The 72,089-nt window shown below is 39.1% G+C and overlaps 3 protein-coding genes and 1 long non-coding RNA gene across 6 annotated transcripts; all 4 read right to left on the bottom strand.

Annotated features, from left to right (window-relative positions):
- Window positions 1-14,465: 14,465 nt before the first annotated feature.
- Window positions 14,466-47,941, bottom strand: LOC115666693 (receptor-like protein 7). 2 transcript variants are annotated; one of them, XM_056317712.1, is made up of 2 exons: window positions 47,209-47,941; window positions 14,466-16,692 (listed from the first exon to the last, which is right to left on the bottom strand). In XM_056317712.1, the coding sequence occupies exons 1-2, from the start codon at window positions 47,762-47,764 to the stop codon at window positions 14,915-14,917; spliced, it is 2,334 nt and encodes a 777-aa protein (XP_056173687.1). In that variant the 5' UTR covers window positions 47,765-47,941; the 3' UTR covers window positions 14,466-14,914. The 2 variants fall into 2 exon arrangements, with proteins under 2 accessions (XP_056173687.1, XP_030477541.2); XM_030621681.2 differs by lacking the exon at window positions 14,466-16,692 and adding an exon at window positions 44,995-46,886.
- LOC130139870 (receptor-like protein 6) lies at window positions 17,269-19,035 on the bottom strand. The gene is made up of 2 exons (XM_056317713.1): window positions 18,072-19,035; window positions 17,269-17,741 (listed from the first exon to the last, which is right to left on the bottom strand). The coding sequence occupies exons 1-2, from the start codon at window positions 19,018-19,020 to the stop codon at window positions 17,269-17,271; spliced, it is 1,422 nt and encodes a 473-aa protein (XP_056173688.1). The 5' UTR covers window positions 19,021-19,035.
- On the bottom strand, window positions 37,122-39,195 carry LOC115694591 (uncharacterized). Its single transcript, XR_004007423.2, has 4 exons — window positions 38,801-39,195; window positions 37,678-37,793; window positions 37,357-37,596; window positions 37,122-37,236 (listed from the first exon to the last, which is right to left on the bottom strand). It is a non-coding gene; the product is annotated as an uncharacterized LOC115694591 (long non-coding RNA).
- A 17,497-nt stretch (window positions 47,942-65,438) lies between the features above and the next one.
- On the bottom strand, window positions 65,439-70,861 carry LOC115693808 (uncharacterized). Of its 2 annotated transcripts, XM_056318138.1 has the most exons (6): window positions 70,406-70,861; window positions 70,057-70,187; window positions 68,247-68,372; window positions 67,947-68,074; window positions 66,657-66,840; window positions 65,439-65,675 (listed from the first exon to the last, which is right to left on the bottom strand). In XM_056318138.1, exons 1-6 carry the CDS (start codon window positions 70,614-70,616, stop codon window positions 65,631-65,633), a joined length of 825 nt encoding a protein of 274 aa, XP_056174113.1. In that variant the 5' UTR covers window positions 70,617-70,861; the 3' UTR covers window positions 65,439-65,630. The 2 variants fall into 2 exon arrangements, with proteins under 2 accessions (XP_056174113.1, XP_030476726.1); XM_030620866.2 differs by lacking the exon at window positions 65,439-65,675 and having other exon boundaries at window positions 66,326-66,840; window positions 70,406-70,860.
- Between the last annotated feature and the right edge of the window lie 1,228 nt (window positions 70,862-72,089).

The following is a 72,089-nucleotide window of genomic DNA, read 5'->3' as shown; positions in this document are numbered from 1 at the left end:
TTTATTTTCGCAGAAAGAATTGAATATGAGGCAACGTCGCTGGATGGAACTTCTCAAGGACTACAACTGCGACATTTTATATCACCCTGAGAAGGCCAATAGAGTGGTGGATGCGCTAAGCCGGAAGTCGAGTATGGCGCACATGATGGTCAAGGAGTCGACTTTATTGGAAGGAATCTGAGATTCAGAATTCAAATTTGAGGTGAGCCATATGTTGAGTCTACTCGCCACGTTGAGGATCGGGCCGGGGATTCAAATAAAGATTAAGACATTGCAGTTTACGAACCCCGAGATCCAGAAGATTCTGGAGATAGATGGCACTAAGAGGAAACCGGACTTCCAAGTGTCCGAGGATGGAGTTTTGAAGTTTCGAGGACGTTTATGCGTGCTCGACGATTCGGAACTTAAGGAAGAAATTTTATCGGAAGCTCATAAGAACAATTATAATATTCACCCAGGCAGCACGAAAATGTACTAGAACCTTTGATAACATTATTGGTGGAATGGAATGAAGGCAGATGTGGCCAAGCATATGACAAAATGTTTGACCTGTTAGCAAGTAAAGGTGCAGCACTGTAAGCCTGGAGGATTTCTGCGACCTTTGGATATTACCAAATGGAAATGAAGGCATATCATGATGGCTTTCGTTACGGGATTGCCGAGGAGCCAGAGAGGGCATGATTCAATATGGGTGATAGTAGACAGACTAACTAAGTCGGCGCACTTCCTAGCAGTGCGAAAGGATTTTGAACTAGAAAGGTACACAGATTTATATGTGCGATAGGTTGTCCGACTACATGGAGTACCAGTGATGATCACTTCGGACCGTGATCCCAGATTTACGGTCAATTTTTGGAAAAGTCTGCAAGTGGCCCTAGGGACGAAGTTGCAGTTCAGTACAGCCTATCATCCCCAGACAAATGGCCAGTCGGAGAGGACGATCCAGACTTTAGAGGATATGTTACGTGCATGCGTGTTGGACTTCCAGGGTAAATGGGAACAGCAGTTGCACTTAGTCGAATTCGCCTACAATAACAGCTATCAGCAAAGCATTCAGATGGCACCGTTTGAGGCGTTATATGGCAAAGCGTGCAGGATGCCAGTGTGCTTGGATGAAGTTGGAGAGAGAAGCATAACTGGTCCAGAGTTGGTACAACAGACAGTTGAGGCAGTTGAGATTATTCAGGAAAGGTTAAGAATAACGCAGAGCCGTCAAAAGAGCTACGCCGATCAGAGACGGAGACCCTTGGAGTTTCAAGTTAGTGATCATGTATTTCTCAAGATATCGCCAATGAAAGGACTTTCCCGATTTGGCAAGAAAGGAAAGCTAAGCTCGAGATATTTCGGTCCATTCGAAATTTCGGAAAAGATTGGAGATCTGGCCTATCGACTAGCCTTGCCGCCTAATTTATCCCAGGTTCATAATGTATTCCACGTGTCGATATTGAGAAAGTACGAACCGGACCCGACCTACATGCTGAGATACGAAGAGATAGACGTGGACGACAGGGTATCATACGTGGAGAAGCCAGTGAGGATCGAGGACAGAAAAGATCGAGTGCTTCGAAACAAGACGATTCCGATGGTCAAAGTTGTCTGGGAACATCATGGAACGGAAGGTGCCACCTGGGAAAGCGAAGAGGCGATGCGACGTCAACATCCTCATTTGTTTGAGTAGTCGGGTTTGAGTTGTAAATTTCGAGGACGAAATTTTTGTAAGGGGGAAAAGTTGTAACATCTTGAATTCGACCCACTTTTCGTGATCAATGAAATGGATGGTTATTTCTCATTTCGTTTTTGTGAGTCTCGCCCGGAACTAATCATTCTTGGGATACTGACAAATAGGGAATGACTAACTAGGAAAAACGGTACGTGAACCTAAGAACTCGATCGTGAATTAAGTCTGATTTCGAGAAAAGACGAGGAAAATATTTTGGGCCAATGTGGGCCGATCCAAGGAGGGTGACAGATTTGGTTTAGCCAATGACGTACGATCGGATCGCGGGTGATTCCGCACAACCGGGAGTATACGTGGCAAACAATCCCGAACTTATTCCAAACGATCGTGACCCCCAGAACTAGCGATAAATCCTCGCATTCTCTTGAGAATCGAGACCGTCATGACTCGAATATCCTAAGTTGATACGCGTAACCCCTAAACAGCCGCCCGTTAGTAAGAGACACTAAAATTGAATTTAAGCGAAATTGATCGTGGATTTGAATCCGGATTTGAGTGTCGAATTTCACGGACGTACGCGACTATTTTGCAAGGACAACGTCATATTAGTGTGGCCAATCATATTTGGGATCGGTAAGATCGAAAAATGGAATTTCGGCCCAGGATCGGAAAATTATCGTTTTGCCCCTAAGCCTATGCATGGGTTCCGAACTTTGGGGATTAAAAATGGACTAATCAACCCCCAATAATGCTGAAAAATCATGGACCATGTTGCCCCTAGATATTTTGGCAAGAACTAATCTTAGCCCTTGATGGTTGGACAAGATGGTAATTTTAGGGGGTTTGGTCAATCACCCCACTCAAGCCAATGTGTTAAACCTCTTGCAATCTCTCTCTCCTCTCACTCTCACCATCACCACCGGCCACTCCCTCACTCTCACGCCTCACTCCCTCTCTCCCATTCTCCTTCCCCTTGGTCGTGAGAGCCACGCCGGAGCACCGCCACCGTTTGCCGGTGCCACACGTTGAAGCACCACCACCTCAGTCGACCGTCTCTCTCTCTCTCTCTCTCTCTCTCTCTCTCTCTCTCTCTCTCTCTCTCTCTCTCTCTCCGTCCCACTACCAGCACCATCATCTCCCTTCGCCGCCCCCTAGCTCAGCCGAGACGCCACCGCCCGTCGTGCACCGCCGTGCGCCGCCAAGGAGCCGCCGCTCGTCGTCGCTGATCCGGCGTGGTGCCACCGCTGTTCAGCCGCCCTCACCACCTTGTTCAGCCTCATTGGAGCTTAGGAGACTTGGTGAGTACAAACCCTAAACCCTAATTAGGATTATGTGCACTTTAGACAAGTTGTAGGGGTAATTAGGGTATTTTAGGGATTGATGAAGTGGCCATTGATTAGGGCTGACTTTGTGGCTATTTTGGTGGTTTAGTATGGTGATTTAATTGTGATTTGGTGGCCTAGAGTGGGCTGGTTGTTGGCCGATCATTGAGGACTCAGTTTGGGCAATTATGTGGATTAAAATAGGTGTAATGTGTGGGCCGTTTAGTGGCTGATTTTGTGGTGATTTAATGGCCTAATGTGATGATTTGGAGGTGGATTAGTAGCCCAGATTAGACTGTTTAAGGGCTGATCATGACAGGATTAATTGGATCTCGTTCGGCTATTATGTGGTTTGTTTGTGAATTGCCAAGTGTGCCTTAATTTGCCTATGTGGTGGCTGAATTGTGCAGGATTTGGAATTGATTATGTGATGCCATGTGTGTGCTTGATGTGACCGAGAATCGAGATGCTTGGGGGGCCATGAGTGTGCGTAATTATATTGATTCAATCGCATGAATTCGGGTGCCAATTATGTGTTGTGGCTGTGTCGAATTAATTGGTTCATTGAGCATGTTATGACAATAAATGAGTATGTGGTCAAGTTGAATTGAATGCTCAATGTGGAAATTTGGATGCCCGAGTGTGATTGTTATGGCCATGAATTGTGCATATTAAGCATTGGCATAACATGTGCATTATGTGAGTGTGCACGAATGGCATGAGCATGTGATCACCTAATCGCCCTGATGCGTTTTACGCAGGGTTCAGATAATAACTGGTGGATGTGTACGTGTGATCACATAAAGCCCTGATGCGTTTTACGCGGGGTATTGAACCCGTCCTGATGCGTTTTACGCGGGACGATGCCCGGATTGTCGGAAGATGACCAACCCGATGCGTTTTACGTGGGTTTTGTGTCATGAGCCTGATATGTTTTACGCGGGCTAGAGATCGATCTCAAAGTGATAGACCTGATGTGTTTTACACGGGTCGGACCTAATGCTTTTACGCGAGTCAGAGGAGAATTGGGAAATGGCACGTGTGCAAGTGTGCAAGTGTGCAAGAGTGCATCGATGAGCATGAGCACGAGTATGAGCATTAGCATAAGTATGAGCATGAGCATGTGCATGACATGCATTGTGGCCAAGTGAGGTTGTGTATATGCCTGTCTTTGGATATTGTAAATCCCTGTTATTAGTGCAAGTTGTATTTATTGTATTTATTGCTATCCCTGGGTCATGTTGTTTTTATATTATACTGGTGTTTGACTGCTTCCGCATGTGCATTGTTCTCTGTATTGGGTTTTGGGTCGACGACGCGTCCTGTGACGTCGCACTTGAATCGACCTCGGTAGGGTTGTTGCGTGCCATAGGGTTCAGAGCGTGACATCTCACATATTAACAGACTCCAGTAACGAAAACAAATATCATGGCATCCTTACTCTATGCACTTCTTACTTGGATCGTCCTTCTCTTGATGATTCATACTTCACTTGCTAAGCCACTGTGCCATCCAAATGAGAGCTCTGCCTTGATGGAATTCAAGCGAAGTTTCAGAATCAACAGAAAAGATTTTTATTGTGTTTATCCTAAGGTTGAATTATGGTCACCAGATGGACATGGAGATTGCTGCTCATGCGATGGCATTGAGTGCAACGAGGCCAATGGTCATGTGACAGGCCTTGACCGTGGTAATTCTTGTCTATTTGGTACCATAACTTCCAACACGAGCCTCTTTCGCTTTGAATGACTTCAACTCTTCCTCGATCCCATATGGCTTTGGCAATCTTTTGAGGTTACATTACCTTAACATCTCTACATCTGTATTTTCAGGAAAAGTCACCTAAGATATCCCACAGCTCTCGAGATTAATTTCACTTGACTTGTATTGTGAGTGGGGGTCTCTTAAGATGCCCGACGTAGAGAACTTTGTTCACAACTTAACTATGCTGAGAGAACTTAATCTCTCTTTTATAAGCATTGCATCACCATTCCTTAATGTACTTGCAAACTTCTCTTCTTTGAAGTTGCTTTAACTTAAAGCAAGTGGATTGCATGAAGAATTTCCTGTAAGCATCTTTCAATTACCAAAACTGGAAGTCCTTGACATCAGTCTCAATAACAACCTTTTTGGTTATATCCCAGAACAACAGTGGGGTAGGCCCCTAAAATCACTCTCTTTGGGTCACGAATTTTTCGAGAAATATACCTATTTCGATCGGAAACCTTGTTTTCTTGAATGAATTATTGATTGGGATGTGTCATTTCTCGGGTTCACTTCCCACTTCAATGGGTAATCTTTCCCAACTTTCTTCTCTGGGTATAGGACGAAGTAAAATTCATCAAATTCCCGCTTCCTTCGCTAATTTTACCTAGTTGTCAAATCTATATCTCTTTTTCAACAATTTCACAAGTGATATTTGGCATTGGCTTGTCAAATTGGCAAAACTCACCGGTTTGGACCTTTCAGGTAATATTCAGCTAGCAAGGTTTTTCTTTTAAAAAAAGAAGAAGAAGAAAGGGAAATGTCGAGTTTTAATCGGTAGTCAAACTAACAAGTCTTGTCTCCTTACATTTGGCAGATGTTCAGCTAACTGGTCCAATTCCATCTTCATTTGAGAACCTGACTCGGTTGCTTCGGCTTGATCTTTCATCCAACAATTTGCAAGGTGAAATTCCAAACTCATTAGGGGAACTCAAGGATCTTGAATTTCTGAATCTAAATGGGAACAACTTGAGTGGCACCATGGATTTACACAAACTCAACAACTTGAAACCTCTACTTTTGGGCTTCACCAACATATATTTTGTCATCAAGATCGAGATCAATGCCACCCTTCCAAACCTTTTAGAATTAAGCTTAGAGTCATGCAACTAACATGAGTTCCCAAATATTTCAGCCGACCTAAGAGGATTGAAGTTGGTAAATCTTTCAAACAATAAAATTAGAGGGAGCATTCCTGCATGGATGTGGAATGGTAGCAGAGAAACCTTGGTGTATATGGATCATTCTCACAATTTTCTAACTGGCTTTGAAAACAACCAGATAAATCTTCCACTACCTAAGTTGTTTGAGAGAAGGATACTAGAAGTGTCAAAAGTTGTGTACGTCGCTCACTTTAGTGTCAAAAGTTTGTTTTGGATCACTTAAGTGCCAAATTTTTTGAAAAACGATTATTTCAGTGCCAACTCCGATAAATTTGACCAAAAATCTAATGGGATCTTTTTTTTATTATTAATATCTTAAGTAGACATGACTTGTTGGAGGTCTAAATCAGCATAAAAAACCCAAAACGACGTCGTTTGACTAGTTTCATCTACCTGTACAACCCAAAAAGATGTTCATGTCTCTCTCTCCTCCATTTCTTCGTTTGAGCTCTGCAACATCACATGAAGGAGGAGGAGGGATTGGGCTTCGAGGCGGCGTCGGAGAAAGAGGATTGGCAGTGGGATTTGGCCTCGAGCTTGCACTTCTCTTGTTCACGAAGCTTTTGGATTTGCTTTTGATCAATCTCGAAGCGCTTCTCAATCGTTGGATTCAAAGTTAAATCGTGAGCAAATAGTGACCGAATGAGATGAATTCGTGACAAATAGAGATGATTTAAGACTCTGGATACTATGTTTAGGCTGAGAAATATATTGAAATCAAGTCCGAAGCTTACCTTTTAAAATGCCCAGCATGTGTTCGACTATTTGCCTAAAAGAGCTGACAAAGTTGTGTTCATGAAATCGATGTTTAGAGTTAGGATTGATTCACGATTTCTTCCTTGATAGGTAAAACTATGTCTAAATCTATGACTCCCTATGGTTTTATGGCATGTCCTTCGATTCCCGGCGCCGTCCGCGGATGACCACTGACGCCGGAGTCCCTACCCATTTTCTGGTGATGCCCCTATTCAAAACCATTGTCCTGAGATCCTTATTAGCTGGCAAAAATGGTGACTGGCGTGATGTTTTGGTGGCGGTGGTATGGTGATTGGCAACAACAAAGGTGAGTTGGGGTTGGTCGCGACAAGAAGAAAACGAAGAAGCAATGAGGGCGTAGAAGGAGAAAAGAAAAAAAAATTTAAAAATTTAAAAAATGACGTGGAGGGAGAGGAGGAGAAATGTACACATGGAAATGCCATGTGAACTGATTTTTTTTAATTAAAAATGCCAACTCATAATAAAATTTTAATTAAAAAAGCCATATATTAATTTTGACCAGAATTTCTCACCGTTAGCACTTAAGTGATCATTTTTTTTCCGGTTTGGCACTTAAGTGATTCGGTGAAAATTTTTTGTACTAAAGTGAGCACTATAAACAACTTTTGGCACTTCTAGTGTCAATCTCTCCAAGTTGTTCTATCTTGACATTATTTCTAACTTGCTCAAAACAGCACTCCCTAGTTCACCTCCATTAGTGGCTTATTACAATATCTCCAATAACATCCTCTATGGAGAAATTCAATCTATTTGTAGAGGACGATCCCTTGTCATTCTTGATTTGTCCATGAATAGTCTGAACGGCACAATTCCTTCATGTCTGGGAAATATCGATTCTTTGTTAATTTTGAATTTTGGGAAAAATAAACTTGAGGGCATGATTCCTCATGCTTGCCCAAAAAGTTGTGCATTGATGATTATTGACCTCACGAAGAATCGATTACAAGGGCCAGTCACAAGATCTTTGGCAAATTGTACATTGTTGGAGTATTTGAACCTTGGTTACAATCAAATTCTTGATGGGTTCCCTTTATGGCTATCAAAATTGACCGAGCTGAAAGCTATTGTCATGAAATCCAATAGATTCTATGGCCCAATAAATACATATTGTAGCTAGTTTAACTTCAGCAAATTGCATATGATGGAACTTTCCAACAATAATTTCAATGGTGAACTTCCTTCCAAGTTGTTGCAGAGTTTTCATGCCATGAAGTAATTGTTAGTCAGAATCAGTTGGGAATATACGAATACTTATGTCCATTCTTCCTTTTATTCATCTAAAGAAGTTTCGTATGGAATGAAATTGATGAATAAAGGCATGGAAGGGGAATACTCGAAGGTTCCATATGCACTTATGGAAATTGACCTCTCCAATAACACATTCGAAGGATACATACTCAATTTGTTGGAGATTTGAAATCACTTGTTTTGCTTAACCTTTCACACAATTTTCTCACTGGTTCCATCCTACCTTCTTTAGCAAACTTGACATTGGTCAAATCTTTAGATCTTTCTTGAAACAAGCTCTCAGGAGATCCCTCAATAGCTAGCCTAGCTTACATTTCTTTCATCTTTTAATGTCTCTCATAATCAATTATTGAGAACAATAGCATGAGGCAGTCAATTCAACACATTCGAGATTGATTCATTTGCCATGAACAAGGGACTATGTGTGACATTCCGAATTTCAGCCCATTTTTGGGATTTATAAAACGGGTATTTCGTCAGTGTGCTTATAATAAAATCTCGCCCGGAACTGATCACTCCTAAGTTATTCTTTTTAAATTAGAGATTTCGCTAGAATCGCACTCGATCGAATTTGGCCGTTATTTAGAGCCCGAACTTTGGTGTTGAATTTCTTGGAGTTTTGTGACAAATTTAATTGAACGGTGTTGATATTATTGTGACCAGAGTCAATATTGCTCGGGATAAGTGAAAAGTAAAATTTGGACCGGGTGCAAATTTGGACTAGTAGACCTCCCTCGTAGTGTGTTTTAGTTATTATCTTTTGGCCCTTTTTCTTAATTTATAATTAGGATTTTTTGTGGGCCGTTGGATCGTTTTCGAATTTGAACGAGTACCGTTAGATCGCACTTGAGTGTGTTGACTTTTGTGTGCTCTCTCTCTCCTTCTTTCCCGCTGCCCCCACGTTGCTGCTAACTTCCTGCTGCTCCCTCACGTGCTGCTTCTTCCTCTGCATTATTTCTGCTACTGCCATGCCTCTATTTTGCTGCTTCTGCTCTGCTGCTGACTCCCTCACGTGCTGCTGCTTCTGCCCTTTGCTGCTGCTGCTGACTTCTTCCACCAATTCCACCAGCCACCATCACATGCTTCAGCTGACTCCCCCACGTTGCTGACTTCTCCCTTTTCCTCTTCTTTTCCGCTTCTGCTCCTTCGTTTTCTGCTGTTTCTGCTTCCGCTTCTGCTTTTGCTTCTTCTTCGTTTTGCTGCTTCTCGCTCTCCATTCCAGCCAACCAACCAGCAGCTTCACCCGCCTCCCTCAGCCACCGTCCGACCACCTGAGCTGCCATCCGCCGTCCGCCCTCGCCGTTGCTTCGCCGGAGTAGCCGTTGCCGTGTCGAGGCTCTCTATTGCACCCGTTGTTCGGTTTTCTTGCTTAGGCTAAGAGTAAGTGCTCCCTAAGCCTTAGTTAGGATAATGGATTACTAATGGACATGTTTAGGGGTGAATTAGGGCTGTAGATAGTTAGTTTAGTGGCTGGTTGTGCTTGGTTTGCTTGGTGGTGCTTGTTGGTTGATTTCCGGTAGGGTTGTTGCTGCGTCGCTGGACTTCGATATTTTCTCCGTGACTATTGTGGGCCGAATTTGTGAAAGTGTTATTCATGAAAGTTGTTCATAACATATTTAAGTATGTCATAATTTAATTTGGGAATTTTTGGAAGTCATTTGAGGCCATTCGGAAGTCCATCTTTGGACCAAAATTAGTCTGCCGGAAATACTGTTCCTCCGACCTTCGGGTCTCTTCGAATTTTTATAAATTTTTATAGACCTATTTTCAAAATACTTCCTTCACAAAACTTGTTGGGGACATTTGTGGCTATGGCATATAAAAATTTCAAATCTTTCTAAGGAGATTTGGTTACTGCTTGAAATGCATTTTGAAAGCCGGATGGCCAGTCCGAATGAAATATTTTATGTCCAACTTTGGATGACAAAAAGAGGTGGTTCTAGACAGAAATGGATTTTGTGTTCTTCATAAAAAATGTTCATCAAGATGTTTTGTACAACATATCCAAATTTCATAATTTTTGGAATTGATTTACTATTTATTTCAAACGGATTTATGTCACTGTGCAACTGCCCAGTTTGGACCCGATTTTATATATTCTCAATTTTTCTCTCTCTCGGACTGATTAGTGGCTGTCCATTGAGGATTTAATTGGGCCTTGTATGGCTAATATGTGGTTTGTTCGTGAATTGCCATGTGTGATTGGTTGGGCCATGTAGTGGCTGATTTGGGTGTGAATTATGCTTGATTATGCAATGCCATGTTGAGTGCTAGTATGACCGAGAATTGAGGGGCATGGTGGGCCTTGAGTGTGCTCAATTATATTGATTAATCGCATGAATTCGGGTGCCAAGTATGTGTTATGGCTGTTTTGGATTCATTGATCCATTGGGCATGTTAAGATGTGAATTAAGCATGTCGTGGTATAAATTGAACATGCGGTCAATTTAAATTGAGTGCTCGAGTGTGATTGTTATGGCCATAATTTGTGCATATCAAGCACTGGCATAACATGTGCATTATGTGAGTGTGCACGATTGGCATGAGCATGTGATCACCTAAATCGCCCTGAGGCGTCGTTTACGCGGGGTTCAGATAATAATTGGTGGGTTACCCTCGTGTGATCACATAAACCCTGAGGCGTCGTTTACGCCGGGTAATGAACTCGTCCTGAGGCGTTTAACGCAGGACGATGCCCGGATTACCGGAAGATGGTCAACCTGAGGCGTCCTACACGCGGGTTGTGTCATGAGCCTAATGCATTTAACGCGGGACAATGCCCGGATTACCGGAAGATGGCCAACCTGAGGCGTCCCATACGCCGGTTGTGTCATGAGCCTGATGCGTTTAACGCGGGACGATGCCCGGATTACCGGAAGATGGCCAACCTGAGGCGTCCCACACGTGAGTTGTGTCATGAGCCTGAGGCGTTTAACGCGGGACGATGCCCGAATTACCGGAAGATGGCCAACCTGAGGCGTCCCACACGCGGGTTGTGTCATGAGCCTGATGTGTTTTACGCGGGCCGGAGATCGATCGAAAAGTGATAGACCTGATGCGTGTTACGCGGGTCGCACCTTATGCGTTTAACGCGGGTCGGTGAATAAATGAAAAATTGGCACGTGTGCATGTGTGCAGAAAGGAACATGAGCATATGCATAGTGATGGCACATGTGCAAGAGTGCATTAACGAGTGCAAGCATGTGCATGACATGTGTTCGTGGCCAATTGATATGTGTCTATGTACCATTGTTGGGCTCAGTGCCAGTATTATTATGTGCCTAACCTGCAGGGTCAACATATATTTGATTTGGGCCCGAGGGCCTAAGTCGTGTGGTTGCTCTATTATGTGTTTGGGTAAGACTTGTCTGGGTACGCATTGACTTAGGTAGGGATTAGGGTGTTGCTTATTGAGACTCGTTCTCATGGTTATTATATAACCATTTCAGACCCCCGACTCCGACCATGAATGGTCTGTCACAGCGTTTTGGGATTCCGAGGAAGAGCCGATGGAGCAAGATCCCGAAGAGAAGCCCATGGAGTTGATGGATCCTTTTTGTATAGCTAGGCTAACTTACCTGACCACTTGCCCATTTTGATGATGGTGGTTTTAACCCTAGTAGCCTTTGTATGTAAGGTTGGATTTTGTAAGTACGTGCCGTTGAATGAAGTATGTGGTTCATTTGTTCAAGTGTTCTACTACCCTTGGTCTTTAATCTTGTCTGGGTGCTTTTAATCGTTTCCGCTTGTGCTTTATGTTTTGATGTTCTCGTGGGTTGGCAACGAGTCCTGGGACGTCGCATTCGAAATACGACCACGGAGGGATATCGCGAGCCCATTGGGGTTCAGGCGTGACACTATGTGGAGTCCTTTACCAAAAATATGTACCGTGGTTGTGGATAACTTATCATTACGACCATCTCTTGAGGAAGAAATTGGCGAGGAGTCTCCATTCGACTTGGATTGGAAAATTGTGCTGATTGGTGCTAAAGTCGGGCTTTTGATCGGCGTTGGGCTAGGGTTGATTATTGACGAGAAGAGTAGGTGGATCTTGCACTACTCCAAGAGAATGGCGAAAAGATGGAAAAGGTCATGAAGGCACTGAACAATAAGGAGTTGAGCAAGCAGTTAGGTACTCATTTGACACTGATTAGTGATCTAACTATCGTATGTCTAGTTTGCATTAAAAATAGTCATAAATTTCTAAGATTCTGATATAAAAAAAGCGTGTAAATTTGGGGAAGAGAAGTAGAATTACCTTTAACAGATATAATAAAAACATACAGTGCTCCTTTTGAAATTGCTAGCAAGTTCTCCATCTTCTGTTCTTTTTTTTTTCCCTTTACAAGGAGGTGACAAAGCCTCCTAGAAACTTTCTTTTCATATTTCAATTGGTTCCACGTACCTTTGTGTCTTCTGAAGAAGGTGGAAAATAAGGACACGTATTTTCGCGCTGTATACATATCTCGCCTCAACTGAATAATTACAGATACCTGAACATTTTTTAAGGAAACGTTTTGTGGCACTAGTCCACAGAAGCAAGATTTTCTTTCCCACTTCGTACTCTAAAATGGTCCGACACAATTTATTAAAATTGGTGCTACGGGCTAGACTTGATTAGATAAATTAAAAGTTCAAGACATTAATAAAAAAAGTCACATAAATTATGAGACGAAAAGTCGAATTTTCTCTTTAAGAGACAGTGGACAAAAGTTCACACTGCTCACCTTGGAATTCCTGGCAGGTTTTCGAATCTATTCTTTTTTCATTTCCTTTCTTTTTTCCCTAGTACAACGTGGAGCCAACGCTTCCCAGACAACGTTTCGCGTGAATGGAGTAGCCCATAACTTTACAATTTTCATTAATTTCTGTTCTATGACATGCCCTTCATTAAGCATGAAGAAGCCCGTGACATGCTCTTTATGAATCGAAAGGTCATGGACGATCACCTTTACTTCATATGCAATGCATTATCAAACTCAAAAACGAATTGGCCGCAGAAAAGAGCAAATTTTTATTCTACTCTATACTGAAAAACAACATGAAATGACATAATATTTTTTCTTGAAATCATCGAACCTTTTATAACATTGACTTAGCCTGTCACATTTGAATTTTCAATTTCATTTGTGTAATAGATTATTCTATATCTTTGTGATGTGTTGAGGCACATGGATTTTTTTTTTTCTCGCAATTCTGTAAAAGATGATTCGGTAAAAAATAAAAATGTGTTTCAACATCACAAAATTCTATGAAAAACACTTTCCAATGATTTGAAATAAAGTTAAATGTTCATATGTGCAGGTTTTTAAAATATTCAGACTGTTCGGTATGAAATTGTAGTTATATTTTTAAAAGATTAAACGCAAAGGTCATTTCTAAATTCTTAAAAATCATTAACTTTTTCTTAGTAATTCCTACTTCTAAATACAAGTTTGTGAGTCTGTTTCAGTCTATCACTAATGTCATTAATTGGTACGAACTTTAGTAAATTACAAACTTATCTCCCCTCTTTTGACATATTTCTCGTCATTCTTATTAAAGGAACCGGCAGAAATATAATCCTTTTTTCTTATCGCTCTAATAACCAACCTTGCTCAAAACTCTACTCATTCAGATCCTATAAGTTGGATTTTTATGTTCAATTCAAGAAAGTTATGTTAAAATCGTTATATCTTTAGATTTCATGTTTACATTTATACTCATAATACTAAATCATGTTGGCGTGAGCTGTATTTTCTACAAATTAGGAAGTTTTTTTGTTTTTCCTTTATTACAGTTTTTTCCTGATTTATTGAGATGCTAGGATTATTCCCTGTATTGTATATAAGAAAATTGTAATGCTGTACAGAATGATTCAATATAGAGAAAAATATTCCTCTACAAATCACTCATTAAATTATATGCTCCTTAAGCTAACAATTTTACATTTAGGGTGTGTTCGTTTTGTGGAAAATGAGTTATTGAAAAAAACGATTGTTTATATTGTACAGAAAAAATTATTCAATGGAAAATATTTTTATTATCCATAATAATGTATGCCTAACTATTTTTGTGAGTGATGAAAAAATTTTCTTTAATTTATTTTTTAAAATAATATAAGCTATCATTTTTTTTCGAAAAACGTTTTCCAAATCACTCATTTTTCATGAACGATGGCATCCTTAACTTAAGATGATCTCTATGAAAATATCTTTCATGTAGGATACCGCATCAGATTAAAAAAATTAGTTTCCAAAACTCTTGGTAACTCACTAAAATTGCAAGCTAATGTATGGAAGAGTATGGGAAGTGGCAATGCCTAAGCGACTCGAACACAATCAGAGACTTTTCCGAGAAAAACGCGAACTTGGTACGATTACTCTCAAAATTGACACATGATGACACGTTTTTACTCATTTTTAATGGGAAAGACTTTATAATTAATCACATTGGAACATTTGTCCATCGACACTAAATGACATAAATAACCAACACGAATATCCTGACACGGCACGGATTGCTAATCCGCTGTTATGAAATTTCATCTAAATATACATTCAATGAACCAAAGCAAGGCCCTTTCTACTTGTGAACCATGAAAATCTTTACACCAATCTTCTTGTTCTTAATGGACAACGAAATTTTTTACATCGTCCTCCATCATGTATATTAATTGGCTTTTCATTAGTATCTAATCACCTCAATTAAGTCTCTATATTCTTGAGTCATTTGGCTAGTAATATTACAACACAACATTCTTACATTGCTGATGCATCTATGGACAGACATTCTTCTAAGAACCTAAAAAAATGTAAGTTTCATGAGCAAGAAAACAGCATCTCCATAATAGTATACTGAACTATGCAAACAAACATAGATCAGAATCTTCAGACATGCATGCGTAAATGTTCTCAACAAGCTACTTAAACATAGAGCATTAAGTATCTAGCTGCATATTTTCTTGTCCGCTAGAGCTTTCCTCACCTTTTCCATCCTTTTGCCATTTTCTTAGAGTAGTGCAAGAACCACCTACTCTTCTCATCAATGATTAGGTTCTCTAGCACAACACCGACTAAAAACCCAACTCCAGCGCCAATCAGCACAATTCTCCAATCCAAGTCGAATATACACTCTTCTTCATTATCTACTATGAAAGATGATGGTGGTGGTGGAGCGTTATCATCATTTGTGCATTTATTTGGCAGAGGACTTCCACACAAACCATCATTCATCGCAAATGAACTGCTCCCGAACGTGTCAAATTGCGTTCCACGTGGTATCGGTCCCGATAGACGATTGTGAGAGACATTGAAAACCGAAAGAAATGTGAGGCGGGCTAATTGTTGAGGAATCTCTCCCACAAGATTGTTCCCCGAAAGATCCAGTGATTCGAGCACTGTTAGGTTGGCCAAGGAAGGAGGGATGCTACCAATGAGGAAGTTGTTTGAAAGATTGAGCATACGGAGTGACTTCAGATCTCCAATCAGTTTAGGAATGCACCCTCCGAACTTGTTATTGGAGAAGTCAATCGCCATGAGGACATCCGGAATCTTCGCATATTCCCTTTTCGTGCCCTTACTCATTAATGTCACCGCATAAGTCATACTTTCGCTGATTGAAATAGAAGGTTTATAAAACCATTTAAAAAGACTCAAATATGCCAACTTATCTTGACCAACGATGACCTTCATGGCGGGGCAACTCCTTAACAGCTTGGAAGGAAGTTCACCATTGAAGCTGTTGTTGGATAGGTCTAGGATGTGTAAACTGGTGAAGTTAAGCTGGCTTAGATCATCTTCTATGGGTCCATGGAACATATTGGACTGCAAGCCAATAACTTTTAGGTAGGCCAATTCCGATAGCCAAAATGGGAATGTATCATTAATTTGGTTGTCACCGAGATTCAAATACTCCAGCATTCCGCAATTGCCTAAAGATCTTGGAACAATCCCTCTTAGGCGGTTTTCTCTTAGGTCGATCATCTTCAATGAACAACCATCCGAGTAAATCCAAGGAATCATGCCCTCGAATTTATTTCTTGCAAGATTCAATATAATCAAAGGACCAATACTACCCAAACAAGGGGGAAGTGTGCCATTAAGAGAATTGTTGGACAAATCAAGCACGGCAAGAGAGCTCACTTCACAAATGGATGTTGGAACTTTCCCAGATAGGAAATTGTTTGAGATGTTGTATAGCACGACCAAGGGAGGTGGGACAGGGAGGGTTGTTTCTAGCAAGTTAGAACTCACGTCAAGATACCTCAAGTTCGGCAAAGGAAGACTGGTCTGGTTGTTTTCGAAGCCGATTAAAAGATTGTGAGAAAGATCTATATACGAGAGAGATTCTTTGCTATTGTTCCACATCCATCTGGGAATGGTCCCTCGGATTCTGTTGTGTGGTACGACTAACCACACCAATTCGCTTAAGTAGCCTATAAACTGTGGGAACTCGGTCAAGTTGCATGAATTGAAGGATAAGAAGGCAAGCTTCGATGTAGTGGCGTTGATGAATGACTTGGTAAATGATATATTGTTGAAGGACAAATCTAAACTCCCCAAGTTCTTGAGTTTGAATATATCATGTACATCGAGAACACCGTTGAGATTAAACGACCTTAGGTAAAGCCATTCAAGATTCTTCAGATTCCACAATGTGCCTGGAATATCACCGCGCAAGTCGTTGTGGGAAAGGTCGAGCAAAGTCAACTGCTTCAGGTTCTCAAATGAAGATAGAAGTCCACCGCTTAGCCGATTACCTACCAAACAGAAAAAAAAAAAGAAAAAAGAAGACACAAGACAAGAGGAGTTTTAGTTATACCATGGACTAACCGCATTTGAGAATATTAGGAGCAAATGTGACACCACGTCATCTATGCACCAGTCCACTCAGTGGACGAAAAGTGGCACTGTGGGTCCCACCGTCATAAAATTGGAAAAGTCAATCTCCCTCCCCTCCTCTCTGCCGGTTCGGGTCGCATCTCTTTCCTTCTCTATCTCTCTCTGCAACTCCATGGAACCACCGATCTCTCGCGCTCCACCGCCGCTCCCTCTCTCCCCGACCACCACCAAAGCCCTCCCCACAACGGCCACGAGCAAAACCACCATCGCCACCTCAAGAGCTTCGAGTCCAGCGACAGGCCTGAGCCGGAAGGCCTTGCGGCTCGGCAAGTTTGGCCAGGTCCTGAACCACGGATAGCTTCTTCATCATCAACTTCTTCTCCCACAACTTCCTCAACTTCAACTCTTCCTCCTCGCAATTGATCCCCCTCGACATCGTGATCTCGATGCTCGAGTCGATGCACGTCTCGTCCTACCGCAACCTCCTCAAATCCCTAATTTTCAGATTCACGCTCCCGATGTACCCGATGAACTCTGCCCACGCGCTGATCTTCGACAGAACACGCGAGTGGCGGCCATTGATGGAGGGGGTAGGGTTTCGGGCAGGAGGGAGGAGGAGAGGATGATCTTCGTGGCATCTCGCTTGGCGAGGTAGGCCTTGAGGTGGAGGAGGAAGTCCCTGTTTCTGGTTTAGCTTGTGGCCGTCGCGACGAGGGTCTTGGTGGTGGTCGGGGAGGGAGCGAGCGGCGTGGAGCTCGAGAGGTCGGTGGTTCCATGAAGTTGCAGAGAGAGAAGGAAAGAGATCTGACCGAACCGGCAGAGAGGAAGAAACTATTACCTGAAATGTCCAAGAAGGTAAGTGTTGTCAAGTTGACCACCCACTCCAATGTATCACCACTCAAGTTATTGGAAGAGAGCGCTAGCACCGATAGCTGGGTAAGATCAGCAAAGGAAACTGGGATTTGACCTTGCAAGTTATTTCCGTCAAGGTATAGTGTAATGAGATGAGAAAGATTACCCAATGAAGCGGGAAGCGATCCTGAGAAATAGCAATTCGAGGCGATTAGCTCATTCAAGAGACTAAGATTTCCTATCGAAGCGGGTATTTCTCCTGAGAAGTTGGTATTGTAAACGTATAACGTTTTCAATGAAGAACCCCAATGCGATTTGGGAAAAAAACCAGAAAGGTTGGAATTGCCATTAATGTCAAGGATTTCCAAGTTTGGCAGCTGAAAAATGCTGACCGGAAAGTCTCCATTCAATCCACAATATCCAAGCTCGGAAACAGGGATTTGACCTTGCAAGGTATTTCTGTGAAGGACTAGTGCAGTGAGATGAGAAAGATTACCCAATGAAGAGGGAAGTGATCCCGAAAAATAGCACTCACTAGCATCTAACTTAGTCAAGAGACTAAGATTTCCGATCGAAGCGGGTATTTCTCCCGAGAAATTGGTATTGGAAAGGTATATGGATTTCAATGGAGAACCCCAATGCAGTTTGGGAAGAAAACCAGAAAGGTTGGAATTGCCATGAATGTCAAGGATTTCCAAGTTTGGCAGCTGAAAAATGTTGACCGGAAAGTCTCCATTCAATCCACAAGATGCAAGCCCAAGCGATGTCAAGGAAGAGAAATTCGCTAGCACAGGAGGGAAAGGGGATGACAAGCTTACTGAAGAAAGAAAAAGTTCTTTTAGCCCAGTCAAATTATGGACAAGGTCGCCCATGTTGGGCAAATGAAGTGTCTCACAAGAAGCGGTCAAATCGAGAGAAACTAACCCAGAGAGCTGCGAGATATCGCGAGGGATTTCACTACAAAAGTCTGAGATGGAGAGATTAAGGTATTGTAACCTTGAAAGATTGCTGAAGCCGTACGGGATTGGGGAGAAGTTGAAGCTGTTGAAAGCAAGATTGAGCGACTCCACGTGAACGAGTCGAAAGAGAGTGGTGTTGGGCCTCATGGTGCCCGAGAGACAACTGCTACTGAGGTCGAGGGCGATCACTCGGCCAGTGACCTCATCACATTCGACGCCATCCCACGAACAACAATCTCCGCTTCCATCTAGTGACCAGGAATGGACCTTTGGATAAACGCATCGCCAATCTGTTGTGTCGGTTCTGAAACTTCTATTGAATTCCATTAAGGCAGAGCTCTCATCCGCATGACATAGTACCTCAGCAAACCTAGTTCGAAAGAGAGAAAATAGGAACATCCAAGTAAGCAGCAGATATAATGATAAGGCTGCCATAATTTTCTGCTTTGGTTTTTTGTTCTTTTGGTCACTGAAGTGAGCTTTCGAGGGAGAGTGCCACGGAGAAGCTTTTTATAGGCAGCAACAATTGGTTCTGGCAGTGGAAACATCTTGCTACTTGGCCATTCATAGTGCTTGATCCCAATACTTGGTGCTCTCTTTTTCCACGACAACAAATCCCATCTTAGATAGGTAAATCGCAGATGGATGGACTAAGTAAAAAGAACGAGTCTAAACCTAGGTGGGTGAGGTGACTTGAAGATGATAGTCATTCTTTAACTGACGAGTTAAAACTCTTTGGGTCATGTCTTGGTACTTGGTATATGTTTATACTGTAAGTAAATTAGACGATTAAATTTCTTCAATTGCACCAATTCCTTCCCCAAAAGAAACTATTAAAGGTTAAGAAAGTCAAAGGTGTACCTCAATCATTAAGGATATTATGAGCAATAAATGGAATAATCATTAAAGTATTATGGAAAATTTGAGGCACTTGTTATACCTATGATGAAAATGCACGCCGTTTTAGTGAAGTCGATATTGCATTTCGTCATTGAGTCCACATTCAGCATAGGACGCCAACCACTCCTTGACTCGAAAGAAGTCTTCCACTAGCTGAGAATCTGAGATGGCACGTCAATGGAAAATCCATAATAACCAATTTGACTATGATCGGAAGTGTGACTCATAAAGTCACACCCTGAATCCTATAAGAATATGAAAATAACACGGCCATCGTTTCATTTGAAGGAGCGGCCTCAAACACAACTCTAATATAAAAATAAAATAAAAGTGATATATCTCCAACTATTTCAACTCAACTCATATCTAAAACGCAACTACCAAAAGCTCCCTGCCAATAGCTCTCCCATCTTGTTTGTCGCTAGCTATAGTACCGGAAAAAATTGGAATGAATATGGGGTGAGCAACCTGTCGTGACCTTACCTTAGGGTTAACCACCTAGGGTTTGGCTAATGAATGTTTCCAAAACTATATGTGATGCAATTACAGTGTAATTTTGTTTAGGGGCTAAAATTAGTCCCTATTTTTTCTTGCAATTAATTATAAATGGTTAGCTAAAATTGAGGTGTCAACACAATCACAACTCAGTAAGTAGTGTGTATCTTTTCTAAGCAGATAGAGCACCCACTATACATATTTACAAAACTATATCGAAACTCATTTAATTAATGCAAAAGGGCGATGAAAATTGAGAAAATATATATATTGAAGGAGCTAAACATGAATGGGAATCCTTAATTTAGTTTAAGTTAAATGTGAAAAAGTGTCTTAGATCTCATGAATTAAAGGTCAGGCGGTGAGTGTTTTCTTTTCTTGTAACCATAGCGGAATTTTTTTAGTATAAAAAATTAAAGTTATGTGGACATTTCGTGATTTTTGTAATTGAAAGCAAATATAAATAAAAAATAATTCAAATTTTATTTTGAACATGAAAGATTTCAAATCACTATTTATTCAAAAGTATATCGGAAGACACATTGTTTGGAAGAAGAGTCATTGTTTTATGAAAAACACAATTTTTAGATGAGTGTTTGTATGTATGAAGTATGTATATATATGTATGTAGGTATGAATGTTTGTCCGTATTTATGCATGTATGTGAGCAAAATATATATGAGCGATGACTAAATTTCTTAACAACCTAATGCATTTTTGCTATCTTTAATCTATGTTCATTTTGGATTAACTATTCTGCAAAAGCGTTTACTTAGTTTTTATTTTTATGCTTTACTAGTGTTATCTTTGTTCATCTTTTCATTTCGTAATTCTTTCTGTTTGATTCAAATTTATAAAAAGAATTCAGCTTTGTTCTTACTCTTTTTACAATACTTGTCATTAAAGAGAGTAATAAAAGAAATTGGCTTAACACTTCATTATTCTCAACAGATTAGAGTTAATTTATGTTTACGTCCTCTCCCATAGAAGACATTAATGAGATTATTCAACTTTATAGTTGTACATACTGAAACCAACAACGACAATGACAAAAAGTTAAAAGTACGCGTACTCTTAATTGCTCAAAATCTGTGTGGAACCAAGTCCTATAGTACTCCTCATGATGTAATCGCTTTATAGGAATCTAAAATAATGAGGAAACGATAAAGGGAATAAAAAGATTAATAGAGTTAATTATAGTTAAATCCAGTGATGGCTGACTAGACAATTACATCAATCAATAAAAAAAAGAGTGAATAGATTGATCACTAACCACATTAGTAATAGGGCGCATCAATATGTGACATTAGGGTTCATATCTTTTGACTTTGATGATGGACGAGTTTATTAAGATCGAGGACTTTGTTGTAAAGTCGACATTTTTCTAGATGAACTGCATTTTTCAAAAGAAGTAACAGGACAAGGGCCAGTGAAATTTCATACAAGTTACTTTTTCCCCACTTTATCTTAAGGGTCAAGATTCGGATCATGGATCTCTTCTGCTTTAAAGAGGAAAATTTGAGGCACTTGCTACACCTTATTGATCGAAAATTCAAAATGCATGCCGTGTAAGTGAAGTCCACGTTGCATTTCATCATTGAGTCCACCTTCGGCATAAGATGTTGGAAAAAATATGCTCCTCCAAATTTGTAGAAGAAAAGAAACTTCAACTTCAAACAGGATGAACAACGAAATCAGACTTTGAAGCGTAGTATCACTTTCTTTAAGAAATTATTTGCCCCACAAAGTTACTAATAGTCGCTGGCAAATTTCCTCCAAGATACAACGAAGTCTCGATTGAGAATACCGAATAGTAATTTCGGTATATCTCTAGAGTCTCTCTAGGAAAACAATTAGAAAAGATGCTTGTATATCTCTTGGAAGAAATGGAAAAAATGGTTGTTCTTCTTAATGGACAAAAACGTTCAAATATTTATATGTTGAACAAACATACCCTTTCGAATGTAAAGAAGTTATGTCCGAACAGACACAACCTTTCAAAGGTTGTAAGAGAGTCTAATTACCATTAGGCAGAAAATAAAAATTCGAAATTAAATTATTAAAAAATAACCGCCACTCTATTGCAAACGGTCACACCGTTTCAATATGATAAAATAATTATTTTATAATAATAAATTCGAAATTTAATAAATAAATAAAAATAATCATTGATTAGTGTCAAATCTCGTCCATGTGCACACTCACATCCTTTCGATGTGGGACAAGGCACCTCTTTGTTTGTTTTACAAACAAACTACCAACGGACATCAACCACACCTTGACTCGAAAGTCGTCTTCAAAGTCTTCCACTAGTTGAGAGGAGAATCTGAGATGGCCACTTCAACTTGCACGTCTCGCACGTCTTCTCAACGTAATCCGCACGAGTACCCTATTTGTTCATGGATATCCAAGGGTTAAAAACAAAAGTTAGGGTATAATAATTTTCTTTTGTACCTCGCTTCCTAATCTAAGTTTTGGCTTTGCAACTTGACTTTTGAGTTCAACCAACCAACCCCACAACAATCGACATCTATGTAACATTTTCTTTGTTTTCGTAATTTAGCGGTGAAGTGGTATCTAAATTAGTTTTTGCGCATCTCGATTCATTCATTTTCCTAGGTGATCTTAAGGGTGCACTCCCTCATATCGACTTGCTCCAATCAGGATTTTACTTCTAGAGTGCTCCTAATAAGACTTGAATTCAAGACTACAAGGAGAGAAGAAAATTTCTGGCCATCTAAACCGACACCTTGGGGGTTCTGTGTAGCAATTACAAGTGTACCAACTATTTAGAAAATAAGAAAAAGATCAGATATGTATTGTATTCAATAATTTTATGGATAATGCGTGATTGGTACAATCATTTTTTTTTTTTTGGTTTGAAGTACAATCATATGTTAAAACATTAGCTTTAAAAAATAAAAATAAAAACTGTGGAATGACTCTTGTTCATCAATCTAAAAGTGGCGAAAGTCTTTTTTGTGGGTCTCTCAATTTTGGCCTATCTGTGGAAAAAGAAACGAGATGCCATGTTAAAACATGCAGTCATGATTGCACATGAACCCATCCATCACGGCATGAGAATTCGACCTGAAATTTCCACCCCGTCGACGTGTGACCACTTCTTTCCCTTTTTTGCCAGAAAAGAAAAAAGACCTCAATTTGCTCATAGATATCAACATTATTTTCAAAAAAGGAAGGCAGTGAGAGGCAATACGTTGAACATTTTGTGATTAGTCCAAGAGTAAAATCCCGTGGCAGACTTCGGAATCCTCTTGATAAACCCATCTCCTAATACTATAGCATGGCAAGACATATATCGTATACTTGATCTTAATTGTCACTTTGTCGACCCTCGGTCTCTCTCGTGGAGGCAAAATTCTTAATGGTAGCATGTCTCTTAAGGAAAACATTTACATCATTTTCCATGGTGTCTTGTTTATCAAGACTAGTTCTTTTCCACATCATACTTCAGCATGGTTTGATAGCCACGTTAGATCGAGCTTATCAAAATTGGTGCCGAAGGTCGGACTTAAAATTTATGCAAGTTTAAGGAATTGATTAATTAAATTAAAAGTTTAAGAACTTGATTGAAAGAAAAAGTGTGAATTAAGAGAGGAAAAGTAAAACTTTCCTGTTAGCATAAGGTGGACCAAAACGGCAATGCACTGCTCATTTTGGAAGTCCAAGCAAGCTTTCTAATTTATTTTTTTTTGTCCTTCTCTTTTCACCTCTTGTACGACTGGAGAAGGCGAAGCTTCCTAGACAAAACTTTCTTTCTTTTGATTTTTTAGATTGGTTTTTTTAATGTCTTTTGAACAAGGTGGAAGAAACGTGTTTTGGTATTTTATGTAGTTTCTTGTGGATTGAATAATTACACTCAAGCTAAATATTCTATAAGAACGCACATCTTGGCATGGACTTATGTGCTCAAATTTTGACATGGTCTGACAACCACGGAAGTTCGAATTCATCAGAATTGGCGTTGGACGCCTGACTTGATTAGAAAAAATTATTCAAGTTCAAAGACTTGATTAGATAAAATAGAAGTTCATGGACTTGATTGAAAAAAAATACATAAGTTAAAGGATGAAAAGTCGAATTACCCTTAGCAAATGGTGGACAAAAAGAGCACTGCTATTTAGAATTCCAATCAAGTATTTTGATCAATTTCTTTTTCCTTTTCTTTTTCTTCTCTGTACAGCAGGTTGGGACAAAAGCTTCTTAGATAAAATATTCTTTTCGTTTCTTTTACTTAGTTCCCTTGTGTCTTTTAAACAAGGTGGAAAATAAGGGTCGCATTTTCGTTTTTTTGGTACATGGCCAATTAGGTAGTACTTGAGCTAGCTTTCGCGTGCCTCAACTATTCCATCTCCCCGACCAGTTTCATGAACACACTTTCCCGTATTGGCCTGGTATATTTATAATTTTACCCTTGGAGTACTCCCTAAGGATTTGAACCCAAAACCATAACGAGATAAGAGAACTCTCTTGTCATCTAAGTGGGCACCTTAGTGGCAAGGGTGCATATTTTTGGCGCTGTAAATAAACTTCATGTTGACTCGATAACTACACTCAAACGAAATATATTGTTAGGATGTGCGTTTCGGCAACAAAGGACTTGCTTGAAAAAATGCATACATTAAAGAATTTTACCTTTTAAGAGATAGTGGACCAAAAATAAGGATGCGCATTTTGGCACTTTATATAAGCCTCTTAGGCAAAGCTTTCTTTTAGTTCCTTTAATTGGTTCCATGGACCTTTGTGTCCTTAGAAGGTGGAAAATAAGGACTCGCATTTTGGCACTTTACAAAGTTTCATGTGGACTGAATAATTAAAATCAACCTACATATTCTCTTGAGGAAACGCTTTTTGGCACTAGTCCATAGGAGCAAGTTTTTCTTTCCCACTTCGTACTCTAAAACGGTCCAACAGACACGTCGGTTCAAATTAATTAAAATTGGTGCTAGGGGCTAGACTCGATTAGATAAATTGAAAGTTGAAGACCTTAACCAAAAAAAGCGCATAAATTAAGAGTCGAATTTTCCTTTTAAAAAATAATGGACGGAAGTTCACACCGCTCACCTTGAAATTCCAGGCAAGTTTTTCAAATCAACCCTTTTATCCTTTCCTTCTTTTTTTCCCTAGTTCAACATGGAGCCGACTGTTCCTGGCCAAAGATTTGCGTGGATAGAGTAGCCCATTACTTTACAATTTTCATTAATTTCTGTTCCATGGCATGCCCTTCACTAAGCATCGAGAAGTCCGTGACATTCTCTTTATGAATCGATAGGTCATGGAGGATCACATGTACTTCATAATTAATGCATTTATCAAGCTCAAAAGCGAATTAGCAGCAGAAAAGAGCAAATTTTTATTCTACTCTATATTGAAAAACAACATGAAATGGCAGAATATTATTTTTCATGAAATCATCAAACCTTTTATAACAACGACTCAGCGTGTTGCATTTGAATTTTCCATTTCATGCGTGTAATAGATTATTCAATATCGCCGTGACGTGTTGAGTCATATGGATTTTTTTTCGCATTATTCTTAAGAAGATGATTTGAGAAAAATGAATTTCAAAGTCACAAAGTTCTATTATAATAACTTTTCATTGATTTAGTAAATTGAAAAGTTCATATGTGTAGGTTTTTAAATATTCATACTGTTGAGTATTAAATAACTGTTAAACTCAAAAAAAGTAAACAATAAGGTCTTTTCAGAATTCATTGGTACGCACTTTCGTACCCTTTATGTCTCCACTTTCTCCATATTTTTTGTCATTCTCATTAAAAGAATTGGCACGAATTATAAGAAAGTTTTGTTTAAATCGTTATTTGGTTAGATTTCATGTTTACATTTATACTCATACAACTAAATCACTCATTTAAATTTATGCTCTTTGAGCCAACATTTTTATATTAGATTAAAATTTTAGTTTCAAAAGCTCTTGGTAACTCACTTTGATTGCAAGCTAATGCCTGGAAGAGCATGGGAAGTGGCAATTCCTAGATATCAACGTAACCTGAACACGACACGAATTTACCGAGAAAAATACGAACTCAATATGACTTAGCTTGAACTAACACGGGATGACACATTTTTAGTCATTTTTAATGATAATATTGGAGTTAATTTATGTTCATGGGATGACTTTTTTTTTTGGTCGAAGTTCATGGGATGACTTAGCCGGTGCATTTCTTGCCTACTGCGTTTTTCAAAAGAAGTAACAGGACAAGGGCCAGTGAAATTTCATGCAAGTTACTTTTTCCTCACTTTATCTTAAGGGTCAAGATTCGGACCATGGATCTCTTCTGCTTTAAAGAGGAAAATTTGAGGCACTTGCTACACCTTATTGATCAAAAATTCAAAATGCATGCCGTGTCAGTGAAGTTGACGTTGCATTTCATCATTGAGTCTGCCTTTTGGCATAAGACGTCAACCAGACCCTTGACTCGAAATTCGTCTTCCAAGTCTTCCACTAATTGAGGGGAGAATCTGAGATGGCCACTTCAACTTGCACGTCACGCACGTCTTCTCAACGTAATCTAGCACAAGGACCCCATTTGTTCATGCATATCTAAGGTTTAAAAACAAAATTCAGGGCATAGTAATTTTTTTGTACCTCGCTTCCTAATCTAGGTTTCGGCTTTGCAACTTGACTTTTGAGTTCAACCAATCAACCCCACAATAATCAACTTCTAGGTAACATTTTCTTTGTTTTCGTAATTTAGCGGTTAAGTGATATCTAAATTAGCTTTCGCACACCTTGATTAGTTCATTTTCCAAGGCAATCTTAAGGGCGCACTCCCTCATATCGACCTGATCCAATCAGGATTTTACTTCTAGAGTGCTTCCAATAAGGCTTGAACCCAATACTACAAGGAGAGAAGAAAACTTCTGGCCATCTAAACTGCCACCTTGGTAGTTCTATGTAGCAATTACAAGTGTACCGACTAAATAGAAAATAAGACAAAGATTAGATACATATTGTATTCAATAATTTTATAGATAATGCACGATTAGTACAATCATATATTTTTTATTGGTCTGAAGTACAATCATATGTTAAAACATTAGCTTTTTTTTGCGGGTCTCTCAATTTTGGCCTATCTGTGGAAAAAGAAACGAGATGCCGTGTTAAAACACACAATCATGATTGCACATGAACCCATCCATCACGGCATGAGAATTCGACCTGAAATTTCCACCTCGTGGATGCGTGACCATTTCTTTCCCTTTTTGCCAAAAAAATGACCACAATTTGCTTATAAATATTAAAATTATTCAAAAAAAGAAGGCAGTGAGAGGCAATATGTCGAGTATTTTGTGGTTAGTCCAAGAGTAACATCCCATGGCAGACTTCGGAATCCTCTTGATAAACCCATCTCCTAATACTATAGCATGGCAAGACATACATCGTATAGTTGATCTTAATTGTCGATTTGTCGGCCCTCGGTCTCTCCCGTAGAGGCAAAATTCTTAACTGTAGCATGTCCGTAATGGAAAACATTCATGTCATTTTCCATGGTGCCGTGTTTGTCGAGGCTAGTTCTTTTCCACGTCATACTCCAGCATGGTTTGATAGCCATGTTAGATCGAGCTTATCAGAACCGGTGGCAAAGGTCGGACTTAAAAATAAAGCATTTTTAAGGAATTGATTAATTAAATTAAAAGTTCAAGAACTTGAATGAAAGAAAAAGTGTGAATTATCTCCGTTCGTTTGGCGGAAAATATTCTCCTTTTGGAAAATATTTTCCCGGAAGTCATTTTCCTGAAAAATGTTTTCCTGGAACACAATTTTCTGGTGTTCGGCTAAAATCTAAAAAAGTTTCGGAAAATATTTTCTGGTGTTCGGCGGCCGACGGCCGGCGACCAGCGGTGGCGGCGGTCGCGTCGATCGGCTACCGTCAGCGGTGACCGACACCTGGTGGGGCAGCGGCGGCAACCGGAGGGGGGAAGGAGGAGTTTGGCGGAAAATGATTTTCGCTTCTGAAAAGCGGAAATCATTTTCCGCCAATTTGGTCATGTTTTCCCTCATTGAGGGAAAAATGTTTTCCGGGGGAATATGTTTTCCGCCCCCGAACACCGGAAAACCCGGAAAATGTTTTCCTGGAAAACATTTTCCGCCAAACGAACACAGCCTAAGAGAGGAAAAGTAAAACTTTACCGTTAGCATATGGTGGACCAAAACGGCACCGCACTGCTCATTTTGGAACTCCAAGCAAGTTTTCTAATCAAATTTTTTTTTTGTCCTTCTCTTTTCACATCTTGAACGACGGTAGAAGACGAAGCTTCCAGGACAAAACTTTCTTTTGATTTTTTAAATTGGTTCCTTTTTGTCTTTCGAACAAGGTGGAAGAAACGAATTTTGATAGTTTATGTAGTTTCTCGCAGGTTGAATAATTACACTCAAACTAAATATTCTGTAAGGACGCGCATTTTGGCATAGACTTATCTGCTCGAACTTTGACATGGTCCGACAACCACGTAAGTTCTAATTTATCAGAATTGGTGTTGGACGCCTGACTTGATTAGAAAAATTATACAAGTTCAAAGACTTGATTAGATTAATTAGAAGTTCATGTACTTGATTGAAAAAAAAATACATAAGTTAAAAGGACGAAAAGTCGAATTACCCTTAACAAATGATGGACAAAAAGAGCACTGCTATTTAGAATTCCAGTCAAGTATTTTGATCAATTTCTTTTTCCTTTTCTTTTTCTTCTCTGTACAACACGTTGGGACAAAAGCTTCCTAGATAAAATATTCCTTTCATTTCTTTTACTAAGTTCCCTTGTGTCTTTTAAACAAGGTGGAAAATAAGGGGCGCATTTTTGTTTTTTTGGTACATGGCCAATTAGGTAGTACTTGAGCTAGCTTTCGCGTACCTTAACTATTCCATCTCCCCGAGCGGTTGAACGCACTTTCCCATATCGGCCTGGTATATTTATAATTTTACCCTTGGAGTACTCCCTAAGGATTTGAACCCAAAACCATAACGAGATGAAAAAACTCTCTTGCATGTAAGTCGGCACCATAGTGGCAAGGGTGCATATTTTTGGCGCTGTATATAAACTTCAGGTAGACTCGATAACTATACTCAAACTGGATATATTGTTAGGATGTGCGCTTCGGCAACAAAGGACTTGCTTGAAAAAATGCATACATTAAAGAATTTTACCTTTTAAGAGATAGTGGACCAAAAATAAGGACGCGCATTTTGACACTTTATATAAGCTTCTTAGACAAAGCTTTCTTTTAGTTCCTTTAATTGGTTCCATGGACCTTTGTGTCCTTAGAAGGTGAAAAATAAGGACTCGCATTTTGGCACTTTACATAAGTTTCATGTGGACTGAATAATTAAAATCAACCTACATATTCTCTTGAGGAAACGCTTTTTGGCACTAGTCCATAGGAGCAAGTTTTTCTTTCCCACTTCGTACTCTAAAACGGTCCAGCAGACACGTCGGTTCAAATTAATTAAAATTGGTGCTAGGGGCCAGACTCGATTAGATAAATTGAAAGTTGAAGACCTTAACCAAAAAAAGCGCATAAATTAAGAGTCGAATTTTCCTTTTAAAAAATAATGGACGGAAGTTCACACCGCTCACCTTGAAATTCCAGGCAAGTTTTTCAAATCAACCCTTTTATCCTTTCCTTCTTTTTTTCCCTAGTTCAACATGGAGCCGACTGTTCCCGGCCAAAGATTTGCGTGGATAGAGTAGCCCATTACTTTACAATTTTCATTAATTTCTGTTCTATGACATGGCGTTCACTAAGCATCGAGAAGTCCGTGACATTCTCTTTATGAATCGATAGGTCATGGAGTATCACATGTACTTCATAATTAATGCATTTATCAAGCTCAAAAGCGAATTAGCAGCAGAAAAGAGCAAATTTTTACTCTACACTATATTGAAAAACAACATGAAATGCAGAATATTATTTTTCATGAAATCATCAAACCTTTTATAACACCGACTCAGCGTGTCGCATTTGAATTTTCCATTTCATGCGTGTAATAGATTATTCAATATCGCCGTGACGTGTTGAGTCATAAGGATTTTTTTTCGCATTATTCTTAAGAAGATGATTTGAGAAAAATGAATTTCAAAGTCACAAAGTTCTATTACAATAACTTTTCATTGATTTAGTAAATTGAAAAGTTCATATGTGTAGGTTTTTAAATATTCAGACTGTTGAGTATTAAATAACTGTTAAACTCAAAAAAAGTAAACGATAAGGTCTTTTCTGAATTCATTGGTATGCACTTTCGTACCCTTTATGTCTCCACTTTCTCCATATTTTTCGTCATTCTCATTAAAAGAATTGGCACGAATTATAAGAAAGTTTTGTTTAAATCGTTATTTGGTTAGATTTCATGTTTACATTTATACTCATACAACTAAATCACTCATTTAAATCTATGCTCTTTGAGCCAACGTTTTTATATTAGATTAAAATTTTAGTTTCAAAAGCTCTTGGTAACTCACTTTGATTGCAAGCTAATGCCTGGAAGAGCATGGGAAGTGGCAATTCCTAGATATCAACGTAACCTGAACGCGACACGAATTTACCAAGAAAAACACGAACTCAATATGACTTAGCTTGAACTAACACGGGATGACACATTTTTTAGTCATTTTTAATGATAATATTGGTGTTAATTTATGTTCATGGGATGACTTTTTTTTTTTGGTCGAAGTTCATGGGATGACTTAGCCGGTGCATTTCTTGCCTGCTGCGTTTTTCAAAAGAAGTAACAGGACAAGGGCCAGTGAAATTTCATGCAAGTCACTTTTCCCTCACTTTATCTTAAGGGTCAAGATTTGGACCATGGATCTCTTCTGCTTTAAAGAGGAAAATTTGAGGCACTTGCTACACCTTATTGATCAAAAATTCAAAATGCATGCCGTGTAAGTGAAGTCGACGTTGCATTTCATCATTGAGTCCACCTTTGGCATAAGACGTCAACCAGACCCTTGACTCGAAAGTCGTCTTCCAAGTCTTCCACCAATTGAGGGGAGAATCTGAGATAGCCACTTCAACTTGCACGTCACGCACATCTTCTCAACGTAATCTGGCTTAAGGACCCCATTTGTTCATGCATATCTAAGGTTTGAAAACAACAGTCAGGGCATAGTAACTTTTTTGTACCTTGCTTCCTAATCTAGGTTTCGGCTTTGCAACTTGACTTTTGAGTTCAACCAATCAACCCCACAACAATCAACTTCTATGTAACATTTTCTTTGTTTTCGTAATTTAGCGGTGAAGTGGTATCTAAATTAGCTTTCGCACACCTCGATTAGTTCATTTTCCAAGGCAATCTTAAGGGTGCACTCCCTCATTTCGACCTGATTCAATCAGGATTTTACTTCTAGAGTGTTTGCAATAAGGCTTGAACCCAATACTACCAAGAGAGGAGAAAACTTCTGGCCATCTAAACCGACACCTTGGTGGTTCTATGTAGCTATTACAAGTGTACCGACTAAATAGAAAATAAGACAAATATCAGATACGTATTGAATTCAATAATTTTATGAATAATGCATGATTAGTATAATCACATTTTTTTTTGGTCTGAAGTACAATCATATGTTAAAACATTAGCTTTTTTTTTGTGGGTCTCTCAATTTTGGCCTATCTGTGGAAAAAGAAACGAGATGCCGCGTTAAAACACGCAGTCATGATTGCACATGAACCCATCCATCACGGCATGAGAATTCGACCTGAAATTTCCACCTCGTGGATGCGTGACCATTTCTTTCCCTCTTTGCCAAAAAAATGACCACAATTTGCTTATAAATATTAAAATTATTCAAAAAAGGAAGGCAGTGAGAGGCAATATGTCGAGTATTTTGTGGTTAGTCAAAGAGTAACATCCCAGGGCAGACTTCGGAATCCTCTTGATAAACCCATCTCCTAATACTATAGCATGGCAAGACAAACATCGTATACTTGATCTTAATTGTCATTTTGTCGGCCTTCCGTCTCTCCCATGGAGGCAAAATTTTTAATGGTAGCATGTCCATAGAGGAAAACATTTACGTCATTTTCCATGGTGCCTTGTTTGTCGAGGCTAGTTTTTTTTCACGTCGTACTCTAGCATGGTTTGATAGCCACGTTAGATCGAGCTTATCAGAACCAGTGCCAGAGGTTGGACTTACAATTTATGCAAATTTAAGGAATTGATTAATTAAATTAAAAGTTCAAGAACTTGATTGAAAGAGAAAGTGTAAATTGAGAGAGGAAAAGTAAAACTTTCCCGTTAGCATATGGTGGACCAAAACGGCACTGCACTGCTCATTTTGGAAGTCCAAGCAAGTTTTCTAATCAATTTATTTTTTTGTCCTTCTTTTCCTACCTCTTGTAGACTTGTACGACGGGAGAAGACGAAGCTTCCTAGACAAAACTTTCTTGTGATTTTTTAAATTGCTTCCTTTGTGTCTTTTCAAGAAGGTGGAAGAAGCGCGTTTTGGTATTTTATATTGTTTCTTGCAGATCAAATAATTAAACCCAAACTAAATATTATGTAAGAACACGCATTTTGGCGCGGACTTATCTGCTCGAACTTTTGCATGGTCCGACAATCACGTAAGTTCAAATTTATCAGCATTGGCGTTGGACGCCTGACTTGATTAGAAAAATTATAAGCCAGACTTGATTAGAAAAATTATACAAGTTCAAATGCTTAATAAGATATATTAGAAGTTCATGGACTCGATTGAAAAAAAATATACATAAGTTAAAGGAACGACAATCGAATCACCCTTAACAAATGATGTACAAAAAGAGCCCTGCTATTTGTAATTCCAGTCAAGTGTTTTGATCAATTTATTTTTCCTTTTCTTTTTCGTCCCTGTACGACAGATGGAGACAAAAGCTTCCTAGATAAAATATTTTTTCGTTTCTTTTACTTAGTTCCCTTGTGTCTTGTAAACAGGATGGAAAATAAGGGGCGCATTTTTCGTTTTTTGGTACATAGCCATTAGGTAGTACTCGAGTCAGCTCTCGCGCATTTCTACTATTCTATCTTCCCGAGTGGTTTTATGAACACACTCCTCCATATCGGCCTGGTACATTTACAATTTTTCTCTTGGAGTACTCTCAAAGGATTTGAACCTAAAACCATAACGAGAGGAGAAAACTCTTTTACCATCTAAGTCGACACTTTATTGGCAAGGGCTCATAATTTTGGGGTTGTATATAAACTTCATGTAGACTGAATAGCTACGCTCAAACTAAATATTTTGTTAGGATGCGCGCTTCGACAGCAAAGGACTTGATTGAAAAAATATATATGTTAAACATACAAAAAGTAGAATTTTACATTTTAAGAGATAGTGGACCAAAAATAAGGACGCGCATTTTGGCACTTTATATAAGCTTCCTGGACAAAACTTTCTTTTAGTTCCTTTAATTGGTTCCATGGACCTTTGTGTCCTTAGAAGGTGGAAAATAAGGACGCGCATTTTGGCGCTTTACGTAAGTTTCATGTGGACTGAATAATCAAACTCAACCTAAATATTCGTTTGAGAAACGCTATTTGGCACTAGTCCATAGGAACGAGTTTTTCTTTCCCACGTTGTACTCCGAAGCGGTCAAACAGAACGTCGGTTCAAATTTATTAAATTTGGTACTAGGGGCTAGACTTGATTAGATAAATTGAAAGTCGAAGACCTTAACCAAAAAAAGCACATAAATTAAGAGTTGAATTTTCCCTTTAAGAGATAGTGGACGGAAGTTCACACCGCTCACCTTGAAATTCCAAGCAAGTTTTTCAAATAGACCCTTTTATCCTTTCCTTTCTTTTTTTCCCTAGTTCAACATGGAGCCGACTCTTCCCAGCCAAAGTTTTGCGAGGATAGAGTAGCCCATTACTTTACAATTTTCATTAATTTCTGTTCTATGACATGCCCTTCATTAAGCATCGAGAAGTCCATGACATTCTCTTTATGAAACGATAGGTCATGGAGGATCACATGTACTTCATAATTAATGCATTTATCAAGCTCAAAAGCGAATTAGCAGCAGAAAAGAGCAAATTTTTATTCTACTCTATATTGAAAAACAACATGAAATGGCAGAATATTATTTTTCATGAAATCATCAAACCTTTTATAACAACGACTCAGCGTGTTGCATTTGAATTTTCCATTTCATGCTTGTAATAGATTATTCAATATCGCCATGACGTGTTGAGTCATATGGATTTTTTTTCGCATTATTCTTAAGAAGATGATTTGAGAAAAATGAATTTCAAAGTTACAAAGTTCTATTACAATAACTTTTCATTGATTTAGTAAATTGAAAAGTTCATATGTTTAGGTTTTTAAATATTCAGACTGTTGCGTATTAAATAACAGTTAAACTCAAAAAAAGTAAACAATAAGGTCTTTTCTGAATTCATTGGTACGCACTTTCGTACTCTTTATGTCTCCACTTCTCCATATTTTTCGTCATTCTCATTAAAAGAATTGGCACAAATTATAAGAAAGTTTTGTTTAAATCGATATTTGGTTAGATTTCATGTTTACATTCATACTCATACAACTAAATCACTCATTTAAATGTATGCTATTTAAGCCAACATTTTTATATTAGATTAAAATTTTAGTTTCAAAAGCTCTTGGTAATGCGAGATATCAACGTAACTCGAACACGACACGAATTTATCGAGAAAAACACGAACTCAATATGACTTAGCTTGAACTGACACGGGATGACACATTTTCAGTCATTTTTAATGATAAACACTTTGTAATCAATCACGTCCACAAAATGACATAAATAACCAAATATCCTGTCATGACACAAATTGGTAATCTTCTATTATGAAATTTCATCTGAATGTACATTCAAATTGTGGAGAACAAATCTTGAGTTTGAGCCCGTGAAAAACCGGAAAAACGATAAATTATTGAAGCAAATGAAAGCCCTTTCTACTTAAGTATCATGACAATTTTCACACCAATCTCCTTGGTTTCCATGGACAACGAAACTTTTTACATCGTCATCCACCATGTATATTAATTGGCTTTTCATTAGCATTAACTTATCTCAATTACATCTCTAAATGGCAATATATACAGGCTTCAAAAAAATGCTCTTATTCAAGATAGATAAACCAGGTCCTAGATTAGATTCTCTATATTCTTGAGTCATTTGGCTAGTAATATTACAACAAGACATTATTACATGGTTGATGTATCTATGGACAGACATTCCTCTAAGAACCCAAAGAACTGTAAGTTTCATGACCAAGAAAACAGCATCTCCATAATAGTATACTGAACTATGCAAACAAACATAGATTAGAATCTTCAGACATGCATGTGTAACTGTTCTCAACAAGCTACTTAAACACAGAGCATTAAGTATCTAGCTGCATATTTTCTTGTTTGCCAGAGCTTTCCTCACATTTTCCATCCATTTGCCATTTTCTTGGGGTAGTGCAAGAACCACCTACTCTTCTCATCAATGATCAAGTTCTCTAGCACAATACCGACCAAAAACCCGACTCCAGCGCCAACCAACACGATTCTCCAATCCAAGTCAAATAGACACTCTTCTTCATTATCTACTTCGAAAGATGGTGGTGATGGAGTGTTATCACCATTTGTGCATTTATTTGGCAGATGACTTCCACACAAACCATCATTCATCGCAAATGAACTGCTCCCGAATGTGTCAAATTGCGTTCCACGCGGTGTGGGTCCCAATAGACGATTGTGAGAGACAACGAAAAACGAAAGAAATGTGATGCAGGCTAATTGTTGAGGAATCTCTCCCACAAGTTTGTTCCACGATAGATCTAGTGATTCAAGCACTGTGAGGTTGGCCAAGGAAGGAGGGATGCTACCAATGAGGAAGTTGTTTGAATGGTTGAGCATACGAAGTGACTTTAGATCTCCAATGAGTTCAGGAATGAACCCTTCGAACTTATTATTGGAGAAGTCAATCGCCATGACGATATCCGGAATCTTCGCATATTCCCTTTCCGTGCCCTTACTCATTAATGTCATCGCATAATCCATACCTTCATTGAATGAAACAGAAGACAGATCAAGCCATTTAAAAAGACTCAAATATGCCAACTTATCTTGACCAATGATGACCTTCATGGCGTGGCAACTCTTTAACAACTTGGAAGGAAGTTCACCATTGAAGTTGTGGCTAGATAGGTGCGGGAAGTGTAAACTGGTGAAGTTAAGCTGGCTTAGATTATCTTTTATGGATCCATGCAACATATTGGACTCTAAGTCAATAACTTTTAGGTGGGCCAATTCCAATAGCCAAAATGGGAATGTATTGTTAATTTGGTTGCCACCGAGATTCAAATACTCTAGCATTCCGCAATTTCCTAAAGATCACGGAACAATCCCTCTTAGTCGGTTTTCTCTTAGGTCGATCATCCTCAATGAACAACCATCTGGGTAAATGCGAGGAATCATGCTCTCGAATTTATTTCTCACGAGATTCAATATAATCAAAGGACCAATACTAGCCAAACAAGGAGGAAGTGTGCCATTCAGAGCATTGTTGGACAAATCGAACATAGCAAGAGAGCTCGCTTCAAAAATGGATGTTGGAACTTCCCTAAATAGGAAATTGTTTGAGATGTGGTATAGCATGACTGAGGGTGGTGGGACAAGGAGTGTTGCTTCTAGCAAGTTAGAACTAACGTCAAGATACGTCAAGTTCGGCCAAAGATGATCGGTCTGGTTGTTTTCGAAGCCGGTTAGAAGATTGTGAGAAAGATCTATATACTTGAGAGATTCTTTGCTATTGTTCCACATCCATCTAGGAATGATCCCTCGGATTATGTTGTGTTGTAGGTCTAACCGCAACAATTCACTTAAGTAGCCTATAAACTATGGGAATTCGGTCAAGTTGCACGAATCCAAGTATAAGAAGTAAAGCTTCGATGTAGTGGCATTGATGAATGACTTGGTGAACGATATATTGTTTAAAGGCAAATATAACAGAACCCCCAAGTGGCGGCCGTCGATGCAGGGGTAGGGTTTCGAGCAGGAGGGAGGAGGAGAGGATTGGCGAGGTAGGCCTCGAAGTGGAGGAAGAAGTCCCTGTCTCTGATTTTGCTGGTGGTCGTCGCGGCAGGGGTTTTGGCGGTGGTCGGGTAGGGAGCGAGCGGCCGTGGAGCTCGATAGATCCGTGGTTCCATGGAGCTGCAGAGAGAGAAGGAAGGAGATCCGACCGAACCGGCAGAGAGGAAGAAACCATTACCTGAAATGTCCAAGTCGGTAAGTTTTGTCAAGTTGACCATCCACTCCAAAGTATCACCACTCAAGTTATTGGAAGAGAGCGTTAGCTGGGTAAGATCAGCAAAGGAAATAGGGATTTGACCTTGCAAGTTATTTCCGTTGAGGAGTAGTGCAGTGAGATGAGAAAGATTACCCAATGAAGAGGGAATCGATCCTGAGAAATAGCACTCCCAGGCATATAAACTCATTCAAGAGACTAAGATTTCCCTTATACTTCAGGGTTTGACCTTCATATTATACTTCAGGGTTTGACCACGAACAACTGGTCGGAGTGGACCCGCTGTTGGCCTCGGGAAAATCTTCACAGCCTTCTTTTGCCGAGCTGGGCACAAAATAAAGAACATCAGAATGCTCCAAGAATAAGAATGGCAGCACTACGATATAAAGGGAGCAATTTAATTACCTAAGCGTCTTCTAGCTTTTCTCGCAGGCTGGTTAAACCAGGTCTTGACATAATTTTGCCAGTGCTTTCTGAAGTGCCCATTTGGCACGACATTGTCATATTTAACCATGACTTACCTAAAATGCGAAAAAAGACAAAGCTTTTAAGGTTAAGATGGCTCTGAGATGTAAATATATGTTATCAGCAAAAGTTAAATGATCCAAACACATCAACGAAAAGTACAGCAAGTTTGTTTTTTCAATCCACACAATGTTAAAACTGGCTTTCAGAGCCTATATAGAATTTCAGAAAAATAAATATCATAAGCACGGTATCTTCCACATTGCCGACACAATAATTTCAATTCGGAATAACCACTTTCACAAAAGAAAAAGAATGACACAGTAAGGGAGTAAACCAAACGATAGTGAGTTTTAAGTTTTGTCGACTAACAGCTTAAATAAGCTGAAACATGTTTGAGCTCAAATTGGGACATTCCTAGACAGCAGAAGTCTGAGCAAATCTCATTTAAAACTACAAGAAACATGTCTGGATTTAAAAGTACAATCCCCATTCAAAGGGCATCGACATTCTTCAATCTTCACACTCCCACTGCACACTAGACCAACAAAATGCTGCATCGCGAACAATTCCGACAAGTTTGCAGCTCAATCAGATAAAAATCAAAACTTGATTTCAACCTCCTCAGCCCAGAGAAGGGAAACAGTTACTTCCAACAATAATTTCAACAACAATTCCAACAGACGAGGTCGAGCGAAAACAACACACGGCATTTCCAACACAATAATACGTTCGGCAGGAAAACAAACACCCGTGATTCACGAAGAGAACACCTCCTCGCATCTCACAACACGAAACGGCCCAATTAGATCGAGCGAACAAGGCCGTACGCAACAGACTGAGCTCACGAACGACGACGACGACGACTGCGACTAATGCCGAAGCTTTCAAACGACCAAGCGGATCCGAAACGGAGCAAAAACCAAACGGATTCGAACCCGAAATGGGATCGAAGCGAATCCGACGCGAATCAAAACCGAAGAAGGAGCGACCCAAGAGGCCGAAGAGAAATCACGCGATGATCAGCACCGATAATTTCCAAAGGATCGAGCTCGAACTGTACCTGCTTCGGAGCTTGAGAACCGAGGCGGTGCAATGGTTCCGACGGAGAGAAGCTGGCTCGACTGACAGAAGCTTTTATATCGCTTCGTAACATACTAACCCATGGGCTCAGGTATTGGATCCGAAAAAGAAAACAGGTTTTGGGCCTGACCCGATTCTTTTAGCTGTTTTTGGACTCGCGTCGCGGGCCGAAAGCCCAAGGCCCAATAAGACTCGGTGTAGACTCTTTCTTCCCAGTGACATTAGGGGCACCGTGGCCGGATAAGGTGGTGCAGCTAAGATTTTTCGCTTTGTTTGTACATTCAAGAGAGAGAGAAAGAACAATTAAATATGTTTAAGAAGAGATGATTGGCCAACGGTTTGGTAGTTGGGAATGATTCGGACTTGGAATCGTATAATTTCTTCTTCTCGCGTTAAATTTGAATTGCGTTATTGACACCTAAATTTTGCCTCGTCACTTAGGATTTAATGGTATAGAAAATTAGGGATTAATTGTTAATTCCTAAAAAAAAAGTAAAGGAGTTTCGGGCCGGTCCGTCCGGCCCGTTCTTTTTCCCCTTTTTCAGCTGGGCTCGGCCCATTCATTATTTTTTCCCTTTGCTTTCTTTTTATTTCTTTTTCCTCCTGGCCCGGGCCGGGCACTGTTTCTTTTCCTCCCCCAGCGTCGTTCCAGCTCCCTGGAACGCTGATACGGAGAAGGACGAACGACAGAGGATGCAGAGAGACAGAGGGGGAGTGGCAGGCGATCACCCGGCGCCATACGAGGGTCGGGGGCAGGCCGGCCACGACAGGGGCTGGTCGGGCGTGCCGGCTAGCCCCCTAAAAGGCCGAGTGCTGGCCGCACGCGAGAAGAGAAGGAGGACCGGGAGAGAGAGTTGGAGAGGGAATCCGAGAGGGAAAGAGAGTGAAAAAACATCCCATTCGTCGGGGGCTCGCCTAAAATCGCCATCGTTCTCTCCACGAGCCAGCCTGCCGGTCGCTGTCGCCGCTGGAAGTCACCCAAACCAGGTGAGACCCTCGCACTTCCCCTGTTTCTCCCTTGCCTCTCGGGTGCCGGGCACACCGAGTCTATCCGGTGATCAACCTGCTCCGCCAATGGAGGATAACACTCGTTTGACACTTAAAAGGCTTTTTTTAAACGTTTCATATCGAAAATAGGCCACGATTCGTGTCAAAATCGGACCTGTGATTCTACTTCTCGGTCGCACCTTACATGTTTGACAAAATGCCTCAATGAAACAGTTAAAGCTTAGAGCGTCCAAACCTGGCCGTGTCAATTTTTGGAGTTCTGTTGTAAACCGAAGCAGCTTAATGGTATAAGGTGACTTTTTATACCTTTTCACACCACATTTGAGCCAAAAATCGCCCTCAATCTCAGTTTTGAGTTTCTGCTTGAACTCGCCTACCACCCGTTTGACAAAATGCTCAAAAGAGGCCCGAGATGAATGTTATGAAAATCGATGTTCTAGAGCTTCGATTAACGCATGGTTTGTTCTAATATTGTCACTGACTCCCAGTTATTTTTTCCTTTCATGTGATTTTGTGGCATATTAACTCCGGTTCGAGTCAGCCATGTGTGCACCTCCTGCCTGCCAGAAAGCTTTTCGTCAACGGTGATGCCTGCAGTTCGAGGCCGCCACCGTAAGTTCGTTATTTTCTATTCCACGTCGTGTATATTTGGTTCTTAGGTTTCACGTTTTCTGGTGGTCGTGAGTTTGGAGGCTGGGAAGTCGAGTTCTTGCTCGCCGACTCGTTTTCATGGCCGGAGTTAGTAGACGGTTCGGTAGCCGCGTTGGCCGGCGGCGAGGGTATAGAACCGGGGGTGGTCGTCGGCGTTGGCAACGCGAGCCGACAATCGGGGGCGGTGAGGTGGCCCCGGCGTGGTCTCGGCCGAGTACGTACTGAAGAAGACGAGGAAGAAGGCGTCCAGCGAAAAAGACGTGAGGGAAGAAGACCCAAAAAGTTAAAAATGGGAAAGGAAAAGAATAAAATAGAAAATAGAAAAAGAAATAGAAAAATTAGGATATAATCCGGGCGGGTCAGAGCGCTGAATCGGACCGGGTCCCCTGACCCGGTCCGGAGTCCTTTTATTATTATTAATTAACAAATATTAAAAATTCAGAAAAATTGCAAAAAATCCAAAAAAATTAGGAAAGGTTTAGAGATTAGTTTTTTTGGGTTAATTAGATCTTAGTGTTAATTTCATTCTAGACTTAGTATATAAAATAGAAAAAATATGAAAACTTTTTAAAATTGCTCCAAAAAATTGAACAAGCCATTAGGGCTTTACCTTAGGGCTTTTTATTGACTTTTCTTTTTTAGAGAGGATGCTAGGTTGCTGATTGTTTATTTTCATGCCGATTATTTGGTTGCACACCTTTAATACATTGGTTGTTTTTTTTTCCATTTTTAGCATGGTTAAGATGAACTTTAGGACCTTCGATAGGCCGCCCTGACTAGTTAGTTAGCTAATGGTCAAGTTTAGGTACCAAAATGGTACTAGTTAGATAACTAGAGTAATCAAGCCCCCGATCCTTAAAATTACACACGTATGGAGATGACAATTCTGTGTATCGATTAAGGTTTCTAACCAACTCTTGATTATGGCTAGTGGTGACTCCAATTGAATGCGTCGATTAGAAATTAATATCGCTCAAGGTATGAGGCTTGAGAGCGTCTCCGTCCTTGGATAGATGAGTCTTTTGATTTGTCTTTCGAACGAACCAATCGATGTTCACATCCACAAATACCTCTTGACCTATACATAGATTACCTGCCCCAGCCCAAACCCCCCCACCCCCCCTATCATAGAAATTATTGGAGCACGTATTTAATAGAAGATCCAAAGGAGATTGTAACGCCATAGCTTTCCTGGTTAGCAACTTCTGTGGATAGGAATTCTGGGGCTTCTTACTAGCCACTCAAAATTCTACGTGAAAGGACACATGGGGGTGACTAAAGGCAAAATGTCTTAAGTCTTTCGGGCTTGTTGTTTCTTTGGATGACTTGACATCTTCACATAAGTAGGGTCATTGTCATTCATGGCTGTCAAGAGTTTAATCCTTAATCCTTGATCTTTCATGTTCCTTGATGAGTCGATGAGAAAAATCAATTAAGGGCGACAAGATGCGATCTAAGACCTAGCCCTAAAAAGTAATCCTTTATGAATTCTTCTGTTTGATTGTCAATGACCTACCTCCAACCAGATCAAAGAAGCAATTTAACTAGTATGTGAAATCTGACTTGAGATATCAACTAAAACAGACGAGAAAAATTTAGATATTTTGGGTGTAAATAACATGCATATTTAATTGGCATAGCTGCTTGACTCCTTGATAGATCACTGTTTTTATAGCTTCCTGTAAATGAATCAACAATCCACGTGAAAGACTAAGGAACTGACAAAGTGATGATTAAGATCAACCATATTATGTCTAAATGTCTTGCCATAGATGTTTCGCAATTTCAACATATTGCTTGAATCTCACTATTCTTTTGTTTTTTAAACTAATGTCAAGAGTTATAAGCAAACAGGCTATTCCTTTTCTAAAGGGAAAAACTGGTCACACAGCCACGAGTTACAAATCAGGTTGAATTCTCGTGCATACCGTGACTGATGGTTCATGTGCAATCATAGGTGCATAGTTGGTCCACTAAAATGGAATCTCATACTTTTTCCACAAAAAAACCAAAAATATGAGACCTGCCAAAAGGCTTTTGCCAATCTTTTAGATTGACCAACGGAAGTTATTCTATAATTCTTTAGAGCATTTCTAGTCCTTGAATCACAAAAAAAAAAAAAAACACGTACTCGAAATTATCAATTGAAAATATTTTCAAATTTGAAGCCGCCACTCCTCAAGCAATTAATCAAATGTGGGATCTTTCCCAATATCCTCTACGCCTACTTATATTCTCTTTGCGGCTGAAAGTATCGACTACCTTGTTAGCTGCCTCGGACTTGTGTTGAAGGACAAAATGAATTCTTGCAAGTTGGAAACCCATATATCACCACCTCGTTTTATATAATAATAATGACAAAATATATGTGATTATGATGAATTACAAACAAGCATAAATCTCTCCGGAGCTATATAAGCTTCGAAGGACAGTGAACACATCGCGGCAGAAATGTGGCTCTATGAGATGGCCTTAGACTAGAATTGGTATTTACACATTGAAATTGATACCGTGTCTATTATTCAAAGCAATTAGGGGCACTCATAGCCCTAATTTGCTGATGGAACCTCTTCTGGCTGAATGCAAGAACTTGCCCGCGGAGCTGCGGGAGTACAAAATTGAGCACATATTCGGAGAAGTAGCCGGTTGCACGGATGCTTTGGCCTTGCTTGCAAAGGAACAACATCTGCATTTTGGTACTTATTCCTCTGTTTTAGATGTACTTTTGCATAATGACTCCGTTGGGAGGACATATACTAAAGACAATGTAACTTGACTAGTTTTGTGTAATGATCGACAGTTGAAATTTGTTATGATACCAAATGACATATTATGTAGATAGAGCATCGTTGTCCCTTACCCATATTGACATAGTGCATTTAGGATTTTACTTAGTCATGCCTATTGTCAAGACCTCTAGATTTAGGACTGGGATGAGTGGGGAAGATTGGATTTCTTCGATTCCTGCTATACGGGTAGTTGTGAGGCGATTTTCCTTCACTACTTGCTCTCATCTCTCTCTCTCTCTACTTTTTTCTTTCTTTTATTTACGATGTATTGCATGGACCTAGTTTCCTCGCTTTATCATGGCTAGTTTAGCTTCAACGGCTCGGCAGAAGGTGGAGGCTTGTGCTATTTTGAAGGGTAAGTCTCGCTGTGATCTTGGGATTCAGAACAGTCAACTGGAAGACAAACATAAATGATATCGAATTATTATAGGATAAATGCACGGGAAGTCCTAAAACTTGTCACGAAAGTGCAATTGAGTCTTAAAATTTACAAAAGTGCAATTTAGTCCTAAAACTTGTCAAATTGGTGCAATCGAGTCAATCCGTTAACTCCGTCTAACTTGGCTAATGAAAAATGCTGACGTGATTTTTTTTAAGGTCATAGCGCGTTGTTTGCACAAATATATGACGACCGTATCTTCGAGATAGGCTGGTCGAGTAATTCGCTTGCAGGTACTCCTAAATACGAGGATCTCAACATGTTTGGCAAATATACATGATTCGTGACACGAGTCGTATAAGCACATGAGATTCGTGCGACTTCCTTCACTTTTCATAACGACTTGGAATGATTGGGGCCATGGTAGATTGTGATGCACCTTTTTTCCTCTTCTTTCCAATGTCGAAGGGATCCGATGTGGATTGATAATCCACATAAAGAAAAGGTTTTTTCTGAGTTCTTATATATCATTAACTATTGCCTTAATAATTCCTTACAAGTTTGTGAGTTCAGATTCAATCTATCACTCATGTCATTATATAACACTTAAATTTCAAACAACATTGAAAGAAAAGGTCTTTTCTGAATTCTTATAGATCGTTAACTATTTCCTTAGTAATTCCTACTTCTAAATACAAGTTTGTGAGTGCAGATTCAATCTATCTCATCACTCATGTCATCAATTGGTACGAATGGTACCCTTTTATCTCTCCTCTTTTTACTTATTTTTTTGTCATTCTTATTAAAAGAACTGGCACAAATATAATCCGTTTTTTTATCGCTCTAATCACCAACCTTGCTCCGCACTTTGCAGGCGTGGGACGAGGGTGGAGACGGGGACTTCCGTGGGCCCTGCTCACTACTCTACTTATTCCAATTCCAATATAATCCTTTTTATTATGTTCAGTTTTCGAAAGTTACATAGAAATCGTTATTTTGTTAGATTTCGTGTTTACATTTATACTCATTAAACTAAATCACTCATCAAATTATATGCTCTTTAAGCTAACAATTTTACATTTAATAATTGGCTTCTAATTCGTATCCACTTATCTCAATTACGTCTCTAAATCAAAGTATCTACAGGCTTTCAAAAAAATGGATAGATAAACCAGGTCCTAGGTCAGATTCTCTATATTCATGAGAGTCATTTGGCTAGTAATATTACAACAAAACATTATGACATTGCTGATGTATCTATGGACAGAGATGTTCTCTATGAACCTAAAGAACTAGCTTTCATGACCAAGAAAACAGCATCTCATATTAATTTACTGAAACATTACAAACAAACATAGATTAGAATCTTCAGACATGCACGTATAACTGTACTAAACAAACAACTTAGATACAGAGCATTAAGTACCTAGCTGCATATTTTCTTGTCTGCTAGAGCTTATCTCACCTTTTACATCCTTTTGCCATTCTCTTGGAGTAGTGCAAGAACCACCTACTCTTCTCGTCAATGATCAAGTTCCCTAGCACAACACCAACCAAAAACCCAACTCCAGTGCCAGCCAGCACGATTTTCCAATCCAAGTCAAATAGAGACTCTTCTTCATTATCTACTTTGAAAGACGATAGTGGTGGTGCAGTGCTTTCACCAATTGTGCATTTATTTGGCAGAGGACCTCCACACAACCCCTCATTCATCGCAAATGAATTGCTCCCGAATGTGTCGAACTGTGTTCCACGTGGTATCGGTCCCGATAGTCGATTGTGAGAGACATCGAAAACCTCGAGAAATGTGAGGCTGGCTAGTTGTTGAGGAATCTCTCCTGTGAGATTGTTCAGGGAAAGATCCAGTGATTCGAGCACTGTCAGGTTGGCCAAGGAAGGAGGGATGCTACCATTGAGGAAGTTGTTTGAAAGGTTGAGCATACGAAGTGACTTCAGATCTCCAATGAGTTCAGGAATGAATCCTTTGAACTTGTTATTGGAGAAGTCAATCGCCACGAGGACATCCGAAATCTTCGCATAGTCCATTTTCATGCCCTTACTCATTAATGTCATCGCATAAGTCAAACTTTCACCGTATGAAACATAAGACATATTAAGCCAATTATAAAGACTCAAATATGCCAACTTTTCTTGACCATCGATAAACTTCATGGCGTGGCAACTCCTTAACAGCTTGGAAGGAAGTTCACCATTGAAGCTGTTGTTGGATAGGTCCAGGATGTGTAAACTGGTGAAGTTAAGCTGGCTTAGATTATCTTCTATGGGTCCATGGAACATATTGGACTGGAAGTCAATAACTTTTAGGTAGGCCAATTCCGATAGCCAAAATGGGAATGTATCATTAATTTGGTTGTCACCAAGATTCAAATACTCCAGCATTCCGCAATTGCCTAAAGATCTCGGAACAATCCCTCTCAGGCGGTTTTCTCTTAGGTCGATCATCCTCAATGAACAACCATCTGGGTAAATATAAGGAATCATGCCCTCAAATTTATTTCTCGCTAGATTCAATATAATCAAAGGACCAAAACTACCCAAACAAGGAGGAAGTGTGCCATTCAGAGAATTGTTGGACAAATCAAGCACGGCAAGAGAGCTCACTTCACAAATGGATGTTGGAACTTCCCCATATAGGAAATTGTTTGAGATGTTGTATTGCTCGACCGAGGGTGGTGGGACAGGGAGGGTTGTTTCTAGCAAGTTAGAACTCACGTCAAGATACTTCAATTTCGGCAAAGGAAGATCGGTCTGGTTGATTTCAAAGCCGGTTAAAAGATTGTCAGAAAGATCTATAGACCATAGAGATTCTTTGCTATTGTTCCACATCCATCTAGGAATGGTCCCTCGGATTCTGTTATGTGATAGGTCTAACTGTACCAATTCGCTTAAGTAGCCTATAAACTGTGGGAACTCAGTCAAGTTGCATGAATCCAAGTATAAGTAGGCAAGCTTCGATGTAGTGGCGTTGATGAATGGCTTGGTGAACGATATATTGTTGAAGGACAAGTCAAAAGCTCTCAAGTTTTTGAATTTGAATAGATCATTTAAATCGAAAACACCGTTGAGATTAAACGACCCGAGGTAAAGCTCTTCAAGATCCTCCAGATTCCAGAATGTACCCGGAATATCACCGCCCAAGTCGTTGCCAGAAAGGTCGAGCATATTCAGCTGCTTCAGGTTCGCAAATGAAGATGGAAGTCCACCGCTTAGCCGATTATCTACCAAACAGAAAGAAAAACAAAAAGACACAAGACCAAGAGGAGCGTTAGTCACACCATGGGACTAACCGCAATTGAGAATATTAGGAGCAAATGTGACGCCACGTCATCTATGCACCAGCCCACTCAGTGGACGAAAAGTGGCACTGTGGGTCCCACCGTCAGAAAATTTGGAAAAGTCTCTCTCCCTCTCCTCCTCTCTGCCGGTTCGGGTCGCATCTCTTTCCTTCTCTCTCTCTCTGTGCAACTCCATGGAACCACCCAACTTCCTGAGAGAAGGAAAGAGATCCGACCAAACCGGCAGAGAGGAAGAAACTATTACCTGAAATGCCCAAGTCGGTAAGTTTTGTCAAGTTGACCACCCACTCCAAAGTATCACCACTCAAATTATTGTAAGAGAGCCATAGCTCCGATAGCTGGGTAAGATCAGCAAAGGAAACAGGGATTTCACCTTGCAAGTTATTTCCGGAAAGGAATAGTGTAGTGAGATGAGAAAGATTACCCAATGAAGAGGGAAGTGATCCCGAAAAATAGCACTCACTAGCGTGTAACACATTCAAGAGACTAAGATTTCCAATCGAAGCGGGTATTTCTCCCGAGAAATCGGTCAGGCAAAGGTATAACGATTTCAATGGAGAACCCCAATGCAATTTGGGAAAAAAACCAGAAAGGTTGGAATTGTCAGTAATGTCAAGGATTTCCAACTTTGGCAGCTGAAAAATGCTGACCGGAAAGTCTCCATTCAATCCACAATATCCAAGCTCAAGCGATGTCAAGGAAGAGAAATTCGCTAGCACAGGAGGGATAGGGGATGACAAGCTTACAAAAGAAAGATGGAGTTCTTTTAGCCCAGTCAAATTATGAACAAGGTCGCCCATGTTGGGCAAATGAAGATTCGCGTCCCAAGAAGTGGACAAATCGAGAGAAACTAACCCGGATAGTTGCGAGATATCGTGAGGGATTTCACCGGAAAAATCTGAGTTGGAGAGATTAAGGTATTGTAACCTCGAAAGATTGCTAAAACCGTACGGGATTGGGGAGAAGTCGAAGCTGTTATAAGCGAGATTGAGCGACTCCACGTGAACGAGTCGAAAGAGAGTGGTGTTGGGACTCATGGTGCCCGAAAGACAACTGCTGCTGAGGTTGAGGGCAATCACTTGGCCGGTGACCTCATCACATTCGATGCCGTCCCACGAACAACAATCTCCACTCTCACCCAGTGACCAAGAGTGGACCTTTGGATAAACGCATCGCGAATCTGTCGTGTTGGTTCTGAAACTTCTCTTGAATTCCATTAAGGCAGAGCTCTCATCCGCATGACATGATACCTCAGCAAGCCTAGTACGAAAGAGAGAGAGTAGGAACATCCAAGTAAGCAGCAGATATAATGATAAGGCTGCCATATTTTTCTGCTTTTGTGTTTTGTTCTTTTGGTTACTGAAGTGAGTTTTCGTGGGAGAGTGCAACGGAGAAGCTTTTTATAGGCAGCAACAATTTGTTCTGTCAATGGAAATATCTTGCTACTTGGCCATCCAAAGTGCTTGACCCCAATACTTTTCATGGATTTTATGTATGCCTTCTGTATGGGTTTGAAAACTGCACGATGTTAGACCTATATAGATTTGTTTTATCATCCAGAGCACGAGCGCAGCGGCTTGGCATTGTCCCCTTTTATCTATATTTCTCTGTCATACTTTCGATATAGTATCCATTCATTTCTTCTGGTGACATATTGGAAATTGGCAACAAGCTCCCATGTAAAATTGTTCATGTCGTTTGATTTTGACTCACAGCTTCAAGGCGTAATTTCAAGTGCAGAGGTTGTTCAACGTTGTTTGTTCATCCATATGAGTTGCTTGTGCGGACTTTCATCAATAAGCCCATTTTTATAGGTGGGCCCATGTCTCTTTAACTGTAAACTCGCTTATACGTCTATTCTCTCCCAACCTCACTTGAAATTATCACCAAAAAAGTCATTTTGTTTTGGGATTCATCAAGTTTAAGACTCATTTTCTCATTCATTGTTTCATATTGATTTTTGATTAGTGAAGTTTCTCTCTTAATTATATCGTGTGCGCTATCATGCGTCTGACACAATTTGCGTACAGGCTGACTAACAAATTTAAATCGTTTTACATATTTCATCTCAATTAGAATCTACTGTAGATCCCATCTACCTGTCCAAAGACCATACGATATTTTCTCGAAAATGGCAGGTTGAGTCAAGAGTCCAAGCAAGATAAAGGCATCATCTGTCAAAAGATATATGTTCTTGTGCCGTGCTTCACCATTCATTGCCAGTATTATTGGCATGGTCCACTTACCAGTGAAATGATACCTCCCGTCTTTTTCGCATAGAAAAGAAGAAAAAAAATACCAAACTCGACAAAACTCAACAAAGAATTTTCCTCCTTGTGACAGGCGAGTTGAACTAACCTAAGCACTGGGATTGGGATAATTTTACGATTTCCACTAGTTTAAGGCTATTAATAGATGGGTATAAGGGTTAATTTAGGTTGTAAGTCCAAAATTTAGCAAGATAAGTCAAAAAAAACATTCCATGTTTTTATCGAATCAATTTGTGTTACCAGGAAAATCAAGTAAGATAGTTCGGTGTTTTATGGCAAAAAGAAGGGATAGTTCAATGTTTAACATATAGTTGAGATTACTAGTAAAACGTATTGTGTGTGCACACATTAAAACCACATTTTTTTTAAAAAAAACTGCATAAACATCAAATTTTCTTGAGCATATGGAAGATTATTTATTTGACTTTCAGCGTTAAAAAATTAACTATATTTATGTTATTTGAAAGAAGAAGTTTGTGAAAAAGAAGGAAACTAATATTTTCTCATAATAATAAAAAAATAATGCAAGAATTAGTTATCTACCAAAATTTTCACAACTTCATTGATTTTTTTCAGTATGAAATGAGAAACACTCGTTTTAAAATAAACAAATCGGAAAAAAAAATATCAACACAATTGAAATGAAAACGATGAAAGATAATATGATAATATTGAAATAGATTGATGTGCACTCAGAATCATCAAATAAAGACATTACAGTAAGTACTGCACCATTTTTAGATAAAAATAAAGCATGGAAGAAAAAAAATTGTATGTGCACATGCGCGCGAATAAGAGAGAAACAAAGAGAGTTATCTACTATGAAGAATAAACAGATCATTGGTGCAAAAGTGCGATGGAAATTGAGAAGTTAAATATATTGAAGAAGGCAACTTGAACGGGTTTCCTCAATTTAAATTAAGTTCAATGTGAAAAAGTGTCTTGAATAGTATGAATCAAAAGTTTCTTTTCTTGTAACCATGGAGGAAATTTTTAGTAGAAAGAATTAAGGTTACATGCACATTTCGTAAATTTTGATTTTATGAGAAAGTACAAATAGATAAATCAAATTTTAATTTGAATGTGAAAGACACATTGTGTGAATGAAAATTAATGTTTTATGAAAAACACAGCTCTTGTATAATGGACGAGACAGGTCTTGTTTAATAACCATTATCCGATCATTACTTGAAAATCAGAACACTTCCTCATCGAGTGTTGAGTTGCCCCAACGACGCAAGATGACATATAATCCTTAAAGATGACATATCATGGATAACAAGCTGGAATCAACATCTTTTTTTTTTTTTATTCTATAATCCATCAAAATAACAAGAATTACAAAGAAATTAGGAAAAAATTATGAAATCATATTAGTAAAATATTATATATGACTGTGTTCTTTGAGAAAGTGGGAAAATGGGAGCATTAATAAAGTATATTCAGGAGATGGGAAACAATATGAAAATTTTATATTCTTTTCACTTGGACGCGTAGCAAGAAATAAGGGAAAATGATTTCTTTATTGCTAGAAGGGAAAGTCGTCTTCCCGAATCTAAGTTTGTTGCTTCAAGTCCATGGAAAACGTTTTTATCGATCGAATAATTTTTTGTCATCCAAATGCTGGAAAGTTTGAAAACGATTTCCCATAATTTTTTTTTTTATTGGCCGATCGACCCTAAGGGTCCTCGAGTTCCTTCGCATAGATTGATTTGGTTTCATCCAAATATTCCAAGGTTTATTTTATTACCTGGGTCATTGTTTTCGCATGGACCACACGTTTGACCACACGTTTTTCCGGAGAGCATGTGTAAAGAAAGGTCCAGAGATTCCAGCAGAGTCAGCTCAGCTAAGGAAGGTGGGATCGGACCAGTGAGATTTTTGTTTGAAAGGTTAAGCATGTGAATGAAGTGGCTTCAAATTTCTAATTGGTGCGGGTATGGGTTTCTCGAACTTCTTGTTGGAGAGATTAATTGCCATAAGGGCATATTGAACCTTTGAGTATTCCCTTTCCGTGCCTTTATTCATCAGTTTCATCCCACAAGTCACACTCTCCCAACCCTAGGAAGAAAGTTCTTGCGGAATATCCACCTACTCGAACTCATATTGACCAACAATAAATTCACCTGGAACCCCTTGGATGGTAGCTTGCCATGGAAATTGTTGTTGGAAAGGTCCATGATTTGCAAACTGGTGAAGTTAAATTGGCCTTGTTAATTAGTTTCCATCGGACCATGGAATTTATTGGAAGGCAAGCCAATAAATTTTAGCTCAGTCAAATCTGAGAGCCAAAAGGGGAAGTTACCATCATTTTGATTGTTACCAATATTCAGTACTCTAGCTTTCTACAGTTGGCCAAAGATCTTGGAACAGACCCTCGCAATTCGATTCTTCCTGAGGTCTATCATTCTCAATGCACAACCATATGAGGAATCATAGCCTCGAGTTTAATTTTCCCAAGATTCAAAATTGGCAAGACTCGGAATATGCCAAACTTGCAGGAAGCATGCCATGCATACTATTGTTGGACAAATCAATATTTCGATGAATATAAGTATGAAAATCTACAGATAAATTAATATCCTTTCTAAATATCCTCATGATAACACTTAGACATATAATAATAGGAATGTCAACTGATACAACTCTAAATAAGGTTCTACTTTTATTAATATAGATCTATCATAAGCTAAAATTTACTTAAATGAAATTATTGTAATATTTATAAAGACCAAAAAGGGAAAAATGTAATAAAAAGATAGTAAATTGAAGGGAATGCATTGAACATTAAGTAATAGTTGAATGACCACATCGTACGAATTAAAAGTCCAACGATAACGTTGCATATTGAGCCAAAGTTTAGGAACCATTAATATCATTTTCCTTCAAAATATAGATCAATATTACCTCAACAATTGATTATGTGGATTACACTTTGGGTTCCACGTGATTGAAGTTAGAGATGAGTTTTATCTACCAGTCCAAAGACCATACAATATCTTTTTCGAAAATTACAGGCAAACTCAAGAGTCCAAGCAAGATAAGGCAGCATCGGTCAAGAGCTGCAATAGAAAGGGCAAATGGAAGGTGTAAATTTTCTTGTGCCCGTGCCTCGCCATCTATTGCCAGTGTAATTGGCATGGTCCACTTACCAGTGAATTCACATCTTACATCTTTTTCACGTAGGAAAAAAAGACCTAACTTGACAAACCTCATCAAAGAATTTTCGTCCTTAGCGACAAACTAGTGGAACTAAGCTATTTACTGGGATTGGGATAATTTTATGATTTCCATCATTTTATGGCTATAAGCAGATGAGTTTAAGTGTTCTGATGATCTTATAGCTTAATTTACATTAGAAGTCCTAAATTTAGCAGGATAAGTTAAAAAGTACCTCATGTTGTGTGTTTACTGTCTGATTACAGTTCCTTGATGCATTTTGATTGAAGATTCTTTATTTGAATGTCAATATTCATATAGTATAAAAGAACTATATGAAAAATAAGGAAACTCAGAATCATCAAACAAAGACATTGAAATATGTGAGTGCTGCGCCTTCATTAGATAAAAGGAATGCATTAGAAGAAAATAAAGTCGTACGTGCGCATGTGTGCGAATGAGAGAGAAACAGAGAGAGTTATCTAGTATGAAGAATAAATGGATTATCAGTGCAAAAGGGCGATGAAAATTGAGAAGTTATATATATTGAAGGAGGTAAACGTGAATGGGTACCCTTAAATTAGTTTAAGTTAAATGTGAAAAAGTGTCTTAAATGGAATGAATTAAAGGTCAGATGGTGAGTGTTTTCTTTTCTAGTAACCATAGAGGAAATTTTTTAATGGGAAAAATTGAAGTTATGTGGACATTTCGTGAGTTTTGTTATTGTAAGAAAATATAAATAAATAAAAATACATCAAATCTTAATTTGAAAGTGAAAGATTTTCAAATCACTATTTATTCAATCAAAAGTACATCGGAAGACACATTGTTTGGAAGAACAGTAATGTTTTATGAAAAACACATTTTTTAGATGAGTGTATATATGCATGAACGTATGTATATATGTATGTAGATATGTGTGTATGTACGTATGTATGTATGAATGTGAACAAAATATATATGAGCCGTGATTAAATTTCTTAACAACCTAATGCATTTTTGCTATCTTTAATCTATATTCATTTGGGATTAACTTTTTTTTTGCAATAGTGTTTGCTTAGTTTTATTTTTATGCTGCATTAGTATTATCTTTGTTCATCTTTTCATTTCGTAAATCTTTTTGTTTGACTCAAATTTATAAACAGAATTCAACTATGTTCTTACTCTTTTTACAATACTTGTCGTTAAAGAGAGTAATAAAAGAAATTTTCTTAACACTTCATTTTTCTCAAAAGATTAGAGTTAATTTATGTTTACGTCCTCTCCCAAAGAAGACATTAATGAGATTATTCAACTTTATAGTTGTACATATTGAAACCAACAATGACAACAACGAAAAGTTAAAAGTACGCGTACTCTTAATCGCACAAAATCTGTGTGGAGCCAAGTCCTATAGTACTCCTCATGGTGTAATCGCTTTATAGGAATCTAAAATAATGAGGAAACTATAAAGGGAATAAAAAGATTAATAGAGTTAATTACAGTTAAATCCTGTGATGGCTGACTAGGCAATTACATCAATCAATCAAAAAAAAAAGTGAATAGATTGATCACTAACCACATTAGTAATAGGGCGCATCAAGATTTGACATTAGGGTTCATATCTTTTGACTTTGATGATGGACGAGTTTATCAAGATCGAGAACTCTATTGTTAAGTCGACATTTTTCAAAATGAACTGCCTTTTTCAAAAGAAGTAACAGGACAAGGGCCAGTGAAATTTCATACAAGTTACTTTTTCCTCACTTTATCTTAAGGGTCAAGATTCGGACCATGGATCTCTTCTGCTTTAAAGAGGCCACTTGCTACACCTTATTGATAAAAAATTCAAAATGCATGCCGTGTAAGTGAAGTCGACGTTGCATTTCATCATTGAGTCCGCCTTCGGCATAAGACGTCAACCACGCCTTGACTCGAAAGTCGTCTTCCAAGTCTTCCACTAGTTGAGGGAAGAATCTGAGATGGCCATTGCAACTTGCACGTCACGCACGTCTTCTCAAAGTAATCTGGCACAAGGACCTTATTTGTTCATGCATATCTAAGGTTTAAAAACAAAAGTAAGGGTATAGTAATTTTTTTGTACCTCGCTTCTTAATCTAGGTTTCGGCTTTGCAACTTGACTTTTGAGTTCAACCAACCAACCCCACAACAATCAACTTCTATGTAACATTTTCTTTGTTTTCGTAATTTAGCGGTGAAGTGGTATCTAAATTAGCTTTCGCACACTTCAATTAGTTCATTTTCCTAAGTGATTTTAAGGGTTCACTCCCTTGTATCAACTTGGTCCAATCGGGATCTTACTTCCAATATGGCTTGAACCCAATACTACAAGGAGAGAAGAAAACTTCTGGCCATCTAAACCGACACCTTCGTGGTTCTATGTAGCAGGTACTAATAGGGCGCATCAAGATTTGACATTAGGATTCATATCTTTTGACTTTGATGATGGACAAGTTTATCAAGATCGAGAATTTTATTGTTAAGTCAACATTTTTCAAGATGAACTGCCTTTTTCAAAAGAAGTAACAGGACAAGGGCCAGTGAAATTTCATACAAGTTACTTTTTCCTCACTTTATCTTAAGAGTCAAGATTCGGACCATGGATCTCTTCTGTTTTAAGGAGGCCACTTGCTACACCTCATTGATAAAAAAATTCAAAATGCATGCCGTGTAAGTGAAGTCGACGTTGCATTTCATCATTGAGTCCGCCTTCGGCATAAGACGTCAACCACGCCTTGACTCGAAAGTCGTCTTCCAAGTCTTCCACTAGTTGAGGGAAGAATTTGAGATGGCCACTTCAACTCGCACGTCACACGCGTCTTCTCAAAGTAATCTGGCACAAGGACCTTATTTGTTCATGCATATCTAAGGTTTAAAAACAAAAGTAAGGGTATAGTAATTTTTTTGTACCACGCTTCCTAATCTAGGTTTCGGCTTTGCAACTTGACTTTTGAGTTCAACCAACCAACCCCACAACAATCAACTTCTATGTAACATTTTCTTTGTTTTCGTAATTTAGCGGTGAAGTGGTATCTAAATTAGCTTTCGCACACCTCAATTAGTTCATTTTCCTAAGTGATTTTAAGGGCTCACTCCCTTATATCAACCTGGTCCAATCGGGATTTTACCTCTAGAGTGCTTCCAATATGGCTTGAACCCAATACTACAAGGAGAGAAGAAAACTTCTGGCCATCTAAACTGACACCTTGGTGGTTCTATGTAGCAATTACTAATAGGGCGCATCAAGATTTGACATTAGGGTTCAAATCTTTTGACTTTGATGATGGACGAGTTTATCAAGATCGAGAACTCTATTGTTAAGTCGACATTTTTCAAGATGAACTGCCTTTTTCAAAAGAAGTAACAGGACAAGGGCCAGTGAAATTTCATACAAGTTACTTTTTCCTCACTTTATCTTAAGGGTCAAGATTCGGACCATGGATCTCTTCTGCTTTAAAGAGGAAAATTTGAGGCACTTGCTACACCTTATTGATAAAAAATTCAAAAGGCATGCCGTGTAAGTGAAGTCGACGTTGCATTTCATCATTGAGTATGCCTTCGGCATAAGACGTCAACCACGCCTTGACTCAAAAGTCATCTTCCAAGTCTTCCACTAGTTGAGGGGAGAATCTGATATGGCCACTTCAACTTGCACGTCACGCACGTCTTCTCAACATAATCTAGCACAAGGACCCCATTTGTTCATGCATATCTAAGGTTTAAAAACAAAAGTAAGGGCATAGTTATTTTTTTGTACCTCGCTTCCTAATCTAGGTTTCGGCTTTGCAACTTGACTTTTGAGTTCAACCAATCAACTCCACAACAATCAACTTCTATGTAACATTTTCTTTGTTTTCGTAATTTAGCGGTGAAGTGGTATCTAAATTAGCTTTCGCACACCTCGATTAGTTCATTTTCCAAGGCAATCTTGAGGGCGCACTCCCTCATATCGACCTGATCCAATCAGGATTTTACTTCTAGAGTGCTTCCAATAAGGCTTGAACCCAATACTACAAGGGGAGAATAAAACTTCTGGCCATCTAAACCACCACCTTGGTGGTTCTATGTAGCAATTACAAGTGTACCGACTAAACAGAAAATAAGACAAAGATCATATACGTATTGTATTCAATAATTTTATAGATGATGCACGGTTAGTACAATCATATGTTAAAACATTATCTTTTTTTGCGGGTCTCTCAATTTTGGCCTATCTGTGGAAAAAGAAACGAGATGCCGCGTTAAAACACGCGGTCATGATTCCACATGAACCCATCCATCACGGCATGAGAATTCGACCTGGAATTTCCACCTCGTGGTTGCGTGACCATTTCTTTCCCTTTTTGCCAAAAAAATGACCACAATTTGCTTATAAATATTAAAAGTATTCAAAAAAGGAAGGCAGTGAGAGGCAATATGTCGAGTATTCTGTGGTTAGTCCAAGAGTAACATCCCATGGCAGACTTCGGAATCCTCTTGATAAACCCATGTCCTAATACTATAGCATGGCAAGACATACATCGTATAGTTGATCTTAATTGTCAATTTGTCGGCCCTTGGTCTGTCCCGTAGAGGCAAAATTCTTAACGGTAGCATGTCCGTAAAGGAAAACATTCACGTCATTTTCCATGGTGCCGTGTTTGTCGAGGCTAGTTCTTTTCCACGTCATACTCTCGCATGGTTTGATAGCCATGTTAGATTGAGCTTATCAGAACCGGTGCCAAAGGTCGGACTTAATTAAAAATAAAGCATTTTTTAGGAATTGATTAATTAAATTAAAAGTTCAAGAACTTAAATTAAAGAAAAAGTGTAAATTAAGAGAGGAAAAGTAAAACTTTCCCGTTAGCATATGGTGGACCAAAACGGCACTGCACTGCTCATTTTGGAAGTCTAAGCAAGTTTTCTAATCAAAATTTTTTTTTGGTCCTTCTCTTTTCACCTCTTGGACGAGGGGAGAAGACGAAGCTTACTAGACAAAACTTTCTTTTGATTTTTTAAATTGGTTCCTTTGTGTCTTTTCAACAAGGTGGAAGAAGCGCGTTTTGGTATTTTATGTAGCTTCTTGTGGATCGAATAATTACACTCAAACTAAATATTCTGTAAAGACATGCATTTTGGCATGGACTTATCTACTCGAACTTTGACATGGTTCGACAACCACGTAAGTTCGAATTTATCATAATTGGTTATGGACACTTGACTTGATTAGAAAAACAATACAGGTTCAAAGACCGTTAGATAAATTAGAAGTTTATGGACTTGATTGAAAAAAAAAAAGACTTAAGTTAAATGATGAACAAAAAGAGCACTGCTATTTGATAAATTCATTTACACGGATGCTTTAGCCCTGCGTCCATTTGCAAAATTGAGCACATACTCAAAGAAGCATATGGTTGCACGGATGCTTTAGCCCTGCTTGCAAAGGAACAATATCTGCAATTTGTAATTTGTTCTTCGGTTCCAGATGTTATTAAAGACCTATTGTGCAATGACGCCGGCAGCACATATATTTCAGACAATGTAACTTGACAGGCTTTTTTAATGTAATCATGTTATTTATCGGAAAAAAAAGGGAGAAAAAATGCTTTATCTCCGGTGTGTAGGTATTCATCATTCTTTTTCCTTTTTAAACATCAGTTGACCATTATAACGTCAAATGTTAATTTTGACGTGAGAATATTCTAGTCATGTTCATCACTCTTATTATATAATGGCACTAGAATTGAGTTTCAATCCAGACAAGTAAAATGAATGCTTCATCAAAATATATATTTATACAAGCCAATCACGACAGTATATTTCAGAATACTTAAGAGCAAAATGAACGAACTCGTGCTTCCTTGCTAATTGCCTCAGTACTCCCTTTTTTCAAGATGATAGATCCCATCTTAGTTAGGTAAATCATGGATGCATAAAATTTTCATGTACGGACTAAGTTAAAAAAACGAGTCAAAACCCAGGTGGGTGACCCGAAGATGATAGTCTTTAACTGCCAAGTTAAAATCATTGAGTCATGTCTTGGTACTTGGTATTTGTTTATACTGTACGTAAATTAGGTGATTAGATTCCTTGAATTGCATCAATTCCTTCTTTGTAAGAAACCATTGAAGGTTAAGAAAATAAAAGGTGTCTCTCAATCATTAATGATATTATAAGCAATAAATGGAATAATCATAAAAGTATTATCGAAAATTTGGCGCGCTGGTATACCTATGATGAAAATGCATGCCGTGCAAGTGAAGTCGATGTTGCGTTTCATCATTGAGTCCACGTTCAGCATAAGACGCCAACCACTCCTTGACTCGAAAGAAGTCTTCCAAGTCTTCCACTAAGTTGAGAATCTGAGTGGCCACGTCAACTTTGACTGCATGGAAAATGCATAATAATCAATTTGACTATGATCAGAAGCGTGCCTCTTAATGGTTGAAAAACTGTATTATATTGAAAAGAAAGTGGGAGAGACTCTGAAGTTCGGCAAGTAATCTTCTCCCAACAACAGGGAATTACATGACTTATCAAGACTTTTGCCGATCTTTTAGATTGACGAACGGGAGTCATTCTACAGTTCTTAGGAGTATTCCTAGTCCACCAATCACAAAAAGAAAAGACGGTAATCATCCACTGAAAATATTTTCAGATTTTATATATCATTGCGTCATTTTATATAAAATTCAATGGAAAAGTATACATGATTATGATGAATTACAAACAAGCATAAGTCTCTTGGGAACTATAGAAGCTTTGATGGACAGTAAACATATCGGGGTAGAAATTAGTGCAAAGAGATTGTCTTAGATTAGAATTAGCCGATAAAGTTACCCATTTACTCAATGAAATGGATGCCATGTTTGTTAGTCAAGCAATTGCAGGCGGTCAAAGGCTTAATTTACTATTGGACCCTCTTTTGGCTGAACGCAGGGACGTGCTCGCGGAGCTGCTAGAATACGAAATTGAGCACATATTCAGAGAAGCGGATGGTTGCACGGATGCTTTAGCACTGCTTGCAAAGGAACAATATCTGCAGTTTTTTCAGACAATGTAACTTGACATGCTTTTTTTAATGTAATCATGTTATTTATTGGGAAAAAAAAGGAGAAAAAAAAAGATTTATCTCCGATGTGTAGGTACTCATCATTCTTTTTCCTTTTTTTAACATCAGTTGACCAAAATCACGTAAAATGTTAATTTTGATGTGAGAATATTCTACTCTTGTTCTTCACTCTTATTGTATAATGACACTGGTTAGCTCGTGCGATGCCGGTTACTTGAATTGATATCTATGAAGATCATATATATATATATATATAGATTTTGCATGAAAGTTTATATAGTACCGTCCAATTGTAATTTGTACGCTATATAATATGATATTTGATGGGATACGGGATTAGGAATGCACTAATTATACAAAACTTGTTAGCTCAAGCTATTTGTGATCTCAGTTGAGTCTCAATCCAGACAAATAAAATGAATGTTTCATCGTGTGTATATATATATATATATATATATATATATATATATATATATATATATATATGTTTGTGTGCGCGCGTGCGCGCTCGTGCATGTGTCTCTACATAAGTATGTATGTGTGTGTGTGTGTGTGTATGTATGTATGTGGTATGAGGCCAGCTTTCACACACCTTAATTAGTTCACTTCCCAGGGGATATTAAGTGTGCACTCCTGCATATCGGCCTGTTGCATTCAGGATTTTACTCTTAAGGTGCTTCCGACAAGACTCGATACTCAAGACCACAAGTAGAGAAGGAAACTCTTTAGCCATCTAAACCAACACTCTGTTGGCTCTGTGTAGCGAGTCCGAGTGCACAAATTAAATAGAAAATTAGACAAAGATGAAATAAGTTTTAATTATATTGAATAATTTTATTGATAATGCGTGATCTGTACAATAATATATTAAGACATTTGCTTTTTCAAGATCCATGTGTGGATCACAATATTTTTAGACATGCGAATCATATCAAAGACGGATATTCATTTGATTATCTATACACCGATACCTCTTTTCACATGTAACATACTATGTAAGTAGCGTGAACCTCCAGCGAAAGCGACCAGCCATTACTATCTATAAAAGCTTCTCAACGGCACCTTTATCTTGCACGTTTTAACCAACTCCAGTAACGAAAACAAAAATCATGGCATCCTTACTCTATGCGCTTCTTCCTTGGATCGTCCTTCTCGTGATGATCCATACTTCCCTTGCTAAGCCACTATGCCATCCGGACGAGAGCTCAGCCTTGATGGAATTCAAGCAAAGTTTTCGAATCACTAGAGAAGAATTTCGTTGTGTTTATCCAAAGGTTGAATCATGGTCACTAGATGGACATGGAGATTACTGCTCATGGGATGGGGTCGAGTGCGACGAGGCGAGTGGTCATGTGACAGGCCTTGACCTTAGTAACAGTTGTCTCTTGGGTACTTTAACTTCCAACACTAGCCTCTTTCGCCTACTTCACTTGGAGTCGCTGAATCTTGCCTTGAATGACTTCAACTCTTCCTCGATCCCATACAGTTTCGGCAATCTTTCCAGGTTACAGTACCTTAATCTCTCTGTTTCAGAATTTTTCGGAAAAGTCCCCTCGGATATCTCACGGCTCTCAAGATTAACTTCTCTTGACTTGTCTTATGAGTGGACATATCTTGAGATACCCAACGTAGAGAACTTTGTTCAAAACTTAACTATGCTTAAAGAACTTGATCTCTCTAGTATAAACATGTCATCACGATTCCCTCGTATACTTGCAAACTTCTCTTCTTTGAAGTCACTTGGACTTAGAAAATGTGGATTGCATGGATAATTTCCGGTAAGCATCTTTCAATTACCAAAACTAGAAGTCCTTGACATCAGTTACAATGACAACCTTTCTGGTTTTATTCCAGAACAACAGTGGGGTAATCCCATGAAATCATCGTCTCTTGGGGGCACGATTTTCTCGGGTTCACTTCCCTCTTCACTGGGTAACCTTTCTCAACTTGCTTATCTAGATATCAAAGGAAGTAAATTTCTGGGTCAAATCCCCACCTCCTTCGCTAACCTTACACAGCTATCATATCTAGATCTCTCTATCAATAATTTCACAGGTGATATTTCAAATTGGCTTGTCAACTTGGCAAAACTCACCTATTTGGCCCTTTCGGGTAATATTCAGCTAGCAAGGTTTTTTTTCAAAAAAAAAAAAGAAAAGGAAATGACAAGTTTAAATCAGCAGCCAAACTAACAAGTTTTGTCTCTTTACATTTGGCAAAGAATCAGCTAAGTGGTCCAATTCCATCATCTTCATTTGAGAACCTAACGAGGTTGGTTGTGCTTGACCTTTCATTGAACAATTGGCAAGGTGAAATTGCAAACTTCTTATGGGAACTCAAGGATCTTGAATATTTGGCACTTCAACAGAATAATTTGAGTGGCACCGTGGATTTACACAAACTCAAGAACTTGAGAACAGTACTTTTGGACTTCAACCACATATCTTTTGTCAGCAAGACCGAGATCAATGCCACTCTTCCAAATCTTTCCACCTTAAGTTTAGTTTCATGCAACTTACATGAGTTCCCAAGGTTTTTAGGCTACCTAAATGGATTGGAGGCGGTAGATCTGTCAAACAATAAAATCGGAGGGAGTATTCCTACATGGACGTGGAACGGGAGCAAAGAAACATTGATGAATTTGTCTCTTTCTCACAATTTTCTAACTAGCTTTGGGAACAGCTGCATCAACCTGACATTACCCCAGTTGACGTACACGGATCTTTCTCACAATTTTCTCACTAGCTTTTTGAACAACCATATCAATCTGTCACTACCCGTGTTGACCTATCTTGACCTTAGTTCTAACTTGCTCAAAACAGCACTCCCGAGTCCACCTCCATTAGCTTTTTATTACAATATCTCCAACAATTTCCTCTTCGGAGACATCCAATCTATTTGTAGAGGAAGATCTCTAGTCATTCTTGATTTGTCCATCAATAGTCTGAATGGCACAATTCCTTCCTGTCTGGGAAATATCGATTCTCTGACAATTTTGAATCTTGGGAGAAATAAGTTTGAGGGCATGATTCCTCATGCTTACCCAAAAGGTCGTGCATTGACGATTATTGACCTCACAAATAATCGATTGCAAGGGCCTGTCCCAAGATCTTTGGTGAATTGTCCAATGCTAGAGTATTTGAACCTTGGTTACAATCAAATTCATGATGGGTTCCCTTCATGGCTATCATCTTGAAATCCAATAAGTTCCATGGTCCAATAGAAGCATATCGAAGCCTATTTAACTTTAGCAATTTTATATGACCAAAAAAAAAACTTTAGCAATTTGCATATCATGGACATTTCCAACAATGGTTTCAATGGTGAACTACCTTCCAAGTTGTTGCACAGTTTCCATGCCATGAAAGTGATTGTTGGTCAAGACCAATTGGAATATATGAATACTTCTCAAGGGCTCGGTCTGTCTTTGGATACATATAAAAAAGTTGTGGATTATGAAATGAAATTGATGTTAAAAGGCACAGAGAGGGAATATTCGAAGGTTCTGTATGCCCTTAAGGAAATTGACCTCTCCAATAACAAATTTGAAGGATGCATACCTGATTTCATTGGAGATTTGAAGTCACTTGTTTTGCTTAACCTTTCAAACAACATTCTCACCGGTTTGATCCCGCCTTCCTTAGCAAATTTGACAGTGCTTGAATCTCTAGATCTTTCTCGAAACAAGCTCTAAGGAGAGATCCCTCAACAGCTAGCCTAGCTTACATTTCTTTCATCTTTTGATGCCTCTCATAATCAATTGTCTGGACCAATACCACAAGGGAGTCAGTTCAACACATTCGGGATTGGATCATTTGCCATGAATGAGGGATTATGTGGAAGTCCTTTGCCAAAAAAAATGCTCAAAGGTTGGGGATAACATACCATTGCCACCATCACCGCTCGAAGAAGAAAATGGCGAAGAGTCTCTGTTCGACTTGGATTGGAAAGTTGTGCTAATTGGCTCGGGAGTTGGCTTTTTGATTGGCGTTGTGCTAGGGAATTTGATCATTGATGAGAAGAGTAGGTGGTTCGTGTACTACTCCAAGATAATGGCAAAAAGATGGAAAACATCGAGAAGGCGTTGAACAGTAAGGAGTTGTGCTTGCAATTAGATACTTACATGACACCGATTAGTGATTTAATTATCATGTATCATTGATGAGAAGAGTAGGTGGTTCGTGTACTACTCCAAGATAATGGCAAAAAGATGGAAAACATCGAGAAGGCGTTGAACAGTAAGGAGTTGTGCTTGCAATTGGATACTTACATGACACCAATTAGTAATTTAATTATCATGTATCTAGTTTGTATTAAACATTGGAAAAATTAGAGCATATACTGTCAATGTGTAAATTAAATTTCGCATAAGTATTTTCATCCAACTTTGATTTAAAGGATCAACTCTCTCCGATCAATGGTGTGTAATGCTGCTTGTGTAAAAAAAATTACATCGCCGTTGTATGCTATAATTACTTAAAATAATTATAAATTTATAAGATTCTAATCTATGTTTGCTTCATGTTGAACTAAGGCTATATTCTTGTTCATTACTTTATCGTTCTGACTGTTTTTCCTAGAAAATCATATTATATCATCATATAATGCAACATTTATATTAGCAATCCACGTTCTAATGTATGTTGTGATTATGTGCGAAGCAGCACTCACTTTCACTTCTTGGCAGTATGAAAGAATCTAAATCGTACATTCGCTACTTCTAAAATCTAATTGCAGAAGGCTACTAAATTTTGGAGCCCATACACATGATAGAGACAAGAAGATAAATATGAAACTCAATTATTTGCAATTTAATCGTTAAACATTAAAAAGTGATGGATTGTTATCCTTAAACACCGATTTATTTCAGAAAGAATGAATTTAACCGTTAAACATTTAGAAGAATGAACGCCACATTTGGCAGGCTTAGCTGCTGAAAAAAAATGTTGCAGAAAGGTGTTGATGTGACAAAATTCAGAGACAAGATACTGAAGGAGAATTCTTCTTTCACAAGAACTTTTTTTTTTTTTTTGCAAACTTGACCGTAAAAATAAGAATAAAAAGTTAATTGTATCCATTAATGATGAATTATATTTAAATATAAAATTTCTTTGAAATTGTTATCGTTACAAATAGCAAAACAAAAGTATAAAGATCATCTCCTTTACTCTATCTTTTAGGCTTCCCAAAGTGGTTGGGGAGCCCCCGGAACCCCAATCATCAGGTCATATCGACCAAGTAAAATCGATGGTAGAAAATTAGGCTGAGTTAAGACTCTTCGAAATCCGATGAAACCATCAAAGCCAACCTTAAAAGCCACTCAAGTCGGTGGCGATTTCGACAAAGTTGCCGAGTTAAAACAATCGCAAGACGTCCGTTAGGGAAAATAAATGTGTGCAAATGACATCAAAAATAGTCATACAACCCTAGAACTAGCTATAACTAATTAGTGTGCAGGTTTCAAGATCGATAGGATTACATCTACCGGCAAAAAACCTATTACGTAGACACCGGTTTCAAGTATTCGGAATCTATAACTTATTTTGTAGGCTCTCCGGACCATCCTGAAACTTGAAACTATCGATATCACACGGGTTTTTGGTACCGAATATTACCTTTAACTTTTTAGTTTTTATCAAGATAAAAATCTGCCATGATTTTATCGGAAACTAACACATTAAACTCAAAGATGGCTAGAAAAATTGAACATAAGTTAGCAAATGAATTATTACAAGTCTCGATAATTAACTTGAATCCTAAAAGTTTCATTTTAGGCATTTAAGTCTTAAAACTTGATACATTCGAGTCTTTTTGTTAATTTTGTCAGTCTGAAGTGGACAAAAAATGACAATACGACCTTTTTTTTTTTTACTATTTTTCCAATCCTAAGCGCTTGTTAATAAAAGAATTGCCATGTAAATTTTTCATCCACCAAAGCCTAACGGAGCTAATGGAAGGACAAAAATGGATCACTGTGACAAGTTTTGGGACGTAAATGCATGAAATGAAAGTCTTAGGACCCAAGTTGAACTCCTACTGCAATTGCCCAATAGGAACAACTAATTAACTACATTCGACAGAATATATGGAGTGCACGGAAATTTTTTGGAACCTAAAACCTATCGTATCCCAACACTTATCCGACCATGTCAGTCCCGCAAGCTCGGCATATTCTCTTGCACATCCTTAGTTGCATCTTCCAGTCACAGTCATTGTAGGCTTCTCATAGTCCTGTCAAGCAAGCCTTGAATTACCATCGTGGCTCACTATGAGAATCCACATTGGCGTCTTGCCCATCAAATTAGCATATTTATATGATAAGATGAGAATCCACATATGTTGATTATTTTTCGTTGACAAGGATAAGTTGGAATTATACTACTAAATTTAGTGATTTCACTGCCAATTGCAGTTGGTTCCGAGTTCGTCCAATTGCTTCTAATTTGAATCTATTCAATTCTTGATCCCCAACATCTTGCGATTCCTTTATACTGTGCTTGGAAAGAGAAATTAGCATATTTATATGATAAGAACAATGTGGTCTCAAACCGAAAGAGATACCATAAAATCAACAATCACAGCATGAATTGAGTTGTAGAGACTATTAGTTGTATATACTCACTGCCAAAACTTAAAAACAAATTAGACTTCCACCATAATGAGAAATGTGAACTATTTATGTATGTGAAATGCTAACTCTACTGGTAGCCCACTCTGTAATTAGAAATCAAATTGCAGCTTCACTCTCCACACATTCTGCAATAAAAGGACTCTAAACTAGTTCTGTTGGTTTTTCCCTCTCGTCTAGTTACATAATGATATCAGCTAGGACAAATAAGAGCTATACTCAATACGCATCTCACATCATAAATTCAGGATGATTAAGAGATCAACAGCAGCATTTTGAATTGCCTCTTGCTTTAACTTCCCCTTCACTACATACATCCCGCTATTCCACACAACAACCAATCACTTACTTGCTAAGCAAACGTTTCTCTCTTTTCTGCTAAGTACAATATTCAACGAGATCCTGCAATTACATTAGTAGCAGAATCCTAAATGACAAGGTGACAAAAAAATGGCTATTCCAGATTACCTATGAACATAAATCACAGGAAGGCCCAGCTTTTTTCCATATTGTAAAGCAAGCCAACCAGTAAAAGATACATATGCCACAAACAAACAAGCACGCTTCAATCGGTTTGCACTAACCATGCAAGGAAGCATCCTGGTTGGACGCAACCAATGCCGAGATTTCATCTGTTGAAAGAGTCTGATAAAACTCATAGTTATTAAGGAGGTTGAAAAACCAGCAACCACCCCAGCAATAGTTTCCCATTTCCAATATTTAGCTCTGATCTTGCCGGCTACCCAGGATTTGAAAATCTCTGAGAACCTGACGATGCACGGGCCACATTAAGTAATTTAGAAACCATGATGTACGTAAGAGACACAACAAATGAATATGTACAGGCTAAATGTAATTCAAGGGTAACTTTGAAACGAGATGAAAATGCAGCATTTGGAAGGCCACATAATGGCGAAAATATGATCTATTATGCCAGCCAAAAATCAGATATTGTATTTTAGAAGCTCAATAACAACTGATCTGTCAGCAGATAAGACAGTAATCTCAATTGCAATTTGGCTTCAGAAAAAGAAGAAATTACAGCACAATTAGATGTACGTGGTACATGGCAATGTTGGCTCGCGATGATTCATGAGACTGAGTTCTGTATTAATGACCATTTAATACCATATCAAGATTAGCATGCAACTCAGATGAAAAACAGTCATTGGTCACTTCAAACAGAGCACAACAGTATACTTCAAATTAGTTCCACAGACCAGACTAAGACTGCACTATTGAACTGATTTCAGATATGTTAAGATTCTTCATATTATTGAAAGACACTGAACCAAACAGAATGAAGTCGTGGTAATCTGACCACTATAAACTATGTGATCAATGCAATATTTTAGAAGTCGGATTGGACTGGCCAGTCCTACTAGTTGGCCAAGGGCAGATATCCGGACCAGACCACCAATCCTTGAGTGGTTGAAACCAGATTGGACCTGTGTTGACCTGATTCAACTTAGGCCGCCCTTGCTTGGCAGTTTGCTGAGAGACCACACTCCACTTTGCTACCAGAACAGACAAGAGACATACATTTCATGCTACATACAACACATGCCCAGATAATAAATGCAAACTGCAGTGCTAGAATTGGTTCGAACTACTGATCAGTAGATCATGCATACTTGCTTCCAAAACATTCATCCACCCAGCCAAACTCCCATGTGGTCCTAACTTAAAGTATGACAGAATATTAAAATTGGCAGTACCAAGAACCATCTAAATGACCACGACACAAGCCAGTCAGGGTCCGGTTCTAAAATAGTGTATTTATTTTCAGCGCACAGGAACTGCCAACCCATTTACTGTAACATTCCTAATGCACAAGAAGAAAAAGAGGCCCAGAAAAGGAATCAAGTACTCACAATAAATAGTATCTCCTCATCATCTCCATTGCAGATGGATCTTTGGCTTGGCAACTGAAGAAGTCATCATGATAGATGCTTACTTTGGAATTGCTAGATGTATACCAGCAGTCATAAGTATTATTCACCTAAAACCAGTGTGAGAATAAGTCATAAAGTTATGCATTCAAAAAACACATACAAAAGGAAACATAGCAATCCCAATAAAGCAAACCTAATATTCAGGATGATTGCAAAAGCCTACATATAATGGTTTGAAGTTAGCTGATAGCACAAAAGTTGAAAAGGTGCATTTCTTACCTTAAATGTATCTTTGGTCAACCAAGCAACACCAAAACCAGGTCTGCAGTCAGCAGGAAGGGCCTCGTTTGGGGCCTCTGCAAGTGCTAGTCGAGTCTGACCTGATAAATGATCCTTATATTCTACCTGCAATAGCAAGAAGGCGCAAAACGGTAATGTAAATTCAGCAGTCAGTAAATGCGGTAGCTTTCTTTTCCTATGACTGCTCTTGCCATTCTTTTACATCTTCTGAGTTAAACTAAGATACTTAGCCTGATAAAAGCATCTCTAATCTCTGTCTATCTATGGATGGAGCACAATCGATTAATGGTTCATAAACACGGTAAAAACACAGATGCAGCACTTCCCAGGAATGCCTGATTTGAAAGGAGCATAACAAGGCACTTACTAAAGCTAAGAAGAGCCAACAATTTGCTATCTGAGTCAATTCTTAAACTATACAAACCAAAACTCCCAAAGTATAGATATACACAACCCCAACGTATGTTCAATCTTAAAATGAACATCAAAAGGATCAAATTTGAACTGAGTAATTGTCTGAACAAGAAGACAGAAAAAATAGGAACAAACCAGTGAACTATGTCGGACACTTTTGCCAATTTTATCGACTATACGTTTAGATCAAGCTGACTAGATTCATTTTCATTATGGTAACAAGTCTCTTTCTAGAAGTAAGATTGGTCAAACTAGGCAATTAGTAAATTAAGTGTCACTAGAAATATTATGGCAAACCGGGTTTAACATTAAATGATTCAACAATCCATACAAGGTACGATTAATCCAACATAAGGAGACATTTGCCAAAGACAGGTTTAACCTAATCAAACAGATTTTACCAGCCCCCTCTCCTCTTCCCACCTTCATACAAATCATAGAAGGGTTAAACTTTCAATTTTTTTCATTTTTATCTGGAATGATTCTTTTAACTTTTATGACCATCTCAAGTGCAGCAAGAATAGTCACGTCCATGAACATTTCTAAAGAGCTTCAGACTCTGTTGTATCCAATATATCAACTAACACACACATAAATGCTTTTTCAGCTTCACTACAGCTCATAGTATTCTTAAATGTGAACAGTATTTTAGTAGAATCACTACCGGCTGATTCACAGAGTTTCCCTGTGACTGAAAGAATGATATGGCATTCATAAATATATCGGCACATGACATTGTTATATAGATGACAAACTGACAATAAGCATAGAGTAAAACTACTATATTACTATATTTCCTTAACTGACATTCATATCTAAAAGAGACAGTAAAAGGTTGATTATGATAATAGGGCAAATGACATAACAAGTACTTCCTTCAACACATGTTTGATTCCTAATTAGTTGAACCTCCATATTATAACCGATGGCAAGAAAAAGGTTCATTGCGTACTCCAATGAATGAAAAGATAGTTTCTGATGGTCATGCACACTATTATCCAATCTAAAACTCAGCTTGAAACTGCATAGGCAAATGGGGGCGTGCATGCTCTTGCACTCATGCGCGCGTGCACCCACCCACACACACACATACACAGATCCGTAAATCCTAAATAGTACTCTATAGCATTATAGATGTATGTCGCATATTACAGACATTTTATCAGGCAGCTGTATAGACGATAAGAATTAAGCTAGAGAAAAACATGCAGATAACTATGAAAATTCTGCAGTTCCAGACAAAACAAGGCGACGATGGAATCAGCAAAACCGAGCCTCCTTGGCCCCGAAAGATAACACCGATAATTAAACCTCGCAACAGACAAGAAATGCACACTAAAAACTTGTAATTACTCCTCAAAGGACATAGAATCACCTTAAATACTGAAGCCCAATAGTAATCATAATGGCACCGGAATTTCCTTTTCTCGGACGAACTGAAAACAATCTTGGCGTTATAATTCAACAGCCCGAGCTCGCAAACTTTAGACGACCTTATATCCACACCTGCAAAAAAAAAATCAAGAATTCAGCGTACGACACTCCAGTGCATATGAAACTCGCTATGTTTCATTGGCCTAATGAGTCATCACATACTACATCTTGTCCATTTCTCATCACTAGCTAGCAGATGAAGCAGCAAAAACAACCAAGACGGCAACAATCCACATCTTAGCTCAGCTAATTCAACTGGGAAAGACCCGCAAGCATTCAACTGAACTTACTGCTGGCGACGATTTTGCACTGAGAAGGCAGCGACATAGGGCTGGGGATCGAGAAATTACTGACGAGGAGAGCGACGACGCCGATCAAGAACGACGAGGAGAAGAAGAAGACGACAGGCAAGAGGATAGCTATGAACAATCGGAGCAACGCGGGCGGATTCCCGCTCTCGTTCGCCGCCCCGCCGCCGCCGCCGCCGGCGGAAGAATCCATGGCTCCCGACGCTTTTATCCGGACGGGCGATACCGGGGCGCTAAACGCGACGGAGAAGCATGGGGCGGAAACCGAGGTCCCCCCCCCCTTCGCCGCGTCGGACGGAGCGATTGGGAGGGGCGATCGGAGAACGAAGCTCCGGCCGCCGCGGAACCCCGGGATTTTCCGGCGAGGCGGGTCGTCTTTCTAGGCCCTCTCGCGGCGGAAGGAGAGAGAGAGACGGGGGGCGGGAGCGACGGGACGGCGGAGGAAGATCTTTTGGTCGGGAATGAAGTGTTGAGCAGTCAACGGATCAGCTTGGGCTTTTCAGACAGACGCTCTGACCAGGCCCAGCGACAGGCCGAGAGCAAGAGAGGTGCTTTAACGTCTCTCCGAAGCTACTCACCAGCCACTCCGACAGGGGTGATCGATTTCAAGGTGTGCCGGTTCTCACCCTGAAATTGGGAACCGGATCAGAAAAGCCGGCTCTCAGTTTATGAAATCGAGAACCGGCCCACCTGATTCTGGACTCACTCGGAAACCAGACCAACGGTTGGTACGGTTCCCGGGTGGGTGGGTTCAAGAATCGGTCGTATTGCCCGGTTCGCCATCGGCCCAGTTCTCGGGTGAGTCCAAGAACCAGCCGTATTGCCCCCATTCGTCGGGCAATATTGCAAATAGTAACATCTTCTCTGTGGTGAGGGCCCCAGCCCAAGGCTTATCTACCCGTGAAAGAAACACGATGGATGATGATGATTCATCTGGTTTTTCCAAGCGAGCATGACGCAAGTTCAGTAATGGATGCACCGGCTAATTACCAGCGCGAGAAAATTGCACGTGTTCAAAATCAAAAGAAGAATGCTTTCCGATATTTACTGCAACCAATAGTTGTAGGATATTATTGGTTCTTGTCTAATTTCAAGTTGCCTTTCACTTCTAGCTGCCTTTTTTCCACAATGTTGTGCTAGTTTTGCTGGGTTTTATTGCCAAAGGATTGCTTCCAACTTGGAATGGATCCGTTCTTTTGTTCACCCCTAACTAAGATTGAGAGAAGTGAGAGTGAGAGGCATGAGTTTGAGCGGAAAAATGATGGAAATTAGGGTTTTGGAAATTTGGAATAATAAGAATTAAAAAAAATCGGTCTAATCCGAATGGTCGGGTTCGCACTTTGGAACCGGGAACCGAATAGATATTCACTGGTTCCAAATTATAGGAAACAAGAACAGGACCGATTTCTGCGGAACCGCATAAAACCGGCCGGTTCGGTCCAATTCCCAATTTGATCCGGTTGGTTTGCTCACCCCTTAACTCCAACTCAATGAGTAGGGTGAGCATGGTCTTGGGTAGAACTTTGAATCGGATCAAACCGATCCTAAAATTGGTCCGATTCCCTATTCCTAGACTACTTGGTCTAGTTCCCGGTTCCAAAATTTGGAACCAATACTATACGGTCTGATTCTCGATTCCTGAGTAGGAACCGAACTGAACCGAAGA

Source organism: Syzygium oleosum, unplaced genomic scaffold (genome assembly GCF_021117445.2).
Source record: "Syzygium oleosum isolate NSW1041296 unplaced genomic scaffold, Sole_v2.1 Sole_v2.14, whole genome shotgun sequence".
NCBI classification, from domain to species: Eukaryota; Viridiplantae; Streptophyta; class Magnoliopsida; order Myrtales; family Myrtaceae; genus Syzygium; species Syzygium oleosum.
Note: the sequence above shows the minus strand (reverse complement) of the source record. Positions and strands in the feature narration are given on the sequence as shown.

Coding starts and splice junctions, on each gene's coding strand:
- LOC115693808 (XM_030620866.2), bottom strand. CDS start 70,616: ATGGATTCTTCCGCCGGCGGCGGCGGCGGCGGGGCGGCGAACGAGAGC. Junction 68,373..70,056: donor ATTGGGCTTCAGTATTTAAG/GTGATTCTATGT, acceptor TTGCTATTGCAG/GTAGAATATAAGGATCATTT. Junction 68,075..68,246: donor TGACCAAAGATACATTTAAG/GTAAGAAATGCA, acceptor CACTGGTTTTAG/GTGAATAATACTTATGACTG.
- LOC130139870 (XM_056317713.1), bottom strand. CDS start 19,020: ATGGCAGCCTTATCATTATATCTGCTGCTTACTTGGATGTTCCTATTT. Junction 17,742..18,071: donor TCACAGAAATACCTTGCAAG/GTCAAATCCCTG, acceptor ATAACTTGCAAG/GTCAAATCCCAGTTTCCTTT.
- LOC115666693 (XM_056317712.1), bottom strand. CDS start 47,764: ATGGGCGACCTTGTTCATAATTTGACTGGGCTAAAAGAACTCCATCTT. Junction 16,693..47,208: donor TACCGACTTGGGCATTTCAG/GTAATAGTTTCT, acceptor TCTGTTTGGTAG/GTAATCGGCTAAGCGGTGGA.